The 66587-nt window shown below is 43.3% G+C and overlaps 4 protein-coding genes across 4 annotated transcripts; all 4 read left to right on the plus strand.

The window, feature by feature from the left end:
* Positions 1-4585: 4585 nt before the first annotated feature.
* On the plus strand, positions 4586-7490 carry LOC138214093 (tripartite motif-containing protein 16-like). The gene has a single exon (XM_069175462.1). The coding sequence runs from the start codon at positions 4896-4898 to the stop codon at positions 6558-6560; it is 1665 nt and encodes a 554-aa protein (XP_069031563.1). The 5' UTR covers positions 4586-4895; the 3' UTR covers positions 6561-7490.
* A 14151-nt stretch (positions 7491-21641) lies between these two features.
* LOC138214068 (tripartite motif-containing protein 16-like) lies at positions 21642-24231 on the plus strand. Its single transcript, XM_069175437.1, has one exon. The coding sequence runs from the start codon at positions 21642-21644 to the stop codon at positions 23307-23309; it is 1668 nt and encodes a 555-aa protein (XP_069031538.1). The 3' UTR covers positions 23310-24231.
* A 6189-nt stretch (positions 24232-30420) lies between these two features.
* On the plus strand, positions 30421-33024 carry LOC138214070 (tripartite motif-containing protein 16-like). The gene has a single exon (XM_069175439.1). The coding sequence runs from the start codon at positions 30421-30423 to the stop codon at positions 32095-32097; it is 1677 nt and encodes a 558-aa protein (XP_069031540.1). The 3' UTR covers positions 32098-33024.
* Positions 33025-40231: 7207 nt separating this feature from the next.
* Positions 40232-43073, plus strand: LOC138214101 (tripartite motif-containing protein 16-like). Its single transcript, XM_069175471.1, has one exon. The coding sequence runs from the start codon at positions 40462-40464 to the stop codon at positions 42160-42162; it is 1701 nt and encodes a 566-aa protein (XP_069031572.1). The 5' UTR covers positions 40232-40461; the 3' UTR covers positions 42163-43073.
* The last annotated feature ends 23514 nt before the right edge of the window (positions 43074-66587 follow it).

Below are 66587 nucleotides of genomic sequence, written 5' to 3' on the forward strand. Positions count from 1 at the left end.
GTGCTCACCACAAATCCATTTAAAAATCCCTTCTGCTGGTACTTTTAATCCTTTGATCCAGATTGAATTTGTATGGTACGTACTGCTTCCAAGAAACAGCTGTAAGCACAGACTCTAAATTCAGACTCTGAAAATGTCTCCTGACTTCTCCCTCCTCCTTGATTTGATGTTTTACCAAACCATCCATATAAATGGAAACAGTCGGACCTCAAATCACGTTGAAAACGAGCTTTTTCATCCCGACCGTCTTTTGAGCTCGATCACGTTACATTTGAATCACGACACAATCAGACTTCTTTTGTCGTCTCTCCTCAAACATTGAAGCGCTGAGGTTTAGATGATGAGGAGAGAGAAAGTTCTTCAGGACATGAGAATCCAGAGTTGTGCTGCCGGTACAGACCTGTACTGAGCCGGCTAAAGCAGAGGAAACAAGCACGGGACAATTCTTTTACTTTTGATATCAGTGTTACTCACCTTCGACCACCGACATGAAACGGGAGGTCCAATTCATATTCTATCTTCAGGATCCCTCTGCAGGTCACTCACATGGTTGAAGAGAATCTCTTTTCAATAAGTGACCTTTTCAAACGACAAAACCAAACACAGACCTCGTCCATCTTTATGGAATCAGATCAAATGTAGTAACGGCTGAAAAAGGCTGCTTAAATCTGAAATGAAGATGTTTCCAGTGAGCACAGAAACAGAAGTGAACCTTCAACCTGCTTCTCGTCTCGCTCGTCACGTCTCCGCTTCTCAACAACGTTGGACTTTGTTCTTCTTTCAACCTGAACGTCTCCTCGTCGGCTCGTTGCAGGTCTCCGCGTTCTGTTTCCGGTTTCCTGTCTCAGCTCGCTTTGGGACAGACGGGCTAAAAAGACGTAGCGGACGGTGAGGACGTCCTGTTCAATGTTTCCTTTAGTCACTAGATTTCTAATCCAAATGAAGAAGCAGCAGCAGCCGGCCAGGCAGCATGTGTTTCCTTCATGTTAGCGGTGACAGAGTGCTGCACCTGTTACCTGTTCTTCTGATCTTTTAGCTTTCTGCTGAAGAGGTTTCATCTTTGTGACCGTTGTCCATCGTGGAAGATGAACAGCTGAGCAACAGCAATATTTAAAGAGACTCTGATACTAAACATAGTGTTCTTCTTCTGGAGTGACAACAAAGTGATGAAAGAAGACTTGTTTAAAAAACAAAAGGGATATTTTTCTTCGTGACATATAGAGATTGCTGGATTTGATCCTATTTGCTCCGAGCTAATCAACAAGGTCATATGTTATCGTGACGTTGTGAATTGTATAGATTGTCACTAAATGTTCACGTGTACGATGATTTAAGCCTTTGTAATGTTTTACAGGAGTTATTTGAACTATTTTAGCGCCTCCATCTGAGGCAGCGTTCTCCGTATCCAAGTGAAATTAGAACAAATAACTGGCCTTTATTGTGTGAATGCTGATTCAGCATTTACACTGTTGACATCCTGTTTCTGACTTCTTCCACGCGCTTTGTTTTGGTCGCTCACTACTTCTGCATACTCACCGAGTTCAACCATTCACATTTGAAATTGTTCAACTCTTTCAGGACATTTACGCCGACATTCAACTTTTTTCAAACATTTATCATTTTTTTGAACATATTTGTAACATTTGAGTGAATGAGGAGATTCTTCAACTCCTCTCAAACTTTCTGTCGTTGTCACAACAGCAGTCAGACATCATCTGTTAGAAAAATGACTCCGAGGCTGAATTCAAAATCAAACACATCGGACATTTATTCTTGCAAGAAGGAGCAAATACATGTTCACTCAAAGAAAGGTGTCCAGCATTGCTCGAAGTCTCTCCTCCGTAGTTCAGCTTTTATACAGCGTGACAAACAGTTGACAGTCATCCCCACTTCCTCTGTAGATCTGATTTTGTAGATAGTACTGAGTGAGGTCGTAGGTCACCAGATAAAGGTACAGAGACGTTGTAACTGAGACTAGAGAACCATGTTGTGCAGATAAATGGGTTCATCTTTCCTGAGACAACAGGAACATGTTATGCAACAGATAGACAAACATTTGACAAGTATGATGAGCTCATTATTTCCCATCATCATCTCTCTCAGATTCCTCACGTTTCCCGTGTTTCTTTGTCTGACTGATTATTTGTGGAACGTGTCCGAGCCGTCCTCTCCTGAGTCGCAGCTCCGCCTCACCTGCTCCTGATCACAAGTGACAAAACTGCACTCAGTGAACTCATCAGCTTCTCCTGCTGAAATTATCTGGTCCTTCAACTACTCTGTGCCAAATGAAGTCACGCCAGGTGGTAGTTTCAGTCTCTGTGTAACTTGTTTAACTTGTTTTTGTGTTGTTGCTTCCTGGATTGCAGCCTGTTCAGTCATCAGCTCCTGTCTGCCTCGCCCCGTATGCGTCTTTTGGTTAAGTTTGATTATAAAATGCGTTTCTTTTTGTTAAATCCCTGATGTGCTCCGTCTTTGCTGCGGCCAAGAACACAAAATATACAAAAATAATATAAAATGCTGGTTTATTAAGGACTTTGACTTCTAATGGAGTATCTTTGTTTTCTTTGCTGTATTTGTACTTTTACTTCAATAAATGTTCTGAATACTTCATCCACCACTTGTCTGAGTTGAATTTGAAACTAGATTAGATGTTCACACGGGGAACACGTCTGCACTACATTTAACTATAGTATGGAGGAATCTAGCAGGGATGTGTGAGTGGGATGTAGAAGATGAAACATCGGTGGGTGGTGGCCATTTTCCAATATGTTGGAAAGTATCTTTACAAAGGAGGAAGCAGGAGATATAGTGGGTAAGTGGGTCTTTAAAATATATATATGTGAGAGAGAAATGGATCAAATAGATTTAAATTAAGATATTGAAGAGATTGATAGCAAATTAATATTTACAGTGCTGGAAGCTGCAAATCCAACAAGTGTTAAAGGTGAAGGAAGGATGAAGAGAAAGGCTGCCCCCTGGTGGACAGATGAGTGTTGGAGAACAGCGACAGAAAGAAACAAAGCTCTCTTAGGTTATGAAGAAAAATCACATCACTTCGAGAATTTAATACAATACGAACAAGCAGAAATGAGGGTTCATAAAAAAAAATCATTGGTAAACAGCAGTGTCGGATGGGGAGAGGGCAGAGATGACGGCAGAAGCACCAACAGAAATCCACAACTCTGCCAAGCTGACAGTAGAAGGTGAGAGAGGAAGAGAAAGGACACGATCAGCTCATCCTGCTGTTCTTGAACGAAGAGACGATACTAACAGTCCAACTGATTCCCCCGTTTTACTTTAGAGGAGCTGAGAAGAGAAAGAGGAGGACTTACATCTCCAGGGAAGGATGGACATTTGTTACACAACGTGAAAGCGTTTCGGTAGTTCAGCAACGATGAAATTGTTTTTATAATCAGGTTTGGGAAGTGGGGAGACGACCTCGTTGTTTGGAAGGAAGCTGTGATCATCCCGATCGGGAAACCGGGCAAAGACTCATCAAATCCAACCAATTACAGACCGACTAACATCTCACGTAGGTATGAGGTTACGGAAATAATGATTCCACACAGATTCAGATTTTCTCCGTCGGGATCTGCGCCTGTCTCTGTTTGTCGTTCCCTCCGTTTCCCCCGATCTCCCTTTTCCTGGTGTTTCCTGTCTCCCCTGTTTGTTTCTGTCCTCCAGGTGTTTCTATGTTCTGGTCTGCGTCTGGAGGGTTTGGATTCATTGGTCAGCGCCTCCAGTCACCTCCCACTACCACACCGCTTTCAGCCGGCACAGCTGCTTCTCATCCCGGTAATCACCACCTGGCATCACGTGAACCCCGGACCTGGACTCCGCCTGCGTCCGTCCGTCCGTCCGATCGTCTCACCTGGTACCACGTTGCAAGTTCTGTAAGTCCGGTTCTGACCCCCCTTGTCTGTCTCCCGCCTGCCGCGGTCCTGCCTGTCTGTCTGCTACCAGGTGGTACGTACCCGCCGTCCTCCGTCGGTTCCTCGGAGACCACCGGGTGTCCGGCCCCCTGCTCGGCGTCGGTTCCTCGGAGACCACCTTGCTGCCCGGTGTGGAGCGCGGGGACCGGTGTCCATTGTCTGAGGCTATTAGAAGACGGTTTGTAACTTTCACCAGTCCTGTTTCTGTGCTGTGATGAACTCTAAAGCCCGACTGAACATCTTCAAACAGACCGTTCCTCTGGAAATGATCACAAAGTTGATTTGCAACAACTTTTTCAAGGATTTTAGAAACAAACGGCAGGTTGGTAACTGGTCTGTAAGTTTTCCTGAAACAGCTGATCAAGAGTCGGCTTTTTAAGTACAGTTTTGATTACAGACACTTTAAAAGCTTGTGGTACATAAACGGTTCCAAGAGAAAGGGTTGATCTGATCTAATATAGAAGTACTAATTAAAGGGAAGACTTCCTCGAGGAGTTTAGTTGGGATGAGATCCAAGAGACCGGTAGATGATCCAGATGAGAAAATAATTGAAGTTAGCTTGGAGATCTCAACAGGAGAGAAATGTTCAATTTGGGTGTAACAGACTAAAAGTCTGACATTTTAAAGGAGTTACCACAAAGTTTAGGTCTGGGGTTAATTGATAAGCTCGAGTGGAAGATTACTGCCAGAATCTGGAGGAATATGATAATATGGGAGGAGTTGTTTCATATCTTTGTCCACTTTTATATAAAGTCTGAGGGCACAACACAGGACAACCTTTTGGAGAACAGAAAACTGGAGCGCAAACTGTGAACACAGAATCAAAGAAGAATCTAGAATTTAAAAACTTGAGGTGACGAGTGTTTTAAACAGGAAATGATTGAAAAGGAGGCTTGAATACAAAGTGCTTCTCTCCTCTTCCTGGAAGTGAAACTCACACAGTCACTGCTGCTGAGAGGTGAAATGGAGCAGAAAGGAGTTCAGTTGGACCGAGAAACCTTCTCTTGTTCCATCTGTCTGGATCGACTGAAGGATCCGGTGACTCTTCCATGTGGACACAACTACTGCATGGAGTGTATTAAAGTCCACTGGGATGGACAGGACGGGACGGGAGTCTACAGCTGTCCTCAGTGCAGGCAGGACTTCATACCGAGGCCTGTCCTGGACATAAACACCATGTTGGCAGCTTTAGTGGAGGAGCTGAAGAAGACTGGACTCGAAGCTGCTCCTGCTGATCACTGCTATGCTGGACCTGAAGATGTGGCCTGTGATGTCTGCACTGGGAGAAAACTGAAAGCTGTCAAGTCCTGTTTAGTCTGTCTGGCTTCTTATTGTGAGAAACACCTTCAGCGTCATTATGATGTCGCTCCATTCAAGAAACACAAGCTGGTGAACCCCTCCAAGAAGCTCCAGGAGAACATCTGCTCTCTTCACGACGAGGTGATGAAGATGTTCTGCCGCACCGATCGTCAGATTATCTGTTATCTCTGCTCTGTGGAGGAACATAAAGACCACGACACCGTCTCAGCTGCAGCAGAAAGGACCGAGAGGCAGAGAGAGCTCGAGGGGAGTCGAGGAAACGTCCAGCAGAAAATCCAGGACAGACAGAAAGATGTGAAGCTGCTTCAGCAGGAGGTAGAGGACATCAATCAGTCTGCTGAGAAAACACTGGAGGGCAGCGAGAAGCTCTTCATCCAGCTGATGAGTCTCCTCCAGGAAAGAAGCCGCGATGTGAAGCAGGAGGTCAGATCCCAGCAGGAAACCCAAGTGAGTCGAGTCAAAGAGCTTCAGGAGAAGCTGGAGCAGGAGATCGCTGAGCTGAAGAGGAAAGACGCCGAGCTGGAGCAGCTCTCACACACAGAGGATCACAACGAGTTCCTGCACAACTACCCCTCAGTGTCAGCACTCAGTGAGCCTACAGACTCATCCAGCATCCATATCCGTCCTCTCACCTACTTTCAGGATGTGACAGCAGCTGTGTCAGAGGCCAGAGATAAACTACAGCAAGTTCTGGATGAAGAATGGAAGAAGATCTCAGTGTCAGTGAATGAAGTGGACGTTTTACTGTCACAACCAGAACCAAAGACCAGAGCTGGATTCTTAAGATATTCACAAGAAATCACACTGGATCCAAACACAGCATACAGACAGATGTTATTATCTGATGGGAACAGAAAAGTAACACGAATGAATCAGAATCAGTCTTATTCTGATCATCCAGACAGATTCAGTAGATGTTGTCAGGTCCTGAGTAGAGAGAGTCTGACTGGACGTTGTTACTTTGAGGTGGAGATGAGAGGAAGAGTTCTTGTAGCAGTCGCATACAAGAATATCAATAGAACAGGGTGCTGGATGGAAAGTGTGTTTGGACGTAATAACAAATCTTGGTCATTAGATTGTTCCAATAACAGTTTTCGGTACAACAACATTGAAACTCCCGTCTCAGGTCCTCCACCCTCCAGAGTGGGGGTGTACCTGGATCACAGTGCAGGTACTCTGTCCTTCTACAGCGTCTCTGAGACCATGACTCTCCTCCACAGAGTCCAGACCACGTTCACTCAGCCGCTCCACGTTGGGTTTTGGTCTGCCTTCGTTGGAAACTCTGCTGAGTTTTGTAAACTGAAATAAACTGAAGTCTTTCAGGTTTCAGTGGGTTTAAACCTGCATTTTCATTTTCCATTTCATTTTCTCTCCATCATTGAGGCGTTTCTGCTCTGAACAAAGATCTGCTGTCAATCAAGCATTATGGGCGTCACCTGGACGTCTTCTTGATAGTTGTTATCTTCATGTTAATATGTTTTATTATTGTTTTTAAGCTCTTTTCACACCGTTCCTGTAGTGAAAACCACGTATCTCTAAATTTGGTGAAGTTGAATTAGATTATTTTCTGATAATTTAAAGTGATTTAAATGTTCTTTTATAGACTGAGATGATTCTCCTGCTAAATTAACTATTTTAAAAAAGCTGACAAAGCTGAAAAGGTGTTTATTTCTTAGATACGTGGTTCTCACAGGACAGCAACGCTCCAAATATGTGATGATCTGGTTCAATATGACGCTTTACAAATCAACAATATATAAAGTAGTTGAAATGAGCAAAACCTTCAGTGACTATGACGGTAAAATTCACTTTAATCCAGCAGCAATATGAATCTAAAAACATCATATATATATAATAGGAAAACACTAACAGGGAACATTTTCTGCTTCGTGTGTACTTTTACTTTTTGTGTTTTCAGTGTATTTTTGCTGACGATACTTTTACTTCAACAAGGTTTTGAATGCAGGACTTCTAGTATTTTCAGTCTGGTATCAGAACTTTTTCTGAAATAAAGGAGCTGAATTCTTTCACTGCTTCATATATAGTAATATAGATTATTCAGAGGGAACAAAGCAGCACTTTTACTTTAATACTTTCACTAAATGTTGCTGCTAACGCTTCTGTACTTTTACCTGAGTAAGCTGTTTAATTAAGGACTTTGACTTGTAATGGAGTATCTTTGTTTTCTTTGCTGTATTTGTACTTTTACTTCAATAAATGTTCTGAATACTTCATCCACCATTTGTCTGAGTTGAATTAGAAACTAGATTAGATGTTCACACGGGGAACACGTCTGCACTACATTTAACTATAGTATGGAGGAATCTAGCAGGGATGTGTGAGTGGGATGTAGAAGATGAAACATCGGTGTGTGGTGGCCATTTTCCAATATGCTGTAAAGTATCATTACAAAGGAGGAAGCAGGAGATATAGTGGGTAAGTGGGTCTTTAAAACATATATATATGAGAGTGAAATGGATCAAATAGATTTAAATGAAGATATTGAAGAGATTAATAGAAAATTAATATTTACAGTGCTGGAAGCTGCAAATCCAACAAGTGTTAAAGGTGAAGGAAGGATGAAGAGAAAGGCTGCCCCCTGGTGGACAGATGAGTGTTGGAGAGCAGCGACAGAAAGAAACAAAGCTCTCTTAGGTTATGAAGAAAAATCACATCACTTCCAGAATTTAATACAATACGAACAAGCAGAAACGAGGGTTCATAAAAAATCATTCTGAAAGCAAAGAGGGAAATCTGGAAGAGTTATTGGATCAGATTTGGGGGATGATTAGAAGCAGGAGAGGAATTAGAAGAGTACGGCAGGTTAGTTAAGATTATAAGATTATGGAAATAATGATTACAGACAGATTCAGATTTTCTCCGTCGGGATCTGCGCCTGTCTCTGTTTGTCGTTCCCTCCGTTTCCCCCGATCTCCCTTTTCCTGGTGTTTCCTGTCTCCCCTGTTTGTTTCTGTCCTCCAGGTGTTTCTATGTTCTGGTCTGCGTCTGGAGGGTTTGGATTCATTGGTCAGCGCCTCCAGTCACCTCCCACTACCACACCTCTTTCAGCTGGCACAGCTGCTTCTCATCCCGGTAATCACCACCTGGCATCACGTGAACCCCGGACCTGGACTCCACCTACGTCCGTCCGTCCGTCCGATCGTCTCACCTGGTACCACGTTGCAAGTTCTGTAAGTCCGGTTCTGACCCCCCTTGTCTGTCTCCCGCCTGCCGCGGTCCTGCCTGTCTGTCTGCTACCAGGTGGTACGTACCCGCCGTCCTCCGTCGGTTCCTCGGAGACCACCGGGTGTCCGGCCCCCTGCTCGGCGTCGGTTCCTCGGAGACCACCTTGCTGCCCGGTGTGGAGCGCGGGGACCGGTGTCCATTGTCTGAGGCTATTAGAAGACGGTTTGTAACTTTCACCAGTCCTGTTTCTGTGCTGTGATGAACTCTAAAGCCCGACTGAACATCTTCAAACAGACCGTTCCTCTGGAAATGATCACAAAGTTGATTTGCAACAACTTTTTCAAGGATTTTAGAAACAAACGGCAGGTTGGTAACTGGTCTGTAAGTTTTCCTGAAACAGCTGATCAAGAGTCGGCTTTTTAAGTACAGTTTTGATTACAGACACTTTAAAAGCTTGTGGTACATAAACGGTTCCAAGAGAAAGGTTTGATCTGATCTAATATAGAAGTACTAATTAAAGGGAAGACTTCCTCGAGGAGTTTAGTTGGGATGAGATCCAAGAGACCGGTAGATGATCCAGATGAGAAAATAATTGAAGTTAGCTTGGAGATCTCAACAGGAGAGAAATGTTCAATTTGGGTGTAACAGACTAAAGGTCTGACTTTTTAAAGGAGTTACCACAAAGTTTAGGTCTGGGGTTAATTGATAAGCTCGAGTGGAAGATTACTGCCAGAATCTGGAGGAATATGATAATATGGGAGGAGTTGTTTCATATCTTTGTCCACTTTTATATAAAGTCTGAGGGCACAACACAGGACAACATTTTGGAGAATAAAAAACTGGGGTGCAAATTGTGAACACAGAATCAAAGAAGAATCTAGAATTTAAAAACTTGAGGTGACGAGTGTTTTAAACAGGAAATGATTGAAAAGGAGGCTTGAATACAAAGTGCTTCTCTCCTCTTCCTGGAAGTGAAACTCACACAGTCACTGCTGCTGAGAGGTGAAATGGAGCAGAAAGGAGTTCAGCTGGACCGAGAAACCTTCTCTTGTTCCATCTGTCTGGATCTACTGAAGGATCCGGTGACTCTTCCATGTGGACACAACTACTGCATGGAGTGTATTAAAGTCCACTGGGACGGACAGGACGGGACAGGAGTCTACAGCTGTCCTCGGTGCAGGCAGGACTTCATACCGAGGCCTGTCCTGGACATAAACACCATGTTGGCAGCTTTAGTGGAGGAGCTGAAGAAGACTGGACTCCAAGCTGCTCCTGCTGATCACTGCTATGCTGGACCTGAAGATGTGGCCTGTGATTTCTGCACTGGGAAAAAACTGAAAGCTGTCAAGTCCTGTTTATTCTGTCTCGCTTCTTATTGTGAGAAACACCTTCAGCCTCATTATGATGTCGCTCCATTAAAGAAACACAAGCTGGTGAACCCCTCCAAGAAGCTCCAGGAGAACATCTGCTCTCTTCACGACGAGGTGATGAAGATGTTCTGCCTCACCGATCGTCAGATTATCTGTTATCTCTGCTCTGTGGAGGAACATAAAGACCACGACACCGTCTCAGCTGCAGCAGAAAGGACCGAGAGGCAGAGAGAGCTCGAGGGGAGTCGAGGAAACGTCCAGCAGAAAATCCAGGACAGACAGAAAGATGTGAAGCTGCTTCAGCAGGAGGTGGAGGACATCAATCAGTCTGCTGAGAAAACACTGGAGGGCAACGAGAAGCTCTTCATCCAGCTGATGAGTCTCCTCCAGGAAAGAAGCCGCGATGTGAAGCAGGAGGTCAGATCCCAGCAGGAAACCCAAGTGAGTTGAGTCAAAGAGCTTCAGGAGAAGCTGGAGCAGGAGATCGCTGAGCTGAAGAGGAAAGACGCCGAGCTGGAGCAGCTCTCACACACAGAGGATCACAACGAGTTCCTGCACAACTACCCCTCAGTGTCAGCACTCAGTGAGCCTACAGACTCATCCAGCATCCATATCCGTCCTCTCACCTACTTTCAGGATGTGACAGCAGCTGTGTCAGAGGTCAGAGATAAACTACAGCAAGTTCTGGATGAAGAATGGAAGAAGATCTCAGTGTCAGTGAAGGAAGTGGACGTTTTACTGTCACAACCAGGACCAAAGACCAGAGCTGGATTCTTAAGATATTCACAAGAAATCACACTGGATCCAAACACAGCATACAGACAGATGTTATTATCTGATGGGAACAGAAAAGTAACACGAATGGATCAGAATCAGTCTTATTCTGATCATCCAGACAGATTCATTGGATGTTGTCAGGTCCTGAGTAGAGAGAGTCTGACTGGACTTTGTTACTTTGAGGTGGAGATGAGAGGAAGAGGAGGAGTTGATGTAGCAGTCGCATACAAGAATATCAACAGAACAGGGAGCGTGATGGAAAGTGTGTTTGGACGTAATAACAAATCTTGGTCATTAGATTGTTCCAATAACAGTCTTTGGTTCAACAACATTCAAACTCCCGTCTCAGGTCCTCCATCCTCCAGAGTGGGGGTGTACCTGGATCACAGTGCAGGTACTCTGTCCTTCTACAGCGTCTCTGAGACCATGACTCTCCTCCACAGAGTCCAGACCACGTTCACTCAGCCGCTCCACGCTGGGTTTTGGTCTGCTTTCGTTGGAGACTCTGCTGAGTTTTGTAAACTGAAATAAACTGAAGTCTTTCAGGTTTCAGTGGGTTTAAACCTGCATTTTCATTTTCCATTTCATTTTCTCTCCATCATTGAGGCGTTTCTGCTCTGAACAAAGATCTGCTGTCAATCAAGCATTATGGGCGGCCCCCGGACGTCTTCTTGATAGTTGTTATCTTCATGTTAATATGTTTTATTATTGTTTTTAAGCTCTTTTCACACCGTTCCTGTAGTGAAAACCACGTATCTCTAAATGTGGTGAAGTTGAATTAGATTATTTTCTGATAATTTAAAGTGATTTAAATGTTCTTTTATGGACTGAGATGATTCTCCTGCTAAATTAACTATTTTAAAAAACGTGACAAAGCTGAAAAGGTGTTTATTTCTTAGATACGTGGTTCTCACAGGACAGCAACGCTCCAAATATGTGATGATCTGGTTCAATATGACGCTTTACAAATCAACAATATATAAAGTAGTTGAAATGAGCAAAACCTTCAGTGACTATGATGGTAAAATTCACTTTAATCCAGCAGCAATATGAATCTAAAAACATCACATATATAATAGGAAAACACTAACAGGGAACGTTTTCTGCTTCGTGTGTACTTTTACTTTTTGTGTTTTCAGTGTATTTTTGCTGACGATACTTTTACTCCAACAAGGTTTTGAATGCAGGACTTCTAGTATTTTCAGTCTGGTATCAGAACTTTTTCTGAAATAAAGGAGCTGAATTCTTTCACTGCTTCATATATAGTAATATAGATTATTCAGAGGGAACAAAGCAGCACTTTTACTTTAATACTTTCACTAAATGTTGCTGCTAACGCTTCTGTACTTTTACCTGATTAAGCTGTTTAATTAAGGACTTTGACTTGTAATGGAGTATCTTTGTTTTCTTTGCTGTATTTGTACTTTTACTTCAATAAATGTTCTGAATACTTCATCCACCATTTGTCTGAGTTGAATTTGAAACTAGATTAGATGTTCACACGGGGAACACGTCTGCACTACATTTAACTATAGTATGGAGGAATCTAGCAGGGATGTGTGAGTGGGATGTAGAAGATGAAATATCGGTGGGTGGTGGCCATTTTCCAATATGCTGTAAAGTATCATTACAAAGGAGGAAGCAGGAGATATAGTGGGTAAGTGGGTCTTTAATATATATATATATATATATATATATATATATGAGAGAGAAATGGATCAAATAGATTGAAATGAAGATATTGAACAGATTAATAGAAAATTAATATTTACAGTGCTGGAAGCTGCAAATCCAACAAGTGTTAAAGGTGAAGGAAGGATGAAGAGAAAGGCTGCCCCCTGGTGGACAGATGAGTGTTGGAGAGCAGCGACAGAAAGAAACAAAGCTCTCTTAGGTTATGAAGAAAAATCACATCACTTCCAGAATTTAATACAATACGAACAAGCAGAAACGAGGGTTCATAAAAAATCATTCTGAAAGCAAAGAGGGAAATCTGGAAGAGTTATTGGATCAGATTTGGGGGATGATTAGAAGCAGGAGAGGAATTAGAAGAGTACGGCAGGTTAGTTAAGATTATAAGATTATGGAAATAATGATTCCACACAGATTCAGATTTTCTCCGTCGGGATCTGCGCCTGTCTCTGTTTGTCGTTCCCTCCGTTTCCCCCGATCTCCCTTTTCCTGGTGTTTCCTGTCTCCCCTGTTTGTTTCTGTCCTCCAGGTGTTTCTATGTTCTGGTCTGCGTCTGGAGGGTTTGGATTCATTGGTCAGCGCCTCCAGTCACCTCCCACTACCACACCTCTTTCAGCTGGCACAGCTGCTTCTCATCCCGGTAATCACCACCTGGCATCACGTGAACCCCGGACCTGGACTCCACCTGCGTCCGTCCGTCCGTCCGATCGTCTCACCTGGTGCCACGTTGCAAGTTCGGTAAGTCCGGTTCTGACCCCCCTTGTCTGTCTCCCGCCTGCCGCGGTCCTGCCTGTCTGTCTGCTACCAGGTGGTACGTACCCGCCGTCCTCCGTCGGTTCCTCGGAGACCACCGGGTGTCCGGCCCCCTGCTCGGCGTCGGTTCCTCGGAGACCACCTTGCTGCCCGGTGTGGAGCGCGGGGACCGGTGTCCATTGTCTGAGGCTATTAGAAGACGGTTTGTAACTTTCACCAGTCCTGTTTCTGTGCTGTGATGAACTCTAAAGCCCGACTGAACATCTTCAAACAGACCGTTCCTCTGGAAATGATCACAAAGTTGATTTGCAACAACTTTTTCAAGGATTTTAGAAACAAACGGCAGGTTGGTAACTGGTCTGTAAGTTTTCCTGAAACAGCTGATCAAGAGTCGGCTTTCTAAGTACAGTTTTGATTACAGACACTTTAAAAGCTTGTGGTACATAAACGGTTCCATGAGAAAGGTTTGATCTGATCTAATATAGAAGTACTAATTAAAGGGAAGACTTCCTCGAGGAGTTTAGTTGGGATGAGATCCAAGAGACCGGTAGATGATCCAGATGAGAAAATAATTGAAGTTAGCTTGGAGATCTCAACAGGAGAGAAATGTTCAATTTGGGTGTAACAGACTAAAAGTCTGACTTTTTAAAGGAGTTACCACAAAGTTTAGGTCTGGGGTTAATTGATAAGCTCGAGTGGAAGATTACTGCCAGAATCTGGAGGAATATGATAATATGTGAGGAGTTGTTTCATATCTTTGTCCACTTTTATATAAAGTCTGAGGGCACAACACAGGACAACATTTTGGAGAATAAAAAACTGGGGTGCAAATTGTGAACACAGAATCAAAGAAGAATCTAGAATTTAAAAACTTGAGGTGACGAGTGTTTTAAACAGGAAATGATTGAAAAGGAGGCTTGAATACAAAGTGCTTCTCTCCTCTTCCTGGAAGTGAAACTCACACAGTCACTGCTGCTGAGAGGTGAAATGGAGCAGAAAGGAGTTCAGCTGGACCGAGAAACCTTCTCTTGTTCCATCTGTCTGGATCCACTGAAGGATCCGGTGGCTCTTCCATGTGGACACAACTACTGCATGGAGTGTATTAAAGTCCACTGGGATGGACAGGACCGGACAGGAGTCTACAGCTGTCCTCTGTGCATGAAGAGGTTCATACCGAGGCCTGTCCTGGACAAAAACACCATGTTGGCAGCTTTAGTGGAGGAGCTGAAGAAGACTGGACTCCAAGCTGCTCCTGCTGATCACTGCTATGCTGGACCTGAAGAAGTGGCCTGTGATTTCTGCACTGGGAGAAAACTGAAAGCTGTCAAGTCCTGTTTATTCTGTCTGGTTTCTTATTGTGAGAAACACCTTCAGCCTCATTATGATGTCGCTCCATTAAAGAAACACAAGCTGGTGAACTCCTCCAAGAAGCTCCAGGAGAACATCTGCTCTCTTCACGACGAGGTGATGAAGATGTTCTGCCGCACCGATCATCAGATCATCTGTTATCTCTGCTCTGTGGAAGAACATAAAGACCACGACACCGTCTCAGCTGCAGCAGAAAGGACCGAGAGGCAGAGAGAGCTCGAGGGGAGTCGAGGAAACGTCCAGCAGAAAATCCAGGACAGACAGAAAGATGTGAAGCTGCTTCAGCAGGAGGTGGAGGACATCAATCAGTCTGCTGAGAAAACACTGGAGGGCAGCGAGAAGCTCTTCACCCAGCTGATGAGTCTCCTCCAGGAAAGAAGCCGCGATGTGAAGCAGGAGGTCAGATCCCAGCAGGAAACCCAAGTGAGTCGAGTCAAAGAGCTTCAGGAGAAGCTGGAGCAGGAGATCGCTGAGCTGACGAGGAAAGACGCCAAACTGGAGCAGCTCTCACACACAGAGGATCACAACGAGTTCCTGCACAACTACCCCTCAGTGTCAGCACTCAGTGAGCCTACAGACTCATCCAGCATCCATATCCGTCCTCTCACCTACTTTGAGGATGTGACAGCAGCTGTGTCAGAGGTCAGAGATAAACTACAGCAAGTTCTGGATGAAGAATGGAAGAAGATCTCAGTGTCAGTGAATGAAGTGAACGTTTTACTGTCACAACCAGAACCAAAGACCAGAGCTGGATTCTTAAGATATTCACAAGAAATCACACTGGATCCAAACACAGCACACAGACAGATGTTATTATCTGATGGGAACAGAAAAGTAACAGTAATGGATCAGAATCAGTCTTATTCTGATCATCCAGACAGATTCAGTAGATGTTGTCAGGTCCTGAGTAGAGAGAGTCTGACTGGACGTTGTTACTTTGAGGTGGAGAGGAGAGGAAGAGGAAGAGTTGAAGTAGCAGTCGCATACAAGAATATCAACAGAAAGAGCGGGAAGGAAAGTGGATTTGGAGGTAATAACAAATCTTGGTCATTAGATTGTTCCAATAACAGTCTTTGGTACAACAACATCAAAACTCCCGTCTCAGGTCCTCCATCCTCCAGAGTGGGGGTGTACCTGGATCACAGTGCAGGTACTCTGTCCTTCTACAGCGTCTCTGAGACCATGACTCTCCTCCACAGAGTCCAGACCACGTTCACTCAGCCGCTCCACGTTGGGTTAGGGTTATTCATCGTTGGAAGCACTGCTGAATTTTGTAAACTAAAATAAACTGAAGTCTTTCAGGTTTCAGTGGGTTTAAACCTGCATTTTCATTTTCCATTTCATTTTCTCTCCATCATTGAGGCGTTTCTGCTCTGAACAAAGATCTGCTGTCAATCAACCATTATGGGCGTCACCTGGATGTCTTCTTGATAGTTGTTATCTTCATGTTATTATGTTTTATTCTTGTTTTTAAGCTCTTTTCACACCGTTCCTGTAGTGAAAACCACGTATCTCTAAATTTGGTGAAGTTGAATTAGATTATTTTCTGATAATTTAAAGAGATTTAAATGTTCTTTTATGGACTGAGATGATTCTCCTGCTAAATTAACTATTTTAAAAACCTAACAAAGCTGAAAAGGTGTTTATTTCTTAGATACGTGGTTCTCACAGGACAGCAACGATCCAAATATGTGATGATCTGGTTCAACATGACGCTTTACAAATCAACAATATATAAAGTAGTTGAAATGAGCAAAACCTTCAGTGACTATGACGGTAAAATTCACATTAATCCAGCAGCAATATGAATCTACAAACATCACATATATAATAGTAAAACACCAACAGGGAACATTTTCTGCTTCGTGTGTACTTTTACTTTTTGTGTTTTCAGTGTATTTTTGCTGACGATACTTTTACTTCAACAAGGTTTTGAATGCAGGACTTCTAGTATTTTCAGTCTGGTATCAGAACTTTTTCTGAAATAAAGGAGCTGAATTCTTTCACTGCTTCATATATAGTAATATAGATTATTCAGAAGGAACAAAGCAGCACTTTTACTTGAATACTTTCACTAAATGTTGCTGCTAACGCTTCTGTACTTTTCCCTGAGTAAGCTGTTTAATTAAGGACTTTGACTTGTAATGGAGTATCTTTGTTTTCTTTGCTGTATTTGTACTTTTACTTCAATAAATGTTCTGAATACTTCATCCACCACTTGTCTGAGTTGAATTTGAAACTAGATTAGATGTTCACACGGGGAACACGTCTGCACTACATTTAACTATAGTATGGAGGAATCTAGCAGGGATGTGTGAGTGGGATGTAGAAAATGAAACATCGGTGGGTGGTGGCCATTTTCCAATATGTTGGAAAGTATCTTTACAAAGGAGGAAGCAGGAGATATAGTGGGTAAGTGGGTCTTTCATATATATATATATATATGAGCGAGAAATGGATCAAATAGATTGAAATGAAGATATTGAACAGATTAATAGAAAATTAATATTTACAGTGCTGGAAGCTGCAAATCCAACAAGTGTTAAAGGTGAAGGAAGGATGAAGAGAAAGGCTGCCCCCTGGTGGACAGATGAGTGTTGGAGAGCAGCGACAGAAAGAAACAAAGCTATCTTAGGTTATGAAGAAAAATCACATCACTTCCAGAATTTAATACAATACGAACAAGCAGAAACGAGGGTTCATAAAAAAATCATTCTGAAAGCAAAGAGGGAAATCTGGAAGAGTTATTGGATCAGATTTGGGGGATGATTAGAAGCAGGAGAGGAATTAGTAGAGGACGGCAGGTTAGTTAAGATTATAAGATTATGGAAATAATGATTACAGACAGATTCACATTTTATTTTGAAACCAGGGAGAATGATACCAACTCATCAAATTGATTTCAGAAAGGTAGAGGAACTATGGACCAAGTTATTTATTTGGAAACAGAAATTTAATTAAAACTGCAAACAGTGATGTACGGGCCCTCACACTCCTGCGCGCCATCCCCCCGATGACAGCGCGCGAGAGACCTGTATACCCGCTAAAAGTTGCTATTTTTGTCTCGTTTCCTGTCTCCATCAGGGGGCGCTGGCGAACCGTTTGGCCACGCCCGCTCGCGAAACACATATCACGTGTATCGTCTCACCACGCTGGATGTTTGCTCCACGTTTCGTGAGGTTTCAAACATCCTTTGACCTTAAAATTAACTTCTTTTGTCACGGCGAAGGAGCCAGTGTGCCATGTCCATCAAAATGGCCGCCTCTCACGGGCTCACACATCGACGAAAACGAATTATTTTGATAACTTTTAATCCCAAACATGTTTTCTATTCAGTGAACCTAAATTCAAGTCGGGGCGACAAAATCCCTCGGAGGAGTTGGACAAAGTACAACACCTCAGAATTGCCCAAAATGGCGACTAAATTCAAAATGGTGGACTTCCTGTCGAGTTAACGTAACGGTGCAATTTAACTTTTTTGTGTGTCTGGGTGTGATACACTTGTCCACTGGATTTGGTGAATTTAGGTAGATGTGGCCGCCGGGGCATCTCTTTAGGGGGCGCTCTCGAGCCATTTGGCCACGCCCACTCGCGACTCCACTGGAATAAGACATTTTTCACCGGGAGACAAATGTTTATCCACTTTCATGAGTTTTTGAATATGATAAAGCTTCCAAAAAGGAAAATCACTTTACAGAAGAATAATAAGGAAAGAGAAAAATAATTCCTTGAAAAACAACAGGGCTTCACACCCTGAAAACCAGACTGGCCTGTCAGACCACGTTCCTTCACGACAGGCCCGCCTCCTGTTTTACCTCATGAACGTGAACGCATCACAGAGATGAAGTTCAGGTGGTGTCTTTGAGGGAAGCTGAGAGAAGGAGGTGAAAGAGGAGGTGAAAGAGGAAGGCTCGTTTCACACACACACATTTCCCTTTTAACAGCATTGTGTCAGTGTGTGATCAGTGTGTGTCGCAGCAGCACCTCCTCCTCCTCCTCATCATCATCATCATCATCATCACCACCAGCTGCAGCATCTCCAGCCGCCCGGCAACACCGTGAGTTTTATTTTAAATATTCTGACTGACACTTCTGATGTTTTTACTTTCATCTCCAAGTATTTGTTTCTCTCTGTGACTGTTTTTTTTTATTTTTGTTTTTATAAATGTTTGGATACTCCGGTTTTCAGCAGTAGTTTGTGTTTTTCAGTCGTAGACGGAGTCTGTGGTAAGTCGTCCGATTCATCAGATAAGATGAGATAAGATGAGGCGCATTCCTTTAAACACGTTCCATTCGATCTATTTTTAAATCACAAAATGTTTTATTCATTACTTAAACATCAACTTCCTGTGTCACGGTGAGCGAGCCGTTTGGCCACGCCCACTTGCAAAACACATCACATGTATCATCTCACCATGCCGGATGTATGTCACACGTTTCATGAGGTTTCAAGCATCCCTTGACCTTAAACATCAACTTCCTGTGTCACGGCGAGACATCCAACTTTGCCGCATCGTCACGGCGACGCCCATTGACAAAGTCGAACGAATGTCTCAATATATCATCAACGACATGTTTAGGTTATTGTGACCTGAGTTTAGGTTATTGTGACCTGACTTTCGGTTCATGTGATCAACCAGCTGGACGTGGAATGTGAAAGTATGAAAAGTGTTATTTCCAGTGGCCAACAGGGGGCGCTATGACTATGAGCGAATATTACCCCACTGGGGTCTTCAGGGCGGGGCTGTTATCATACCTGTGATGTTTGGAGAAGGTCGGTCCATGTACATATGATTTAAAGCAACTCCAAGTTTCATGGCGAGACGCTCAAAATGGCCGCCACGCTACGGGCACACACATCGATGAAAACGAATTATTTTGATAACTTTTAATCCCAAACATGTTTTCTATCCAGAGAACCTAAATTCAAGTCGGGGCGACAAAATCCCTCGGAGGAGTTCAACAAAGTACAACGTGTTAGAATCACCCAAAATGGCGACTAAATTCAAAATGGTGGACTTCCTGTCGAGTTGACATAAAGTTGCAATGTAACTTTTTTCTGCTTCTCCCTGTGACACACATGTCCACCGGATTTGGTGAATTTAGGTAAATGTGGCCGCCGGGGCATCTCTGTAGGGGGAGCTCTCGAGCCGTTTGGCCACGCCCACTTGCGACTCCACTGGAATACGACATTTTTCGCTGGGAGACAAATGTTTATCCACTTTCATGAGTTTTTGAAGATGATAAAGCCTCCAAAAAGGAAAATCACTTTACGTAAGAACGACTAACGACCAACATCTTTCCTAAATACAGTCGGGCTTCAGCAGCGATTCTCGGTTTCTTTGTCTGACTGATTATTTGTGGAACGTGTCCGAGCCGTCCTCTCCTGAGTCGCAGCTCCGCCTCACCTGCTCCTGATCACAAGTGACAAAACTGCACTCAGTGAACTCATCAGCTTCTCCTGCTGAAATTATCTGGTCCTTCAACTACTCTGTGCCAAATGAAGTCACGCCAGGTGGTAGTTTCAGTCTCTGTGTAACTTGTTTAACTTGTTTTTTTGTTGTTGCTTCCTGGATTGCAGCCTGTTCAGTCATCAGCTCCTGTCTGCCTCGCCCCGTATGCGTCTTTTGGTTAAGTTTGATTATGAAATGCGTTTCTTTTTGTTAAATCCCTGGTGTGCTCCGTCTTTCCTGCGGCCAAGAACCGGGCCGGAACACAAAATATACAAAAATAATATAAAATGCTGGTCAAAACATTTCAGCATTTTAGTTTTTATCATAAAGAGCAACATAATTCTTCATAATGCTTGTAGGTAAGATTGGAGGGATATAATTTAGAGGAAGGGATTTCATTTCCAAAACTTCTTTATCATTTGGACTATCAGTAGTTGTAAAGCTAATCCTTTCCTTCCAGTGTCCTTTTTACCGTTAGTCACAGGTTGGTGTTGAAGTGACTTTACATCACACTTTGCAGAACGCTTCCCCAAACCAGCGTCTGTGGACACGATCTAAACTCTCCTGTTTCCCAGCGAGTGATTTATCTTCCCTCTATCTCACAAGGCCTTGAGTGAAGGGCTGGACCTCAATCTTTGATTAGATTGTTTGGCGGTCTTGCTGTCGTTTTATTGGAGTAAAACAACAAAGTGTAAAAATGTATTAGAAAATGTAAAAAAAAATGTTCCTTCTCATCTCATGAAATACAAAAGAGAGAAAAACAAATCTTTGATTCGATGTTTTGCGATCTTATTTTTTGGAGACCTGGTAGCAGTAATTGGAAGCACATGGGTGTGTGGGTTATTGTATATGTGACCAGGTGAGAAAACACAGGAGACAGAATAAACTGGAACTTGAGACCGACGGAGACAAAAATGTGAACTTTATTACATTATAGAAAATAAAACGTATCTCCAGTCGACTGGATAATCCAACTAAACACAGGGAATAATGAAGGGGTTGAAATAACTATGTTTAATACAAAAATCAAATCAACCATAAATTAACAGCCAAAGAAATAAAGAACGTGGGTCCAAACTGCTCTGTCAGGGAATTATCAAAACAAGCTCTGGAGTGTCAGCACAGTACAGAGATTTTATTCAGTGAAGCAGAAGCTAAATTAATAGAGAAGAAACATCGTGAAGGAGCGGCAGCACAGTTTGGAGACACGGGAAGACGCCTTCATGCTATTCAGAGAGAAGTTGGCAAAGGGAGGACGTCCGGAGGAAAACACATGAACCAGACTGAGGGTCGGACACACAAGGATGAACAAAACAATGCAGTTAATGAAAAAAACACCCGACGGGATTATGTGAGTGCTGCAAAATACCAGAATCTGTAGATCATATCATTTGTTATTGACAGAAATTCACACGAGAGCGAGACGAGTTTAAAGAAGAAGCTGGAAGTTGAGGAGCTAAAGAGATGAAATAAACCTGAAGGGGAAGGAAGTGTTATTACAATACTTGAAAGAAACAGGATTGAGGAAAAGAATTTAGTTCACTGAATTGGTAAAACCTATATTTTATATTTTAGGTTGATTTATATTTTCATTTATTTATTTATCTGTCACGTTTCCTTGTTCCCTCCTTCAGATCTGCAGCTGGAAGATGGGCGGAGCCAACATGGGTGGAGTCTAACAGCTGAAGTCCTCATTGCCTGCAGAGTCACATGATATTTAAATCAGAGCTGAAACTATTTTTATCTTTGAGGAAGTGAAACTCACACAGTCACTGCTGCTGAGAGGTGAAATGGAGCAGAAAGGAGTTCAACTGGACCGAGAAACCTTCTCTTGTTCCATCTGTCTGGATCTACTGAAGGATCCGGTGACTCTTCCATGTGGACACAACTACTGCATGGAGTGTATTAAAGTCCACTGGGACGGACAGGACCGGACTGGAGTCTACAGCTGTCCTCAGTGCAGGAAGACGTTCACACCGAGGCCTGTCCTGGACAAAAACACCATGTTGGCAGCTTTAGTGGAGGAGCTGAAGAAGACTGGACTCCAAGCTGCTCCTGCTGATCACTGCTATGCTGGACCTGAAGATGTGGCCTGTGATGTCTGCACTGGGAGAAAACTGAAAGCTGTCAAGTCCTGTTTATTCTGTCTGGCTTCTTATTGTGAGAAACACCTTCAGCCTCATTATGATGTCGCTCCATTCAAGAAACACAAGCTGGTGAACCCCTCCAAGAAGCTCCAGGAGAACATCTGCTCTCTTCACGACGAGGTGATGAAGATGTTCTGCCGCACCGATCGTCAGATTATCTGTTATCTCTGCTCTGTGGAGGAACATAAAGACCACGACACCGTCTCAGCTGCAGCAGAAAGGACCGAGAGGCAGAGAGAGCTCCAGGGGAGTCGAGGAAACGTCCAGCAGAAAATCCAGGACAGACAGAAAGATGTGAAGCTGCTTCAGCAGGAGGTGGAGGACATCAATCAGTCTGCTGAGAAAACACTGGAGGGCAGTGAGAAGCTCTTCACCCAGCTGATGAGTCTCCTCCAGGAAAGAAGCCGCGATGTGAAGCAGGAGGTCAGATCCCAGCAGGAAACCCAAGTGAGTCGAGTCAAAGAGCTTCAGGAGAAGCTGGAGCAGGAGATCGCTGAGCTGAAGAGGAAAGACGTCGAGCTGGAGCAGCTCTCACACACAGAGGATCACAACGAGTTCCTGCACAACTACCCCTCAGTGTCAGCACTCAGTGAGCCTACAGACTCATCCAGCATCCATATCCGTCCTCTCACCTACTTTCAGGATGTGACAGCAGCTGTGTCAGAGGTCAGAGATAAACTACAGCAAGTTCTGGATGAAGAATGGAAGAAGATCTCAGTGTCAGTGAATGAAGTGGACGTTTTACTGTCACAACCAGAACCAAAGACCAGAGCTGGATTCTTAAGATATTCACAAGAAATCACACTGGATCCAAACACAGCACACAGACGGATGTTATTATCTGATGGGAACAGAAAAGCAACAGTAATGGATCAGAATCAGTCTTATTCTGATCATCCAGACAGATTCAGTGGATGGTGTCAGGTCCTGAGTAGAGAGAGTCTGACTCGACGTTGTTACTTTGAGGTGGAGATGAGAGGAAGAGGAGGAGTTGAAGTAGCAGTCGCATACAAGAATATCAACAGAAAGAGCTGGAAGGAAAGTGGATTTGGACGTAATGACAATTCTTGGTCATTAGATTGTTCCAATAACAGTTTTCGGGACAACAACATTGAAACTCCCGTCTCAGGTCCTCCATCCTCCAGAGTGGGGGTGTACCTGGATCACAGTGCAGGTACTCTGTCCTTCTACAGCGTCTCTGAGACCATGACTCTCCTCCACAGAGTCCAGACCACGTTCACTCAGCCGCTCCACGTTGGGTTTTTGTTTGGCTTAGTTGGAGACTCTGCTGAGTTTTGTAAACTGAAATAAACTGAAGTCTTTCAGGTTTCAGTGGGTTTAAACCTGCATTTTCATTTTCCATTTCATTTTCTCTCCATCATTGAGGCGTTTCTGCTCTGAACAAAGATCTGCTTTCAATCAAGCATTATGGGCGTCACCTGGACGTCTTCTTGATAGTTGTTATCTTCATGTTAATATGTTTTATTATTGTTTTTAAGCTCTTTTCACACTGTTCCTGTAGTGAAAACCACGTATCTCTAAATTTGGTGAAGTTGAATTTTGAATCATTTTCTGATAAACTAAAGAGATTTAAATGTTCTTTTATGGACTGAGATGATTCTCCTGCTAAATTAACTATTTTAAAAACCTGACAAAGCTGAAAAGGTGTTTATTTCTTAGATACGTGGTTCTCACAGGACAGCAACGCTCCAAATATGTGATGATCTGGTTCAACATGACGCTTTACAAATCAACAATATATAAAGTAGTTGAAATGAGCAAAACCTTCAGTGACTATGACGGTAAAATTCACTTTAATCCAGCAGCAATATGAATCTACAAACATCACATATATAATAGTAAAACACCAACAGGGAACATTTTCTGCTTCGTGTGTACTTTTACTTTTTGTGTTTTCAGTGTATTTTTGCTGACAATACTTTTACTTCAACAAGGTTTTGAATGCAGGACTTCTAGTATTTTCAGTCTGGTATCAGAACTTTTTCTGAAATAAAGGAGCTGAATTCTTTCACTGCTTCATATATAGTAATATAGATTATTCAGAGGGAACAAAGCAGCACTTTTACTTTAATACTTTCAATAATGTTGCTGCTAACGCTTCTGTACTTTTACCTGAGTAAGCTGTTTAATTAAGGACTTTGACTTGTAATGGAGTATCTTTGTTTTCTTTGCTGTATTTGTACTTTTACTTCAATAAATGTTCTGAATACTTCACCCACCATTTGTCTGAGTTGAATTTGAAACTAGATTAGATGTTTACACGGGGAACACGTCTGCACTACATTTGACTATTGTGTGGAGGAATCTAGCATGGATGTGTGAGTGGGATGTAGAAGATGAAATATCGGTGGGTGGTGGCCATTTTCCAATATGGTGTAAAGTATCATTACAAAGGAGGAAGCAGGAGATATAGTGGGTAAGTGGGTTTTTAATATATATATATGAGAGAGAGAAACTGATCAAATAGATTGAAATGAAGATATTGAACAGATTAACAGAAAATTAATATTTACAGTGCTGGAAGCTGCAAATCCAACTAGTGCTAAAGGTGAAGGAAGGATGAAGAGAAAGGCTGCCCCCTGGTGGACAGATGAGTGTTGGAGAGCAGCGACAGAAAGAAACAAAGCTCTCTTAGGTTATGAAGAAAAATCACATCACTTCCAGAATTTAATACAATACGAACAAGCAGAAACGAGGGTTCATAAAAAAATCATTCTGAAAGCAAAGAGGGAAATCTGGAAGAGTTATTGGATCAGATTTGGGGGATGATTAGAAGCAGGAGAGGAATTAGTAGAGGACGGTAAGTTAGTTAAGATTATAAGATTATGGAAATAATGATTACAGACAGATTCACATTTTATTTTGAAACCAGGGAGAATGATACCAACTCATCAAAGTGGATTTCAGAAAGGTAGAGGAACTATGGACCCAGTTATTTGTTTAGAAACAGAAATTTAATTAAAACTGCAAACAGTGATGTACAGGCCCTCACAGTCCGGTGTGCAAGAGACCTGTATACCCGCTAAAAGTTGCTATTTTTGTCTCGTTTCCTGTCTCCAGCAGGGGGCGCTGGCGAACCGTTTGGCCACGCCCGCTCGCGAAACACATATCACGTGTATTGTCTCACCACGCTGGATGTTTGCTCCACGTTTCGTGAGGTTTCAAACATCCTTTGACCTTAAACATTAACTTCTTTTGTCACTGCGAAGGAGCCAGTGTGCCAGGTCCATCAAAATGGCCGCCTCTCACGGGCTCACACATTGACGAAAACGAATTATTTTGATAACTTTTAATCCCAAACATATTTTCTATCCTGAGAACCTAAATTCAAGTCGGGGCGACAAAATCCCTCAGAGGAGTTGGACAAAGTACAACGTGTTAGAATCGCCCAAAATGGCGACTTTATTCAAAATGGTGGACTTCCTGTCTCGTTGACATAAAGATGCAATGTAACTTTTTTGTGCGTCTCGGTGTGATACACGTGTCCACCGGATTTGGTGAATTTAGGTAAATGTGGCCGCCGGGGCATCTCTTTAGGGGGCGCTCTCGAGCCGTTTGGCCACGCCCACTCGCGACTCCAGGAGAATACGACATTTTTCGCCGGGAGACAAATGTTTATCCACTTTCATGAGTTTTTGAATATGATAAAGCCTCCAAAAAGGAAAATCACTTTACGTAAGAATAATAAGGAAAGAGAAAAATAATTCCTTGAAAAACAACAGGGCTTCACACCCTGAAAACCAGACTGGCCTGTCAGACCACGTTCCTTCCCGACAGGCCCGCCTCCTGTTTTACCTCATGAACGTGAACGCATCACAGAGATGAAGTTCAGGTGGTGTCTTTGAGGGAAGCTGAGAGAAGGAGGAGGTGAAAGAGGAGGTGAAAGAGGAAGGCTCGTTTCACACACACACATTTCCCTTTTAACAGCATTGTGTCAGTGTGTGATCAGTGTGTGTCGCAGCAGCACCTCCTCCTCCTCCTCCTCCTCATCATCATCATCATCATCATCACCACCAGCTGCAGCATCTCCAGCCGCCCGGCAACACCGTGAGTTTTATTTTAAATATTCTGACTAACACTTCTGATGTTTTTACTTTCATCTCCAAGTATTTGTTTCTCTCTGTGACTGTTTTTTTTATTTTTGTTTTTATAAATGTTTGGATACTCCGGTTTTCAGCAGTAGTTTGTGTTTTTCAGTCGTAGTCGGAGTCTGTGGTAACTCGTCCGATTCATCAGATAAGATAAGGCGCATTCCTTTAAACACGTTCCATTCGATCTATTTTTAAATCACAAAATGTTTTATTCATTACTTAAACATCAACTTCCTGTGTCACGGTGAGCGAGCCGTTTGGCCACGCCCACTCGCAAAACCCATATCAGATGTATCGTCTCACTAAGGTGGATGTATGTCACACGTTTCATGAGGTTTCAAACATCCTTTGACCTTAAACATCAACTTCCTGTGTCACGGCGAGACATCAAACTTTGCCGCATCGTCACGGCGCCCATTGACAAAGTCGAACGAATGCCTCGATATATCATCAACTACATGTTTAGGTTATTGTGACCTGAGTTTATGTTCATGGGATCAACAAGCTCGATGTAGAATGTGAAAGTATGAAAAGTGTCATTTCCAGTGACCAACAGGGGGCGCTATGACTATGAGTGAATATTACCACACAGGGGTCTCCAGGGCGGGGCTGTTATCATACCTGTGATGTTTGGAGAAGGTCGGTCCATGTACATAAGATTTAAAGCAACTCGTAGTTTCATGGCGAGACGCTCAAAATGGCCGCCTCTTCTGGGCACACGTATCGATGAAAACGAATTATTTTGATAACTTTTAATCCCAAACATGTTTTCTATCCAGAGAACCTAAATTCAAGTCGGGGCGACAAAATCCCTCGGAGGAGTTCGACAAAGTACAACGTGTCAGAATTGCCCAAAATGGCGACTACATTCAAAATGGTGGACTTCCTGTCTCATTGACATAATGGTGCAATGTAACTTTTTTGTGCGTCCAGGTGTGATACACCTGTCCACCGGATTTGGTGAATTTAGGTAAATGTGGCCGCCGGGGCATCTCTTTAGGGGGCGCTCTCGAGCAATTTGGCCACGCCCACTCGCGACTCCACTGGAATACGACATTTTTCACTGGGAGACAAATGTTTATCCACTTTCATGAGTTTTTGAATATGATAAAGCCTCCAAAAAGGAAAATAACTTTACATAAGAATAATAAGGAAAGAGAAAAATAATTCCTTGAAAAACAACAGGGCTTCACACCCTGAAAACCAGACTGGCCTGTCAGACCACGTTCCTTCGCGACAGGCCCGCCTCCTGTTTTACCTCATGAACGTGAACGCATCACAGAGATGAAGTTCAGGTGGTGTCTTTGAGGGAAGCTGAGAGAAGGAGGTGAAAGAGGAGGTGAAAGAGGAAGGCTCGTTTCACACACACACATTTACCTTTTAACAGCATTGTGTCAGTGTGTGATCAGTGTGTGTCGCAGCAGCACCTCCTCCTCATCATCATCATCATCATCATCACCACCACCAGCTGCAGCATCTCCGGCCGCCCGGCAACACCGTGAGTTTTATTTTAAATATTCTGACTAACACTTCTGATGTTTTTACTTTCATCTCCAAGTATTTGTTTCTCTCTGTGACTGTTTTTAAAAAAATAAGTATTTATAAATGTTTGGATACTCCGGTTTTCAGCAGTAGTTTGTGTTTTTCAGTCGTAGACGGAGTCTGTGGAAACTCGTCCGATTCATCAGATAAGATAAGGCGCATTCCTTTAAACACGTTCCCTTCGATCTATTTTTAAATCACAAAATGTTTTATTCATTACTTGCAAAACCCATATCAGATGTATCGTCTCACTACGGCGGATGTTTGCTCCACGTTTCATGAGGTTTCAAACATCCTTTGACCTTAAACATCAACTTCCTGTGTCACGGCGAACGAGCTGGTGTGCCACGTCCATCAAAATGGCCGCCCCTCACGGGCACATACATCGGCGAAAACGAATTATTTTGATAACTTTTAATCCCAAACATGTTTTCTATCCAGAGAACCTAAATTCAAGTCGGGGCGACAAAATCCCTCAGAGGAGTTGGACAAAGTACAACGTGTTAGAATCACCCAAAATGGCGACTACATTCAAAATGGTGGACTTCCTGTCTCGTTGACATAAAGGTGCAATGTAACTTTTTTGTGTGTCTGGGTGTGATACACGTGTCCACCGGATTTGGTGAATTTAGGTAAATGTGGCCGCCGGGGCATCTCTTTAGGGGGCGCTCTCGAGCCATTTGGCCACACCCACTTGCGACTCCACGGGAATATGACATTTTTCGCTGGGAGACAAATGTTTATCCACTTTCATGAGTTTTTGAAGATGATAAAGCCTCCAAAAAGGAAAATCACTTTACGTAAGAACGACTAACGACCAACATCTTTCCTAAATACAGTCGGGCTTCAGCAGCGATTCTCGGTTTCTTTGTCTGACTGATTATTTGTGGAACGTGTCCGAGCCGTCCTCTCCTGAGTCGCAGCTCCGCCTCACCTGCTCCTGATCACAAGTGACAAAACTGCACTCAGTGAACTCATCAGCTTCTCCTGCTGAAATTATCTGGTCCTTCAACTACTCTGTGCCAAATGAAGTCACGTCAGGTGGTAGTTTCAGTCTCTGTGTAACTTGTTTAACTTGTTTTTTTGTTGTTGCTTCCTGGATTGCAGCCTGTTCAGTCATCAGCTCCTGTCTGCCTCGCCCCGTATGCGTCTTTTGGTTAAGTTTGATTATGAAATGCGTTTCTTTTTGTTAAATCCCTGGTGTGCTCCGTCTTTGCTGCGGCCAAGAACACAAAATATACAAAAATAATATAAAATGCTGGTCAAAACATTTCAGCATTTTAGTTTTTGTCATAAAGAGCAACATAATTCTTCATAATGCTTGTAGGTAAGATTGGAGGGATATAATTTAGAGGAAGGGATTTCATTTCCAAAACTTCTTTATCATTTGGACTATCAGTAGTTGTAAAGCTAATCCTTTCCTTCCAGTGTCCTTTTTACCGTTAGTCACAGGTTGGTGTTGAAGTGACTTTACATCACACTTTGCAGAACGCTTCCCCAAACCAGCGTCTGTGGACACGATCTAAACTCTCCTGTTTCCCAGAGAGTGATTTATCTTCCCTCTATCTCACAAGGCCTTGAGTGAAGGGATGGACCACAATCTTTGATCAGGTTGTTTGGCGGTCTTGCTGTCGTTTTATTGGAGTAAAATCAACAAAGTGTAAAAATGTATTAGAAAATGTAAAAATTACACGAAAAAACGTTCCTTCTAATCTCATGAAATACAAAAGAGAGAAAAACAAATATTAGATTCGATGTTTTGCGATCTTATTTTTTGGAGACCTGGTAGCAGTAATTGGAAGCACATGGGTGTGTGGGTTATTGTATATGTGACCAGGTGAGAAAACACAGGAGACAGAATAAACTGGAACTTGAGACCGACGGAGACAAAGATGTGAACTTTATTACATCATAGAAAATAAAACGTATCTCCAGTCAACTGGATAATCCAACTAAACACAGGGAATAATGAAGGGGTTGAAATAACTATGTTTAATACAAAAATCAAATCAACCATGAATTAACAGCCAAAGAAATAAGGAACGTGGGTCCAAACTGCTCTGTCAGGGAATTATCAAAACAAGCTCTGGAGTGTCAGCACAGTACAGAGATTTTATTCAGTGAAGCAGAAGCTAAATTAATAGAGAAGAAACATGGTGAAGGAGCGGCAGCACAGTTTGGAGACACGGGAAGACGCCTTCATGCTATTCAGAGAGAAGTTGGCAAAGGGAGGACGTCCGGAGGAAAACACATGAACCAGACTGAGGGTCGGACACACAAGGCTGAACAAAACAATGCAGTTAATGAATAAAACACCCGACGGGATTATGTGAGTGCTGCAAAATACCAGAATCTGTAGATCATATCATTTGTTATTGACAGAAATTCACACGAGAGCGAGACGAGTTTAAAGAGGAAGCTGGAAGTTGAGGAGCTCAAGAGATGAAATAAACCTGAAGTGGAAGGAAGTGTTATTACAATACTTGAAAGAAACAGGATTGAGGAAAAGAATTTAGTTCACTGAATTGGTAAAACCTATATTTTATATTTTAGGTTGATTTTTATTTTCATTTATTTATTTATCTGTCACGTTTCCTTGTTCCCTCCTTCAGATCTACATCTGGAAGATGGGCGGAGCCAACATGGGTGGAGTCTAAGAGCTGATGTCCTCATTTGCTGCAGAGTCACATGATATTTAAATCAGAGCTGAAACCAGTTTTATCTTTGAGGAGGTGAAACTCACACAGTCACTGCTGCTGAGAGGTGAAATGGAGCAGAAAGGAGTTCAGTTGGACCGAGAAACCTTCTCTTGTTGCATCTGTCTGGATCTACTGAAGGATCCGGTGACTCTTCCATGTGGACACAACTACTGCATGGAGTGTATCAAAGTCCACTGGGACGGACAGGACGGGACTGGAGTCTACAGCTGTCCTCAATGCAGGCAGGACTTCATACCGAGGCCTGTCCTGGTGAAAAACACCATGTTGGCAGCTTTAGTGGAGGAGCTGAAGAAGACTGGACTCCAAGCTGCTCCTGCTGATCACTGCTATGCTGGACCTGAAGATGTGGCCTGTGATGTCTGCACTGGGAGAAAACTGAAAGCTGTCAAGTCCTGTTTATTCTGTCTGGCTTCTTATTGTGAGAAACACCTTCAGCCTCATTATGATGCCGCAACATTCAAGAAACACAAGCTGGTGAACCCCTCCAAGAAGCTCCAGGAGAACATCTGCTCTCTTCACGACGAGGTGATGAAGATCTTCTGCCGCACCGATCGTCAGATTATCTGTTCTCTCTGCTTAATGGATGAACATAAAGACCACGACACCGTCTCAGCTGCAGCAGAAAGGACCGAGAGGCAGAGAGAGCTCGAGGGGAGTCGAGGAAACGTCCAGCAGAAAATCCAGGACAGACAGAAAGATGTGAAGCTGCTTCAGCAGGAGGTGGAGGACATCAATCAGTCTGCTGAGAAAACACTGGAGGGCAATGAGAAGCTCTTCACCCAGCTGATGAGTCTCCTCCAGGAAAGAAGCCGCGATGTGAAGCAGGAGGTCAGATCCCAGCAGGAAACCCAAGTGAGTCGAGTCAAAGAGCTTCAGGAGAAGCTGGAGCAGGAGATCGCTGAGCTGACGAGGAAAGACGCCGAGCTGGAGCAGCTCTCACACACAGAGGATCACAACGAGTTCCTGCACAACTACCCCTCAGTGTCAGCACTCAGTGAGCCTACAGACTCATCCAGCATCCATATCCGTCCTCTCACCTACTTTCAGGATGTGACAGCAGCTGTGTCAGAGGTCAGAGATAAACTACAGCAAGTTCTGGATGAAGAATGGAAGAAGATCTCAGTGTCAGTGAATGAAGTGGACGTTTTACTGTCACAACCAGGACCAAAGACCAGAGCTGGATTCTTAAGATATTCACAAGAAATCACACTGGATCCAAACACAGCATTCAGTTACCTGTTATTATCTGATGGGAACAGAAAAGTAACACGAATGAATAAGAATCAGTCTTATTCTGATCATCCAGACAGATTCATTGGATGTTGGCAGGTCCTGAGTAGAGAGAGTCTGACTGGACGTTGTTACTTTGAGGTGGAGATGAGAGGAAGAGGAAGAGTTGAAGTAGCAGTCGCATACAAGAACATCAACAGAACAGGGAGCTGGGAGGAATGTGGATTTGGACGTAATAACAAATCTTGGTCATTAAATTGTTCCAATAACAGTTTTTGTTTCAACAACATCAAAACTCCCGTCTCAGGTCCTCCACCCTCCAGAGTGGGGGTGTACCTGGATCACAGTGCAGGTACTCTGTCCTTCTACAGCGTCTCTGAGACCATGACTCTCCTCCACAGAGTCCAGACCACGTTCACTCAGCCGCTCCACGTTGGGTTTTGGTTTTCGTTTGCCTTCCTTGGAGACTCTGCTGAGTTTTGTAAACTGAAATAAACTGAAGTCTTTCAGGTTTCAGTGGGTTTAAACCTGCATTTTCATTTTCCATTTCATTTTCTCTCCATCATTGAGGCGTTTCTGCTCTGAACAAAGATCTGCTGTCAATCAAGCATTATGGGCGTCACCTGGACGTCTTCTTGATAGTTGTTATCTTCATGTTAATATGTTTTATTATTGTTTTTAAGCTCTTTTCACACCGTTCCTGTAGTGAAAACCACGTATCTCTAAATTTGGTGAAGTTGAATTAGATTATTTTCTGATAATTTAAAGAGATTTAAATGTTCTTTTATAGACTGAGATGATTCTCCTGCTAAATTAACTATTTTAAAAACCTAACAAAGCTGAAAAGGTGTTTATTTCTTAGATACGTGGTTCTCACAGGACAGCAACGCTCCAAATATGTGATGATCTGGTTCAATATGACGCTTTACAAATCAACAATATATAAAGTAGTTGAAATGAGCAAAACCTTCAGTGACTATGACGGTAAAATTCACATTAATCCAGCAGCAATATGAATCTACAAACATCATGTATATAATAGTAAAACACCAGCAGGGAACATTTTCTGCTTCGTGTGTACTTTTACTTTTTGTGTTTTCAGTGTATTTTTGCTGACGATACTTTTACTTCAACAAGGTTTTGAATGCAGGACTTCTAGTATTTTCAGTCTGGTATCAGAACTTTTTCTGAAATAAAGGAGCTGAATTCTTTCACTGCTTCATATATAGTAATATAGATTATTCAGAGGGAACAAAGCAGCACTTTTACTTTAATACTTTCACTAAATGTTGCTGCTAACGCTTCTGTACTTTTACCTGAGTAAGCTGTTTAATTAAGGACTTTGACTTGTAATGGAGTATCTTTGTTTTCTTTGCTGTATTTGTACTTTTACTTCAATAAATGTTCTGAATACTTCATCCACCATTTGTCTGAGTTGAATTAGACAACATGATGCTGCTGTTTCACAAACTGACCACCAGAGGGAGCACTCTGCCCACTGACAGCGCTGGTTGCCGCTGAAGACTCTCAAAGGTCATGAAATGTAATCTTCCAGCCTTTGGTGCAGATCCCTGTGAGAGAGGAACGCCCCTCAGCTTCATCAATATGTTCAGGCTGAGAAAGTTTCTTCCTGAAATGACTTCCATGATAAATCAAATCCCGGCTCTGTGCTGAGCACGGTCACCTCAGAGCAGAAAGCTTCTCCGTGTGGACGTTGGACGGTCTCACGTTGTCTGCTTGGTTTTCTCCAGTGTGCTATCCTATGCTAGTCTTTGCTTACAATAATACTATATATGTATGCCATATTATATTCCTTATATACAATCTCGTATTAATCAACTATTAATCCTCAGGCGTATGCAACAGGCTGTTTCTGCTGAGGTCAGCGATACTGCTGAGGTCAGCGATCCTGTTGGGGTCAGCATGCTGCTGTCCATAATAACAAGGCTGTAACGGTTGATGGCACGACCACTAGTTTCACCTCCTGTCTTTCTTATTTCTTCCAAGTCATAAAACAGGAATAAGTTACTGACCTGAGCAACACGTCCCCACAAGGCAAGACCCCCACCTCGACCAATCAACAAAGGACACATCACCATACATGACTTTTTGGTTCCTGTACTATAAGAAGACTGGGTCAGGGAGAGTCAGGAGTCAGACTTCGTGAACGGACACATACTCTGTTGCGGTCAGGGAAACATAGTCTGGACCCAGAGCTCTGTAAACTGATTATTCTGCTGCTGTTAAATAAATATCTTGAAGCCTGACATCTTCTCCTATTGCCTCATTAAGGCTGACACATATTGGCTTTGTACTAGCAGGAGCCCAAGTCCAACAATTTGGTGACCCCGACGTGATGAGGACGGAGAAGGGAAGGCGGTAAAGAGACAGAACCAACAGCGGACATCTGGTCAACGGTGACAACAGTGGGCCCACATCTAAGAAGGTAAGCAGACACCTGTTTGAACGAAGTTCTGCAATTGGATATTGTCAAATTATATTGTTGTCATGGTGAGGACCTCGATGTCCTAGTAAGCGGCAGAATAATAAGCGTCAGACGGGGGTTACAGGCCCACCGTCGGAAAAAAAAGAGTGGGGGTTAGAGGCCCAAGATGAAGTCTGAACCACAAAAAGGTTTGGAAACCAGAGAGGTTAGAGTCCTCCAAAAATCCCAAGGGTTACATACCTGGATCCGTTAGAGGCGGAACAAAAGATCGTTGTATAAGGCGTAAACTTAAAGAGGGCCGGCGATACAACGTGTGTGAGGTCATTAATTTTTCTTATGGAGAACTGACCACTGCAGTCCGATGTTGAAGTGAAATTGAAGATTGTTGAAAGCATTTAAATACGGGGAAATGTGGGTGGCTTCCAAGAACTAAGCAAGTTTTATAGAGACAGCCAGTCTCGGCAAGTTCTTGTTCTGTGGGGACAAAGGGTGGTGTTGGTGGAGAAGTGAGCGTGAATTAAAAGATTTGTGGTATCTGGGGCGACCCCTAGAGTGAGACCGGACTGAAGTTATTCAGCCTAGAAGCTTGTCTCACTGGATCCACAAATTGACCTAAAGGAGTCATTCACACTCAATCTCCACGTGTGTGTTGAATTATCACTGTGGGATAGTATTGAATAAACAGGAAAAAATAAAAAATAAAATAAAAAAGGAGTTGGAAGGTGAATTTGATTGAGAGTGTGTGGAGTATGGGGGCTGTGGCCCAGAAGTGAATGTAGGAGAACAGTGAGGTCTCATTAGGATGCAGTTGAGTAGTGGATGTGACAAGGGAGTCAGAAAGAGAGAAATGAGAGAATATGATAAGTTATGGGACGAACTGAAGGAAACAGAAGGATTCCCCGCGGACCAGGACACGACGGTAATATGGCCATGGCTGAGTAGAGCAGAAAATAAGACCAGACAAGACATAAAGAAACGTGAAGGAGAAGGTCCTAAGGGGTGGACAGAAAAAAGGAAGTGGAAAAAGGAAATGGAAGAGATGCAGGATAGGAGAAGAAGATTGCATAATATGACATTAGCAGGCGGAGCCACACAGCAAGTGTGGGAGAGTAAACGGAAAGAGCAGGTGAAGAAAAGACCAGATGAACAAAATTACTGAGAGAGGAGGATAACATAAACAGAGGCAGGATCTCAGTCAGAAATAAAAAATTGAAGTAAGCGAAAAATAAAATCAGAACAGAGTAAAACTAACGCTGAAAGATCGCGCTACAACAAACAAAAACTTAGAACAACGGAGACAGACAAATGACTAGAATAATTCAGAACGTAATGACATATAAATAAAAGAACGGGAACAATTAATAATAGTGACAGTTAAAAATAAAATAATAAAACAAGATAGAGAGAAGCAATATGGTTCAGGAAGCCAATTAATAATAATAAAAAGAGAAACAGACAAATATGGCTTAAAGATTGAAGAAAATACATGAATAAACAAGAATAACTTAAGATAAGTGATAGCATAGAGATAAAAGAGGAAAAAGGAACAGGAGGAGGAGCTGTTAAAGGCTCAGCTTTTAAAACTCCAATAAGATGACGCCAGACGCAAAGCTACTGATAAGTAAAAAGGACACAAACAATGGAGAGATTAAGGGAGAAAATTAGGTAAGAGACATCAAAATCTGCATCACAGCCCCGTGAGAGCCCGAAGGTGGGAAAATCAAACAAACCCACAGTAAAAACGAAAGATACTATAAGATGCAAAGATCACGGACAGATTGAGAGGGTTTGGGTGGTAGCCAGAGAGGGAAGCAGGAGGACTCTACCAGTGCAGAGGAAGATGAAACTCTGCAACAACACAGTCAAGACACCCTGAGAGCAAAGGAGGCAATACAGCAGACCAGCACCATGTCTGCACCGCAAGAAGTGGACAGAGAGAGTGAGGACAGAGACAAACAGTCCTCCTCGGAGCAACCACCAGCAACAGGCATCAAAATAAAAACTAAAAAAGAAAAGACACTGAAATCATGACAAGAGGCCGTAAAACACCGAGACGGATCCGGTGGGGAAACGTCCTCCCACAAGTACGGGAGGCACGGACAATCTGGGTGTCAGAAACAGTTGGCTGACCTCGACAGACTCCACCGACTCCAACTCCTTTCATACCTGTCAGGTGATCACTGATAGGAGACGCTAACAACAGAATACTACAGAGGATCAAAGGGGGCGGTGATGTGGAAACATGAGTTAAACAATCAAATAGGAAGTCTGATGAACCAGCAATTCAACTTCTGAAACAGAACCTGTCTCAGAAGAATAGTTGATTGATTCGATAAGATAAAGTAAAATAAATCAACTTAAAATAATATGAGATTAGTTAGAGATGAGTTAATAGAAAAGATAGATCGAAGTTAATAGATCAAAGTTAAGGATAAGATAGATCAAAGAAAATAAGAGAATACTAAGATTTAAGACGTGAAAGTTCAAGTTTAAAGGGGCCCGAAGACAGTGTAGTATAGGAGAGCAGTAGTCACACCAGAAGTAGAAGAACAGATTAGAATAAGTAGATAAATAATAATAGAACATTAGGACCACAACACAAAATAAATAAAAGAAAAGGTAATGAGCAAAAGACGAGGAGGAACCTTACTGCCGCCTTATTCTGGACCACACAGGCTGAAATGGCGTTTATATCACTCAAAAATGCCCTGAGCAATGCCACTGACCTGTCGGTACCAGATTACACGGATCCATTCTATCTGGATGTTTCTGAAACAGCCCAGACAGCAAATGATGTGCTGTTTCAGAAAAAGGGGGGTGACAGGAAGGTGTTGATGTACGTAAGTGTGACACTAGATGCTACAGAGAACAGACACCCACCATGCACAAGACATGCAGCAGGAGTAGTGAACATTTTGCAGAAAACGGCACACATAGTCATGCAACATCAACTGATAGTACTCACCACACACACAGTCGTGGCATATGTGAACTCCACACCATGTCATCACTAAGACAGACCAGGCTGGACAAAACACTGACATCACCACACATCACATACACACATGAAGGCATAAACATGGCAGACAACATGGGAGAAGGGGAGCCGCATGTATGTGAGGAAAGAGTGCAGAAAGATGTCAGGGTGAGAGAGAGCTTGCAGAACATCCCTTTCCCTGATGTTGATGAAACCCTGTTCACAGATGAGTGTTGTTACAGACACCCAACGGACGGACTGAAAGCAGCCCTAGCGGTGGTCAGGAGAACACAGGAAGGATTTCAGGAAGTGGTAGCAGAACCAGTAGTTGGAAAAGAGTCAGCTCAGATAGCAGAACTACAGGCCATGATTAGAGCACCAGAATGGGCAGAAGGGAAAGTTGTAAACATCTACACAGACTCAGCATATGTAGTGGGTGCTGTTCATATAGAGCTGAGACAATGGATCAGAGCAGGATTCCTGACTGCAGACAAGACACCCATCAGACATGAAGCAGACATGAAGAGACTGGTGGAGGCACTAATGAAGCCAAAAGCTGTGGCTATCATGAAGTGTAAAGGACACGACAAAACAGACACCTGGATTGCAATGGGCAATGATCAAGCTGACCAGGCTGCCAAGAGAACGGCAGGATATGGAGCTGAGTACGTTATGTTGCAAACTGACAGGACAATACAGGACATGCTGCCACAGTGTGATGTAGACATGATAAGAAAGGAGCAGACAAAGGCCTCTCCATGGGACACCAGTGTATGGCAGGACAGAGGAGCCACAGAACAGGATGGATTGTGGAGAGCCCCGGATGGTAGACTAGTTCTGCCACCAGGCCTGGTACAGAGGACATTACAGGAAGCACATGGTCTCACTCACTGTGGACTGAAACAGATGCAGAGACATCAGACCCATTGGTGGCATCTATTTCTACCAGCTATGATAGAAAACCACGTGAGAGAGTGTAGTGTGTGTATGGTATACAATGTAAAGGCGACCATTAAGCCTCACCAAGGACAGTTTCCCCTGCCACAGCTCCCGGGGCTGGACATTATCATTGATTACACCGACATGATTGACAGAGTGGGAGGACACAGGTACCTCCTGGTAGCCGTGGATGCATACACTGGCTGGCCAGAGGCAATACCTGCTAAAAAAGAGGATGCAAAAACAGTGATCCAATTCTTGATAAATCACTACATACCCGTGCATGGGTTTCCTCATCGCATCCGTTCAGATAACGGCTCCCATTTCAAAAATAAAGACTTACAAGAAGGAGAAAAACATTTGGGCCTAAAACACGCATTTGGCCCGGTCTACCACCCTCAGTCACAGGGGAGGGTAGAAAGAATGAATCAGACACCGAAAAGTAAAATCAGTAAAGGATGTGCTCAAACCAAGCTGTCCTGGGTGGAGGCTCTGCCAGTAGCATTGATGGCAGTGCACAGCTCTGTGAATTCTACCACAGGGTTCACTCCTTTTGAGCTGTGGACTGGACAGCAGTTTCCGGGTCCAGGCGCAGGAAACCCGGTGACGATCGAAACAAGTTCCTGGATGAAATATAAGCCATACTATGATCAACTAACAGCTTTGGTGTCAGGTTTCTCTACACAGGTGACGGAGACCAAAGGGGGCAGTGAACCAGGAACACCACATACAGCGGAGCGGGTCCTCCTAAAGGTGATCAAGAGGAAGTGGTCGGAACCGAGGTGGACCGGACCGTACAGAGTTAAGGAGAGGACAACGCACGCGGTCCGGCTGGACGGCAAAGGAGAGAACTGGTACCACTGGTCACAGTGCACGGCAGCAGAACCTCCCCAGTGGACGCTGGGTCAGGTAACAGTTGATCTGAAACATCAGGATCAACAGTAAGTGAAAAAAAAAATAATCACCTGTGAGAAAGAACTGTGATTGTGTGTTTTGATATATATGCAATGTGTGAAGTGCTGTAGCGGTAATGAGCTGTAATAAGAAGGTTACAAGGGCTTGTGAGAAACATTTTTACGAACAATACAGAGAAGATATTGAACAGCAACATCTGGAACGTTTTAGTTATAATGGAGCCACGCCGGCAGCAGGTATGTGCATGTTCTTTCTTTCTTACGGTTGTTGGTCTCCTGTGAGAGACCAAAAGGGGGAATTGTGCGATTCACTGCGAGGTTATGTTTACAATAATACAACATATATGTATGCCATATCATATAACTTATATATAAAGTCGTTTTATCAACTATTAATCCTAAGGTGGAGACAAAAGGCTGTGTTTGTGAATGAGAGTGATACTGCTGGGCCAAACCAAAAGGTCACAGGAGGAGGTCTGTGACCTTTGGGGTCACATACTGTTGTTCTTTGAGTCATAAACAGGAACAAACTGCTATCGCGAGAACTCCAGGGTGTGAAGGAAGACAACCACCACCTCGACCAACCAACAAAGGACATATCAACACACATGACTTTTTGGTTCCTGTACTATAAGAAGACTGGGTCAGGGAGAGTCAGGAGTCAGACTTCGTGAACTGACACATACTCTGTTGCGGTCAGGGAAACATAGTCTGGACCCAGAGCTCTGTAAACTGATTATTCTGCTGCTGTTAAATAAATATCTTGAAACCTGACATCTTCTCCTGTTGACTCATTAAAAGAACACGAAGAACTGGAGGCTGACACATATTGGCTTTGTACTAGCAGGAGCCCAAGTCCAACAGGTATCAGAACTTTTTCTGAAATAAAGGAGCTGAATTCTTTCACTGCTTCATATATAGTAATATAGATTATTCAGAGGGAACAAAGCAGCACTTTTACTTTAATACTTTCACTAAATGTTGCTGCTAACGCTTCTGTACTTTTACCTGAGTAAGCTGTTTAATTAAGGACTTTGACTTGTAATGGAGTATCTTTGTTTTCTTTGCTGTATTTGTACTTTTACTTCAATAAATGTTCTGAATACTTCATCCACCATTTGTCTGAGTTGAATTAGACTAAATGGTGCTGCTTGTTTCCAGAATGGCCACCAGAGGGAGCACTCTGCCCACTGACAGCGCTCGTTGCCCCTGGAGACTAATAAGTGAACTTATCAGAGGTAAAACAAAGATCCTCAAATCTTTGTTTCATGTTACAGCAGCAGAAACAGAGGGCGTCTCAGTTTGTGGGGGAAACTTCAACTTAGTCATGAATCACAGCCAAGACGACGAGTTTGAGGAGGAATAAAAAAAACTGCTCTCAAACTCAGCAGCTGCAGTCTGTCACGTTTCCTTGTTCCCTCCATCAGATCTGCAGCTGGGAGATGGGCGGAGCCAACATGGGTGGAGTCTAAGAGCTGATGTCCTCATTGGCTGCAGAGTCACATGATATTTAAATCAGAGCTGAAACCAGTTTTATCTTTGAGGAAGTGAAACTCACACAGTCACTGCTGCTGAGAGGTGAAATGGAGCAGAAAGGAGTTCAGTTGGACCGAGAAACCTTCTCTTGTTCCATCTGTCTGGATCTACTGAAGGATCCGGTGACTCTTCCATGTGGACACAGCTACTGCATGGAGTGTATTAAAGTCCACTGGGACGGACAGGACGGGACTGGAGTCTACAGCTGTCCTCAGTGCATGAAGGCGTTCACACCTAGGCCTGTCCTGGACAAAAACACCATGTTGGCAGCTTTAGTGGAGGAGCTGAAGAAGACTGGACTCCAAGCTGCTCCTGCTGATCACTGCTATGCTGGACCTGAAGATGTGGCCTGTGATGTCTGCACTGGGAGAAAACTGAAAGCTGTCAAGTCCTGTTTAGTCTGTCTGGCTTCTTATTGTGAGAAACACCTTCAGCCTCATTATGATGTCGCTCCATTAAAGAAACACAAGCTGGTGAACCCCTCCAAGAAGCTCCAGGAGAACATCTGCTCTCTTCACGACGAGGTGATGAAGATGTTCTGCCGCACCGATCGTCAGATTATCTGTTATCTCTGCTCTGTGGATGAACATAAAGACCACGACACCGTCTCAGCTGCAGCAGAAAGGACCGAGAGGCAGAGAGAGCTCGAGGGGAGTCGAGGAAACGTCCAGCAGAAAATCCAGGACAGACAGAAAGATGTGAAGCTGCTTCAGCAGGAGGTGGAGGACATCAATCAGTCTGCTGAGAAAACACTGGAGGGCAGCGAGAAGCTCTTCACCCAGCTGATGAGTCTCCTCCAGGAAAGAAGCCGCGATGTGAAGCAGGAGGTCAGATCCCAGCAGGAAACCCAAGTGAGTCGAGTCAAAGAGCTTCAGGAGAAGCTGGAGCAGGAGATCGCTGAGCTGAAGAGGAAAGACACCGAGCTGGAGCAGCTCTCACACACAGAGGATCACAACGAGTTCCTGCACAACTACCCCTCAGTGTCAGCACTCAGTGAGCCTACAGACTCATCCAGCATCCATATCCGTCCTCTCACCTACTTTCAGGATGTGACAGCAGCTGTGTCAGAGGTCAGAGATAAACTACAGCAAGTTCTGGATGAAGAATGGAAGAAGATCTCAGTGTCAGTGAATGAAGTGGACGTTTTACTGTCACAACCAGGACCAAAGACCAGAGCTGGATTCTTAAGATATTCACAAGAAATCACACTGGATCCAAACACAGCAAACAGACAGATGTTATTATCTGATGGGAACAGAAAAGTAACACGAATGGATCAGAATCAGTCTTATTCTGATCATCCAGACAGATTCAGTAGATATTGTCAGGTCCTGAGTAGAGAGAGTCTGACTGGACGTTGTTACTTTGAGGTGGAGATGAGAGGAAGAGTTCTTGTAGCAGTCGCATACAAGAATATCAACAGAACAGGGAGCTGGATGGAAAGTGTGTTTGGATATAATAACAAATCTTGGTCATTAAATTGTTCCAAGAACAGGTTTTGTTACAACAACATCAAAACTCCCGTCTCAGGTCCTCCATCCTCCAGAGTGGGGGTGTACCTGGATCACAGTGCAGGTACTCTGTCCTTCTACAGCGTCTCTGAGACCATGACTCTCCTCCACAGAGTCCAGACCACGTTCACTCAGCCGCTCCACGTTGGGTTAGGGTTAGAGTTCGGGTTCAGGTTAGGGTTCGGGTTAGGGATTGTCTCCGTTGGAAGCACTGCTGAGTTTTGTAAACTGAAATAAACTGAAGTCTTTCAGGTTTCAGTGGGTTTAAACCTGCATTTTCATTTTCCATTTCATTTTCTCTCCATCATTGAGGCGTTTCTGCTCTGAACAAAGATCTGCTGTCAATCAAGCATTATGGGCGTCACCTGGACGTCTTCTTGATAGTTGTTATCTTCATGTTAATATGTTTTATTATTGTTTTTAAGCTCTTTTCACACCGTTCCTGTAGTGAAAACCACGTATCTCTAAATTTGGTGAAGTTGAATTAGATTATTTTCTGATAATTTAAAGTGATTTAAATGTTCTTTTATGGACTGAGATGATTCTCCTGCTAAATTAACTATTTTAAAAACCTGACAAAGCTGAAAAGGTGTTTATTTCTTAGATACGTGGATCTCACAGGACAGCAACGCTCCAAATATGTGATGATCTGGTTCAATATGACGCTTTACAAATCAACAATATATAAAGTCGTTGAAATGAGCAAAACCTTCAGTGACTATGACGGTAAAATTCACTTTAATCCAGCAGCAATATGAATCTACAAACATCACATGTATAATAGTAAAACACTAACAGGGAACATTTTCTGCTTCGTGTGTACTTTTACTTTTTGTGTTTTCAGTGTATTTTTGCTGACGATACTTTTACTTCAACAAGGTTTTGAATGCAGGACTTCTAGTATTTTCAGTCTGGTATCAGAACTTTTTCTGAAATAAAGGAGCTGAATTCTTTCACTGCTTCATATATAGTAATATAGATTATTCAGAGGGAACAAAGCAGCACTTTTACTTTAATACTTTCACTAAATGTTGCTGCTAACGCTTCTGTACTTTTACCTGAGGAAGCTGTTTAATTAAGGACTTTGACTTGTAATGGAGTATCTTTGTTTTCTTTGCTGTATTTGTACTTTTACTTCAATAAATGTTCTGAATATTTCATCCACCACTTGTCTGAGTTGAATTAGACAACATGGTGCTGCTTGTTTCCAGAATGGCCACCAGAGGGAGCACTCTGCCCAATGACAGCGCTGGTTGCAGCTGAAGACTACATATCCCAGAATGCCTCGCGTTCAGTCTTCGTTCCCAGGAAGTGAGGAGCGGGGTGAATTTTCTATAGTTGGATGGTGAAAACTTCCCAGATTGAGGATATTCTCGAGGCTAAAGTTTGGAAAGATGGAAACCTGTTGATTGTGTGTAGAAATGCAGAACAAAGAGAGCGAGCGGACGGGATTAAAGAAACATGTCGTTTTAAAGTAGTGAATAGTAGTGACGTCACGAGGTGTGCCGACGCTTCGAAGCGCGTGTCGAGGCTTGCTTCATTTAGGGGAGGAGCCACAAATGATGACGTCTGAAGCCTGGCTGCCAGGCTGTACCACGTGACTGTTTCAGGAAGTGGTTCAGATTTTGCCTGGAGGTTTGACAGCAATATAAACTCTTCAGGCTCCATTCAAAATGTGGGTTGTTGGTGGAGAGTTGAGGTCAGTTGAGAGTTTGGATAGTTTGGAGAAGTTAGAGAGAGAGAGATAGTTTGGAGATTTAGGAGAGTGAGGAGAGAAGGAGGTGATAAGATGGAGCCAGCTAGGAAGAGGAGGATTTCCCCTGTGGGAACACTTTGATTTGATAACTCCTAATAAGCTAAATCTAACTCTATTTCAGACACATTAGGTTTGCTTATCAAGAACTGTATTTTTCACAGTTTCTTATTTTATTCAAAGGTGAGGTGTTTATTGTGCTCCAAGGAGTTGGGGTACAATAACAACACCTCATCCATGCTGAGGCGTTACCGTGCCTTGCATGAGAATAAGGAGGAAACTGGAGCTTCACCCAGCCAAGGTAAGTCATTACAATATTACAAATGCACCATCACAATTTTTCCCTGTTCACTTTTGTTTATTGTGCAAATAAAGACAGGTAACAGACACTGTATTTATTCTCTTTTAACCAGCCACCAGAAAACAAGAGCTGGATGAAGCCCTCGTCTCCATGATAGTGAAGGACACACAGCCCTTCAGTATTGTGGATGATGTTGGATTCAGGGCATTTGTGTCCAAACTGGATCCTAATTATGTTCTCCCTACAAGGCAGGTATGTATGGCTGCATGCATGAAACAAATGAGTACTTTATTGTGTCTCACAGTTCAGCACTATATATTTTTTCCTTTAGGCTCTGAAGGCCATGGTGGAGGCCAAGTATGAGTCAGCTAAGGAGAAGGAGAAGGCTAAAGTGGAAAAGGTGGCTGCTGTTAGCCTTACTTCTGACATGTGGACATCCACAAAACCAAAAACTGTTGAGAAACTGTTATTTCTGAATAAAAATGAATAAAATGTCCCCTGTCCTGTACATCATTGTCCAAGTTACACAAGCATATTCAGTCCCCTCTTCCTAGTTCCACAAACACTTCCACTGTCCTCTGCCTGCTTAAGCCCATGACATTTTCCTAAAGTGACAGAAAAACATGATTACACAACCTGCCATATCATATGATACGACCATTTTGGGAAAATTTACACACACAGAATACATTCAAAAAATATTTTATTATGCACATATGTGATAATTTATGTACAGAAATGATTTGGTCATACATTTTTGTAATTCATAGTCATTCCCAACAGCCATAACAGACACAAAAATTCAATGCATCACATGATGTGGTTCAGATACAGCTGCCTGTGATTATACACTTGGCCAGCAGGTGGTTTCGTGTTCACGTGAAGCTTCGAGAAATGAACCCTTTCTGGAACCAATTGGCTGAAGTGGTTCGATGCCTCATGAGGCTTCATGTCACCATCACTAGTGGATAGAAACCGTATCCAAAAAGAAAGTAAGTGGAGTAATGATTGAGAAAGGGGAGAGGGAAATACAGCAGGTGAAGGTGCAGAATAAAACCACCTCTGCAGAGGCAGTGAAGAGGTTCAGCCAGAGTGGAGGAGCCGATGGAAGAAGTAAAGCCGGCAAAACGAGCCACAGCAGTCCTCCATCAGACAAAACGAGGGGGAAACAACGGTCGACTTACAAAACACAAACAAAGCCGGTCACTTTCACAGCAGGGGGTAGTAAATGCTACGATGGAGGTCGAATCCAAACCAGAGAGGATTCAGATCATTGTTAAAGCAGCAGTCCACCACTTAGATATCAGCGGACTAACACGGGAGGACGTCAGAAATGATCTCAGTATTCAGGCAAGTCCGGAGCAAATATGATCTGAGAGTTTTTAAATACACATCGCACTGGAGCGAGTCCCAAAACATCACCTCCATCCAGGGCTCAGTTTGATGTTATCCACCACAGAAACAAACACATGAGGAACACAGCTCCAACGCTCACTCCACCGCTGGAACTCTCCCTGCACAACAGGTATGAGCTGCTGACTCATGAAGTGTGTGATGACACTAAGTCTGTGGAAACTGGTCATTACATCACCAGAAACCAGGCTGATGGAAGCACGAGAAACAGCCTCAAAACCACTGCTAGATCAAGAGCCAGAAGAGACACAGTTCAGGTCCCTCAGACACCAGGCGGTATTTTGATGGAGGACGCCATCACCAAGCACGTTAAAATGGCTGAAAATCTGTGTTTGGATACCACCAGTGTGAAGGAGTTAACGGAGCTCCTCCCAGTTATCCTCTGGACTCGTCCAAGAAGTCTGAGGGTTCTGATCCACACGGGTTCTTCTGACATCCTGCAAAAGAGAACGGGCTCTGAGACTCTGGAAAAAGATTTCACACTGCTGCTGAAAACCCTGAGTGACCATCGATCACAAGACGCGTTTATTTCCGGACCGATTCCGACGCGCAAGAAAGGAAGTGAATCGTTCAGTGGACTCCTGATCCTGAAAACATGGCTGACGTCAACACGCCTCAAACATGGGATACGTTTGATTGACAGTTTTAACCCTTTGTGGAACCGTGAGGAGCGTTTCAACCTGATGGAGTTCATCTGAACTTCACTGGATCCAGACTTCTCGGCGCCGACCTACAACCTAAATTACTATCTTACTAGACGGCGATCTCAAAATTGTCAAAGTTCATCCACAACCAGCCTCCTCTCCAGTCTGAGAGTCCCTGCAGATGAAATTGCCTTTTTTTTATCGTCGGATCTTTGACCGATAAATCTTTTCTGGTTAATGATCTCATCATCGATAAGACTTTGTACTTTCTGCTCCTGGTTGAAACGTGGCTTAACAACACGACTGGTGAAGCAACTCTGATAGAGGCTTGTCCTCCTCACTATAAATGTTATCAGTCAGTTACACAGAACAAGAGAGGAGGAGGGATCGCAGTGATCTTCACCACAGTTTGGGTGTAATGACATCGACCTCGCTGATTTGACATCATTTGAATATGTTGCTCTGCAGCTGAAAGGTAAATCAACAGTACTGATCATCACAGTTTACCGGCCACCGACGTACTCGGCACTATTTCTGCAGGAACTCTCAGAGTCGATCTCACCAGGTATCACCAGATATGACAGGTTCATTCTGAACGGAGACTTTAATATTCATGTAAATAACAAGAACGACCTCAAAGCTCCAGAGCTGATGGATTTCCTGGACAGCTTTGAAGTGACCCAACATGTAAAGGAAGCCGCCCACCAGCAGGGTAACACCCTGGACTTGGTGATAACAAGAGGGTTACACGTGGATCAGGTTTCAGGACGTGAATTATCTTTCTCTGACCATCGCTGTATACTTTATGATGTGATTGTAACCATGGCAACAACTAAAGGGCAAATTCTGGTTCAAAAGACACTCCTTGAACCATATAATCATGAGTGCTCTTTAAATGAGGTGGTTGAACACTTCAACAACTCTGTCGTCTGTTCTAAATACTGTTGTAATGTTTCTGAATACTTCATCCACCATTTGTCTGAGTTGAATTAGACTAAATGGTGCTGCTTGTTTCCAGAATGGCCACCAGAGGGAGCACTCTGCCCACTGACAGCGCTCGTTGCCCCTGGAGACTAATAAGTGAACTTATCAGAGGTAAAACAAAGATCCTCAAATCTTTGTTTCATGTTACAGCAGCAGAAACAGAGGGCGTCTCAGTTTGTGGGGGAAACTTCAACTTAGTCATGAATCACAGCCGAGACGACGAGTTTGAGGAGGAATAAAAAAAACTGCTCTCAAACTCAGCAGCTGCAGTCTGTCACGTTTCCTTGTTCCCTCCATCAGATCTGCAGCTGGAAGATGGGCGGAGCCAACATGGGTGGAGTCTAAGAGCTGATGTCCTCATTGGCTGCAGAGTCACATGATATTTAAATTAGAGCTGAAACTATTTTGATCTTTGAGGAAGTGAAACTCACACAGTCACTGCTGCTGAGAGGTGAAATGGAGCAGAAAGGAGTTCAGTTGGACCGAGAAACCTTCTCTTGTTCCATCTGTCTGGATCTACTGAAGGATCCGGTGACTCTTCCATGTGGACACAACTACTGCATGGAGTGTATTAAAGTCCACTGGGACGGACAGGACGGGACTGGAGTCTACAGCTGTCCTCTGTGCAGGAAGAGGTTCATACCGAGGCCTGTCCTGGTGAAAAACACCATGTTGGCAGCTTTAGTGGAGGAGCTGAAGAAGACTGGACTCCAAGCTGCTCCTGCTGATCACTGCTATGCTGGACCTGAAGATGTGGCCTGTGATGTCTGCACTGGGAGAAAACTGAAAGCTGTCAAGTCCTGTTTAGTCTGTCTGGCTTCTTATTGTGAGAAACACCTTCAGCCTCATTATGATGCCGCTCCATTAAAGAAACACAAGCTGGTGAACCCCTCCAAGAAGCTCCAGGAGAACATCTGCTCTCTTCACGACGAGGTGATGAAGATGTTCTGCCGCACCGATCGTCAGATTATCTGTTATCTCTGCTCTGTGGAGGAACATAAAGACCACGACACCGTCTCAGCTGCAGCAGAAAGGACCGAGAGGCAGAGAGAGCTCGAGGGGAGTCGAGGAAACGTCCAGCAGAAAATCCAGGACAGACAGAAAGATGTGAAGCTGCTTCAGCAGGAGGTGGAGGACATCAATCAGTCTGCTGAGAAAACACTGGAGGGCAACGAGAAGCTCTTCACCCAGCTGATGCGTCTCCTCCAGGAAAGAAGCCGCGATGTGAAGCAGGAGGTCAGATCCCAGCAGGAAACCCAAGTGAGTCGAGTCAAAGAGTTTCAGGAGAAGCTGGAGCAGGAGATCGCTGAGCTGAAGAGGAAAGACGCCGAGCTGGAGCAGCTCTCACACACAGAGGATCACAACGAGTTCCTGCACAACTACCCCTCAGTGTCAGCACTCAGTGAGCCTACAGACTCATCCAGCATCCATATCCGTCCTCTCACCTACTTTCAGGATGTGACAGCAGCTGTGTCAGAGGTCAGAGATAAACTACAGCAAGTTCTGGATGAAGAATGGAAGAAGATCTCAGTGTCAGTGAAGGAAGTGGACGTTTTACTGTCACAACCAGAACCAAAGACCAGAGCTGGATTCTTAAGATATTCACAAGAAATCACACTGGATCCAAACACAGCATACAGACAGATGTTATTATCTGATGGGAACAGAAAAGTAACAGTAATGGATCAGAATCAGTCTTATTCTGATCATCCAGACAGATTCAGTAGATGTTGGCAGGTCCTGAGTAGAGAGAGTCTGACTGGACGTTGTTACTTTGAGGTGAAGAGGAGAGGAAGAGGAGGAGTTGATGTAGCAGTCGCATACAAGAATATCAACAGAACAGGGAGCGTGATGGAAAGTAGATTTGGATTTAATAACAAATCTTGGTCATTAGATTGTTTCAATAACAGTCTTTGGTACAACAACATCAAAACTCCCGTCTCAGGTCCTCCACCCTCCAGAGTGGGGGTGTACCTGGATCACAGTGCAGGTACTCTGTCCTTCTACAGAGTCTCTGAGACCATGACTCTCCTCCACAGAGTCCAGACCACGTTCACTCAGCCGCTCCACGTTGGGTTAGGGTTAGAGTTCGGGTTCAGGTTAGGGTTCGGGTTAGGGATTGTCTCCGTTGGAAACTCTGCTGAGTTTTGTAAACTGAAATAAACTGAAGTCTTTCAGGTTTCAGTGGGTTTAAACCTGCATTTTCATTTTCCATTTCATTTTCTCTCCATCATTGAGGCGTTTCTGCTCTGAACAAAGATCTGCTGTCAATCAAGCATTATGGGCGTCACCTGGACGTCTTCTTGATAGTTGTTATCTTCATGTTAATATGTTTTATTATTGTTTTTAAGCTCTTTTCACACCGTTCCTGTAGTGAAAACCACGTATCTCTAAATTTGGTGAAGTTGAATTAGATTATTTTCTGATAAACTAAAGAGATTTAAATGTTATTTTATGGACTGAGATATTTCTCCTGCTAAATTAACTATTTTAAAAAACCTGACAAAGCTGAAAAGGTGTTTATTTCTTAGATACGTGGTTCTCACAGGACAGCAACGCTCCAAATATGTGATGATCTGGTTCAATATGACGCTTTACAAATCAACAATATATAAAGTAGTTGAAATGAGCAAAACCTTCAGTGACTATGACGGTAAAATTCACTTTAATCCAGCAGCAATATGAATCTAAAAACATCAGATATATAATAGTAAAACACTAACAGGGAACATTTTCTGCTTCGTGTGTACTTTTACTTTTTGTGTTTTCAGTGTATTTTTGCTGACGATACTTTTACTTCAACAAGGTTTTGAATGCAGGACTTCTAGTATTTTCAGTCTGGTATCAGAACTTTTTCTGAAATAAAGGAGCTGAATTCTTTCACTGCTTCATATATAGTAATATAGATTATTCAGAGGGAACAAAGCAGCACTTTTACTTTAATACTTTCACTAAATGTTGCTGCTAACGCTTCTGTACTTTTACCTGAGTAAGCTGTTTAATTAAGGCCTTTGACTTGTAATGGAGTATCTTTGTTTTCTTTGCTGTATTTGTACTTTTACTTCAATAAATGTTCTGAATACTTCATCCACCATTTGTCTGAGTTGAATTAGACAACATGATGCTGCTGTTTCACAAACTGACCACCAGAGGGAGCACTCTGCCCACTGACAGCGCTGGTTGCAGCTGAAGACTCTCAAAGGTCATGAAATGTCATCTTCCAGCCTTTGGTGCAGATCCCTGTGAGAGAGGAACGCCCCTCAGCTTCATCAATATGTTCAGGCTGAGAAAGTTTCTTCCTGAAATGACTTCCATGATAAATCAAATCCCGGCTCTGTGCTGAGCACGGTCACCTCAGAGCAGAAAGCTTCTCCGTGTGGACGTTGGACGGTTTCACGTTGTCTGCTTGGTTTTCTCCAGCTGCTCTGTTTTCCTGCCAGTTTAGATACTTGCAGGTCGGTTAACTGGTAAATCTGCTAGCTGTGAATGTGTCGGTCAGTTAACAGCTTGTCCCGGCTGTATTCTGCATCTCTGCAAAGTTTAGAAATGAATGCTGGTAATTGTAAAAGTCAGATAAAGTACATTGTGGTGTCGTCACATGCTGCATATGCTGACATTTATGAACACGTCCAAAGGTTTTCTTGAATGAGAATTAACGGTTTGTTTCACTCAAATTCTCCCCAAAATCAAACAAACAGATGTTTTGCATTTCGATCTGGAGGTGTGCAGATATAGTTTGTATTCTCGACCTCAGAAAGAGGTTGTTTACCCCCAAAAGAAAAACCCAAGTTCGCTAAAGATTCTCTTCCTTGTTTTTCCAGAAGCTTCTAAATGCATGTCGTGGTCTTTGTCAGTAAACTGTAATGTAGAAACAAACCAAGTCATTCAAGGGTTCCTGAACTTTTGCCTTTTTTTCTACCCTGTAGAACAACACTGAAGACATTTAAAACTCATATCTATTTCCTTTGAAATGTATTTTTCAGCTGTATGGCTCTCAACTTCTAGAAATAAGTAGTGCTCACCACAAATCCATTTAAAAATCCCTTCTGCTGGTACTTTTAATCCTTTGATCCAGATTGAATTTGTATGGTACGTACTGCTTCCAAGAAACAGCTGTAAGCACAGACTCTAAATTCAGACTCTGAAAATGTCTCCTGACTTCTCCCTCCTCCTTGATTTGATGTTTTACCAAACCATCCATATAAATGGAAACAGTCGGACCTCAAATCACGTTGAAAACGAGCTTTTTCATCCCGACCGTCTTTTGAGCTCGATCACGTTACATTTGAATCACGACACAATCAGACTTCTTTTGTCGTCTCTCCTCAAACATTGAAGCGCTGAGGTTTAGATGATGAGGAGAGAGAAAGTTCTTCAGGACATGAGAATCCAGAGTTGTGCTGCCGGTACAGACCTGTACTGAGCCGGCTAAAGCAGAGGAAACAAGCACGGGACAATTCTTTTACTTTTGATATCAGTGTTACTCACCTTCGACCACCGACATGAAACGGGAGGTCCAATTCATATTCTATCTTCAGGATCCCTCTGCAGGTCACTCACATGGTTGAAGAGAATCTCTTTTCAATAAGTGACCTTTTCAAACGACAAAACCAAACACAGACCTCGTCCATCTTTATGGAATCAGATCAAATGTAGTAACGGCTGAAAAAGGCTGCTTAAATCTGAAATGAAGATGTTTCCAGTGAGCACAGAAACAGAAGTGAACCTTCAACCTGCTTCTCGTCTCGCTCGTCACGTCTCCGCTTCTCAACAACGTTGGACTTTGTTCTTCTTTCAACCTGAACGTCTCCTCGTCGGCTCGTTGCAGGTCTCCGCGTTCTGTTTCCGGTTTCCTGTCTCAGCTCGCTTTGGGACAGACGGGCTAAAAAGACGTAGCGGACGGTGAGGACGTCCTGTTCAATGTTTCCTTTAGTCACTAGATTTCTAATCCAAATGAAGAAGCAGCAGCAGCCGGCCAGGCAGCATGTGTTTCCTTCATGTTAGCGGTGACAGAGTGCTGCACCTGTTACCTGTTCTTCTGATCTTTTAGCTTTCTGCTGAAGAGGTTTCATCTTTGTGACCGTTGTCCATCGTGGAAGATGAACAGCTGAGCAACAGCAATATTTAAAGAGACTCTGATACTAAACATAGTGTTCTTCTTCTGGAGTGACAACAAAGTGATGAAAGAAGACTTGTTTAAAAAACAAAAGGGATATTTTTCTTCGTGACATATAGAGATTGCTGGATTTGATCCTATTTGCTCCGAGCTAATCAACAAGGTCATATGTTATCGTGACGTTGTGAATTGTATAGATTGTCACTAAATGTTCACGTGTACGATGATTTAAGCCTTCGTAATGTTTTACAGGAGTTATTTGAACTATTTTAGCGCCTCCATCTGAGGCAGCGTTCTCCGTATCCAAGTGAAATTAGAACAAATAACTGGCCTTTATTGTGTGAATGCTGATTCAGCATTTACACTGTTGACATCCTGTTTCTGACTTCTTCCACGCGCTTTGTTTTGGTCGCTCACTACTTCTGCATACTCACCGAGTTCAACCATTCACATTTGAAATTGTTCAACTCTTTCAGGACATTTACGCCGACATTCAACTTTTTTCAAACATTTATCATTTTTTTGAACATATTTGTAACATTTGAGTGAATGAGGAGATTCTTCAACTCCTCTCAAACTTTCTGTCGTTGTCACAACAGCAGTCAGACATCATCTGTTAGAAAAATGACTCCGAGGCTGAATTCAAAATCAAACACATCGGACATTTATTCTTGCAAGAAGGAGCAAATACATGTTCACTCAATGAAAGGTGTCCGGCATTGCTCGAAGTCTCTCCTCCGTAGTTCAGCTTTTATACAGCGTGACAAACAGTTGACAGTCATCCCCACTTCCTCTGTAGATCTGATTTTGTAGATAGTACTGAGTGAGGTCGTAGGTCACCAGATAAAGGTACAGAGACGTTGTAACTGAGACTAGAGAACCATGTTGTGCAGATAAATGGGTTCATCTTTCCTGAGACAACAGGAACATGTTATGCAACAGATAGACAAACATTTGACAAGTATGATGAGCTCATTATTTTACCATCATATCCCTCCTGTTTATACAAGGTATAACATGTACTGAAAAGTCGGTGTCGTATTCGTGGTCTCGTACGTTTGGTCAGTTGTAGAAATTCGCATATAAAGTGTGTCCTGTTTAGTCAATGTAACATTGATTAGTCTTTGGATCAATCCTCGGATACAGGGAATACAACAACAACCACAAATAATAAGTACGGCTGCTATCATTGAAACACTAGTGAAACAGGTGAGGAACAGGTCTGTCCATTTACCAAACCAAGATTCCATCATCCTGGAAAAAGGATCATCAATCGCAGCATTTACAGGAAGTTCCTCACTCAGGGCGGTAAGACCCCGTAGAGCCTTGGTGGCAGATCCATCTGATGCTGTGTTGTTAGGAATAAACGTACAACATACGGAGCCAAACATTTTGCATATACCCCCCTTTGTCAGCCAGCAGCGTGTCCAGTGTCATGCGGTTCTGCCACGCCATAAGACTAGTGGCATCAAACTATTCTCTGAGGCCCTGAACAGCGTCTCATGTATAGGACCTCAGTGTGGGCGTCCCTCGGAGCATCCGATGCAGTCGGCTTTGCCCGTCATCTGATCTGAGTACTGCATCCGCTGTAGTCACATATCGGTATCACCATATCCCGTCTCTAGTGACACCACATCTGTAAATTTACTTATTTTCAATCGTCGGCCTACAGGATCTACGTGTGAGCTCGTATTTGAAACGCTTTGGCGGGATACCGTGGTGTTTGGTTGTACTATATTTATCCAGATGAAGCCCTTTGGATCTGCCCCAGATATATCTGCCCCTCGTACTAACAGTCTGGAGACGCATTGTTTTGGATCCTTCAGTGTCAGTATTAAGGTGTTGCAGTTTCGTATGTGACAACCTGGTGCGGTAGATCCCTAAATCAGAGACAGTCGTTGTTTCAGGTCGGTACAGATGCTACCATGTACTGGATACCCATAGCCCTTTGAGCTGGTGGTCCACACGACCTGTTTCCAGCTCATGCACATGTCCCTTATGTCAGTCTTTTGGGACGCCATGCAGATATTTATCTGTCCAAACTAAGCTACGGTCTTTCTCTTTGCAGGGAAGAACTGCACATGCGTCAAATGTTAGACTGGCCTGTTGCCCTTCCGTGAATGTGAGAATTAATGCTCCCTGTACCCGGTACTGATTTTTTGTTCCTTGCAAATTGTCCATCAGCCCTTACAAATGCTCTTGTAGTGCGGCGAACTTTGTCAGTAGCCTGAGGTCCTGTTGTGGTCTTGTCGTCTGATGTCTGATTGTCAGGTATGTTATGTTGGGCTTCCTACCAAAATATGGGGAGTACTATGAGCAGAGCTGTGACTATCAGAAAACAAAGGGTCCCACTGAGGCCACAGAGTCCTATCCTCCTGAATGGATGCCATGTTATGCTGCCTTGAGCCATTTTAGCTGTACTGTCCGTCCACAGATATACCAAAATAAGCTCACCAGAACCTACTCACCAGGGTGTTGTTGGTTTCTTCACTGGTTTGAGACAAGTACCCCTATTGGTATCACCTCCCTTTGTAGCCAGACTTCACCAACAGGGGAAATGCCGGCTTATCTGGTATGTCTGTGTTATGTGGTTCAGGCAAAGGTCTCATCCTTCTGCAATGGCTGAGGTGTATTCAGGAGGTCCGTTCAGCAATCTGAACTGCTGTTGGGGTCGTCAGGAGAATCTCGAAAGCTCCTTCCCATCCGGCGGAGCTCCAGTATTTATTTTTTTATCACCTTTATGAAAACCCAGTCCTCTGGTTTTAGGTCTGTTGACTGGTTTTCCACCACCTGTGTAGGAGGGACAACAGAAGACATGATATCTTTTCTTTTTAACATTTTGGCCATGTAGTCTGCAGTCGTCTGGTCAGTTGTCTCCTTCTTGTCCACAATAGGTCCAAGTTGTGGCATGAGATAGGGATGTCCGTGTATCATTTCAAACGGTGAGATGCCTCTTACACTGGGTAGAATATGCATATTTAATGTTATCAGTGGAATGCATCTCATCCAATTCAACCCTGTTTCTGCCATCATCTTTCTCAATTTGAATTTGATCGTCCCATTAGTTCTTTCCACTCGGCCTGCTGACTGTGGATGGTATGAGCAGTGATGTCTTAACTGTGTCCTGAAAGCTGTGGCTCGGTGTTTTATAATGTTGTTCACGAAATGTGTTCCGTTGTCGCAAAATATCCTTTCTGTTACTCCAAATCGTGGTACAATGTCCCTTGTAAGCGCTTTTGCTACGGTCGATGCATCCGGTGATTTAGTCGGGAATATTTCTACCCACTTTGAAAAGGTGTCGATGATAACTAGGCAATATTTCCTTCGTTCGCGTGGTGTTAATTCAATAAAATCCATGCAGAGATGCTGGACTGGATGCTCTGGTGAAGGGAACCGGCCCCTTGTGGGTCTCGTGTTTCCTTGGGGGTTGTGTTTTGCACATGTAATACATGCCAAACAACATTTTTTAGTAGTTTGTAAAGCCATATGTTGTAAATACTTAGTTTATTATAGATACCATCCCCCCTGTTGCGACATGGTTCATCCCATGGCTCAAAAGGTCGCATATCTATCTAAACTTTTTTGGAGTACCAGCTTGCCTTCTTGTCATCTCAATAAATCATCGTCTTTTTGTTGTGCTTTGTTTGTCTTCCACTGTTGTTTTTCTTGTTCTGGAGCATTGTTCTGCATGTTGTTGTTTTTTCTATAGTATCTCGTTGTCTAGGGCAGGCATGTCCAAAGTCCGGCCCGCGGGCCAATCACGGCCCGGTCAGATTTCATACGGCCCGCAGCTTCGGTCTTATAATGTATTAGTTATGGCTCGCTGGCTCTGTCAGAATAAATAAATCATACAAATGTAAAGATGTAATTCCTCCTTTCACCACACGGTGGCAGCACCGTTCTAATGCTATCTGGCTCTGCATCCCTGCTGTGAACCCTTCTCAAATCATTTCTGCCATGGCGACCGCAAAAAAAAAAGAGAAAAGTTGACAGTGAGGGCCGCCGCTTTCAGGAGCGGTGGGAATTACAATACTTCTTCACTGAAAATCGAGGCAATTGTGTTTGTCTAATTTGTAAAGAGGCGGTTGCCTTGTTTAAGGATTTCAACGTAAAGAGACACTACGAGACTAAACATGCTCCAACGTACGGCAACCTAACAGGGAGAGGCCGCGCTGAAAAAGTGAAGCAACTCCAAGCTGCTCCGGCATCACAACAGAGAGTCTTCACGGGCCTCTGAGTCAAAGGAAAACACAACAAAAGCCAGCTATGTTAACAGCTAAACATGGCAAACCTTTTACTGAAGGTGCGTTCATCAAAGACTGTGTCATAAAAATCGTGGAGAACATTTGCCCCGAGAAGAAGCAAGAATTTATGAATGTGTGACATTAGTGTCAGCAAGTTATCTGTTCCTTGATCAATCTGAAATTGAGTGTTTTGAACGGTAACATCTGTCACTATTAACAGTGAAAAGCCTAAAGCACACTAATGCACTTGGACTTATGGCACTTCTGTTATTAAACTCTTGAATAAGATGTGTGTTATAACTGTTGATGTTATGTACCTGTAGATGTGACACAAACTATTGCTTTCTGAAAGATCTTGTAAAAGACAAAGGCAAAATTCACTTGTTTTAAAGTTTAATGGTAACAGACCACTTCGCATTACTTATAACTCCTGTTTAAAATGTTCATGAGGCAAAGATATTTAACTCGTGGAAATTGAAGGTATTCTATACAGTTTGTTCAAAGTTATCTGACTGAATGAAAGGCAGAATTGTGTTTTTAGAGTTGTTCACGTCTGCCTGAGTGGCTTATATTTGGTGACATTGTCATTTGAAAAATAAAGGTAATTGTGACAATGAAAATTGTTTTATAACAGTGTGTATTTTCATGTAACTTTTGTGGTTAAAAAAATGTCAGAAGGAACTATTGGCCCCCGGGCATCTTCACTTTATCAAATTTGGCACTCTTTGCAAAAAGTTTGGACACCCCTGGTCTAGGGCAAAGGTCCTCAACAGGGGGTCCGCGACCCCTAGGGGGTCTGTGGTGGTACTGCAGGGTGTAATTTTTCATATTTTTCCAAAATCGTTTTCTGTTTCTGGTGTCCATTGTATGTTATGGTGGGCAGCCACAGGGTCATCATAAATGAGTTTAGACAGTGGGGAAGTCATTTCTGCAAATACTTCTCCGTTTGCTGATCTTACTCAGATCTGTTCTTGTGCCAATTTCTGTAATTTTGGGTCCTCATCACTCCTAATAAGTGACCTACATGCTCCTGAATCGCACAATAAGGTTACTTCAATCTCTTCTATCAGTAGAGTCACAAAAGGTTGATCTTGTTCTGTGAGTAGTATTTCAACTGTACTTATCTCTAACACATCACTGGTCTCCTCCTCTTTAGTTTCTAGTTGGTCTGTGTCTGTGAATCATGTGAATGTGTGTGTTTCTGTATGACCTGATCCTGGAGTGGTTGTGGTTAGTCATGTTGAACCTGTCTGCCACCGCCAACCGTCTACTGCTCCTCCTCCTCCTCTTCCTCCTCCTCCTCCTCTTCCTCCGCTCCTCCCGTCTCTCCACCCCCTGCAGTCTCTTGCCCAGTGTCCATTCCTCTTGCAATTATAGCAGGTGTCCTTACCTGTCTCTGGTGGTCCTCCCCCACGGCCGCCAGCCCCTCTCCATCCACCTCGCTTCCTCCTTCTGGTTGGAGTAGAGGGGGTGGAGTTTGGTGACGGTGTCGTGGGTTCGGAGACGGAAGCTGGCTGAGCAGCCGGAGACGGAATAGACGGTAACGGGCGGATCAGCTGTTACCGGGACGTCTCCCATGTTAGGGTATGGAGGAGGATCGGGCCGCGGTCCCATGTTGGGTCGTTTTTGTACCACATAATCATCATCTTCATCATTTTTCCGGGAGAAATGTATTTCAATTATTAGATATAGTATTGGTGCATTAAGAGCTATACTACCTTCCCCCGCCTTTTTGTTTTTAATCTCTCCCAGATCAGTTCTCTTTCTCTTTTTTTTTGTACTTTTCCTCTCCTCTTTTCAACTTTTTTCTTTTATTTCCCTCACACTTGCTCTCTATCTTCTCTGTCAACTCTCTACATACTATCATTGTCAGTTTTCCCTTGAATCTGTGTTCCTTTTCCCATTTTTTTCAAATATTTTACGTTATCTGCACCTTTTGAGTGCATGTGTTTTACGTCTCCCTCCAGAGGTATCTCTTCGATCTTACTACAGCATAATCCCATTTTTTCTGTCTGTGAGTCAACCAGTTTGTATGGAGTTCACCCGAGCAACCGGACGCTCACAGTATCTAATTATTTGTATATTTTTATTTATTTCATCTTCCGGAAGTTTTTTTCTGTATTTATCTGGAGGTCCCTGACCTATTTTTGCGCGCGTGACTTTTAGTTTACCTAGTCTATTCAGACTCTTTAGTTTACCTAGTCTATTCAGACTCTTTAGTTTACCTAGTCTATTCAGACTCTTTAGTTTACCTTTTCTACTCAGACTCTTTAGTTTACCTAGTCTACTCATACTCTTTAGTTTACCTAGTCAATTCAGACTCTTTAGTTTACCTAGTCTATTCAGACTCTTTAGTTTACCTCGTCTACTCATACTCTTTAGTTTACCTAGTCTACTCAGACTCTTTAGTTTACCTAGTCTATTCAGACTCTTTAGTTTACCTAGTCTATTCAGACTCTTTAGTTTACCTTTTCTACTCAGACTCTTTAGTTTACCTAGTCTACTCATACTCTTTAGTTTACCTAGTCAATTCAGACTCTTTAGTTTACCTAGTCTACTCATACTCTTTAGTTTACCTAGTCAATTCAGACTCTTTAGTTTACCTCGTCTACTCAGACTCTTTAGTTTACCGAGTCTATTCAGACTCTTTAGTTTACCTAGTCTACTCATACTCTTTAGTTTACCTAGTCTACTCAGACTCTTTAGTTTACCTAGTCAATTCAGACTCTTTAGTTTACCTCGTCTACTCAGACTCTTTAGTTTACCGAGTCTATTCAGACTCTTTAGTTTACCTAGTCTACTTATACTCTTTAGTTTACCTAGTCTACTCAGACTCTTTAGTTTACCTAGTCAATTCAGACTCTTTAGTTTACCTCGTCTATTCAGACTCTTTAGTTTACCTAGTCTATTCAGACTTTTTAGTAGGTCCCTGACCTGACTCTTTAGTACAACAACAACAACAACAAAAAAATGTCTTACACGGGTGTCTGACGTTTGATGGTGAATCAGTCTTGTTCTAGGATCCCGTCATCCCTCCTCTCTCCAGTTCGTCCTGGCCTCACCAATGTCCAAACTGTTTCGATAAAGAAACAGGGCGGAGGTCTTTCCTCAGGAGTCCCAGACTCCCCCGTGCACGGTTTCAGGCTGTGTCCGGAGAGAGGAGGGGATGTTGAGATCCGGCTCGAAGGACCAATTATGTTAGAAAAATGACTCCGAGGCTGAATTCAAAATCAAACACATCGGACATTTATTCTTGCAAGAAGGAGCAAATACATGTTCACTCAAAGAAAGGTGTCCAGCATTGCTCGAAGTCTCTCCTCCGTAGTTCAGCTTTTATACAGCGTGACAAACAGTTGACAGTCATCCCCACTTCCTCTGTAGATCTGATTTTGTAGATAGTACTGAGTGAGGTCGTAGGTCACCAGATAAAGGTACAGAGACGTTGTAACTGAGACTAGAGAACCATGTTGTGCAGATAAATGGGTTCATCTTTCCTCAAATCTTTGTTTCATGTTACAGCAGCAGAAACAGAGGGCGTCTCAGTTTGTGGGGGAAACTTCAACTTAGTCATGAATCACAGCCGAGACGACGAGTTTGAGGAGGAATAAAAAAAACTGCTCTCAAACTCAGCAGCTGCAGTCTGTCACGTTTCCTTGTTCCCTCCATCAGATCTGCAGCTGGGAGATGGGCGGAGCCAACATGGGTGGAGTCTAGGAGCTGAAGTCCTCATTGGCTGCAGAGTCACATGATATTTAAATCAGCTGAAACCAGTTTTATCTTTGAGGAAGTGAAACTCACACAGTCACTGCTGCTGAGAGGTGAAATGGAGCAGAAAGGAGTTCAGTTGGACCGAGAAACCTTCTCTTGTTCCATCTGTCTGGATCTACTGAAGGATCCTGTGGCTCTTCCATGTGGACACAACTACTGCATGGAGTGTATTAAAGTCCACTGGGACGGACAGGACGGGACTGGAGTCTACAGCTGTCCTCTGTGCATGAAGAAGTTCATACCGAGGCCTGTCCTGGTGAAAAACACCATGTTGGCAGCTTTAGTGGAGCAGCTGAAGAAGACTGGACTCCAAGCTGCTCCTGCTGATCACTGCTATGCTGGACCTGAAGATGTGGCCTGTGATTTCTGCACTGGGAGAAAACTGAAAGCTGTCAAGTCCTGTTTAGTCTGTCTGGCTTCTTATTGTGAGAAACACCTTCAGCCTCATTATGATGCCGCAACATTCAAGAAACACAAGCTGGTGAACCCCTCCAAGAAGCTCCAGGAGAACATCTGCTCTCTTCACGACGAGGTGATGAAGATGTTCTGCCGCACCGATCTTCATATTATCTGTTATCTCTGCTCTGTGGAGGAACATAAAGACCACGACACCGTCTCAGCTGCAGCAGAAAGGACCGAGAGGCAGAGAGAGCTCGAGGGGAGTCGAGGAAACGTCCAGCAGAAAATCCAGGACAGACAGAAAGATGTGAAGCTGCTTCAGCAGGAGGTGGAGGACATCAATCAGTCTGCTGAGAAAACACTGGAGGGCAGCGAGAAGCTCTTCACCCAGCTGATGAGTCTCCTCCAGGAAAGAAGCCGCGATGTGAAGCAGGAGGTCAGATCCCAGCAGGAAACCCAAGTGAGTCGAGTCAAAGAGCTTCAGGAGAAGCTGGAGCAGGAGATCGCTGAGCTGAAGAGGAAAGACGCCGAGCTGGAGCAGCTCTCTCACACAGAGGATCACAACGAGTTCCTGCACAACTACCCCTCAGTGTCAGCACTCAGTGAGCCTACAGACTCATCCAGCATCCATATCCGTCCTCTCACCTACTTTCAGGATGTGACAGCAGCTGTGTCAGAGGTCAGAGATAAACTACAGCAAGTTCTGGATGAAGAATGGAAGAAGATCTCAGTGTCAGTGAAGGAAGTGGACGTTTTACTGTCACAACCAGGACCAAAGACCAGAGCTGGATTCTTAAGATATTCACAAGAAATCACACTGGATCCAAACACAGCAAACAGACGGATGTTATTATCTGATGGGAACAGAAAAGTAACAGGAATGAATCAGAATCAGTCTTATTCTGATCATCCAGACAGATTCAGTAGATATTGTCAGGTCCTGAGTAGAGAGAGTCTGACTGGACGTTGTTACTTTGAGGTGGAGATGAGAGGAAGAGGAAGAGTTGAAGTAGCAGTCGCATACAAGAATATCAACAGAACAGGGAGCTGGGAGGAAAGTGTGTTTGGACGTAATAACAAATCTTGGTCATTAGATTGTTACAATAACAGTTTTTGGTACAACAACATTGAAACTCCCGTCTCAGGTCCTCCACCCTCCAGAGTGGGGGTGTACCTGGATCACAGTGCAGGTACTCTGTCCTTCTACAGCGTCTCTGAGACCATGACTCTCCTCCACAGAGTCCAGACCACGTTCACTCAGCCGCTCCACGTTGGGTTCAGGTTAGGGTTCAGGTTAGGGATTGTCTTCGTTGGAAGCACTGCTGAGTTTTGTAAACTGAAATAAACTGAAGTCTTTCAGGTTTCAGTGGGTTTAAACCTGCATTTTCATTTTCCATTTCATTTTCTCTCCATCATTGAGGCGTTTCTGCTCTGAACAAAGATCTGCTGTCAATCAAGCATTATGGGCGTCACCTGGACGTCTTCTTGATAGTTGTTATCTTCATGTTAATATGTTTTATTCTTGTTTTTAAGCTCTTTTCACACCGTTCCTGTAGTGAAAACCACGTATCTCTAAATTTGGTGATGTTGAATTTTGAATCATTTTCTGATAAACTAAAGAGATTTAAATGTTCTTTTATGGACTGAGATGATTCTCCTGCTAAATTAACTATTTTAAAAAACCTGACAAAGCTGAAAAGGTGTTTATTTCTTAGATACGTGGTTCTCACAGGACAGCAACGCTCCAAATATGTGATGATCTGGTTCAATATGACGCTTTACAAATCAACAATATATAAAGTAGTTGAAATGAGCAAAACCTTCAGTGACTATGACGGTAAAATTCACTTTAATCCAGCAGCAATATGAATCTACAAACATCACATATATAATAGTAAAACACTAACAGGGAACATTTTCTGCTTCGTGTGTACTTTTACTTTTTGTTTTTTCAGTGTATTTTTGCTGACGATACTTTAACTTCAACAAGGTTTTGAATGCAGGACTTCTAGTATTTTCAGTCTGGTATCAGAACTTTTTCTGAAATAAAGGAGCTGAATTCTTTCACTGCTTCATATATAGTAATATAGATTATTCAGAGGGAACAAAGCAGCACTTTTACTTTAATACTTTCACTAAATGTTGCTGCTAACGCTTCTGTACTTTTACCTGAGTAAGCTGTTTAATTAAGGACTTTGACTTATAATGGAGTATCTTTGTTTTCTTTGCTGTATTTGTACTTTTACTTCAATAAATGTTCTGAATACTTCATCCACCATTTGTCTGAGTTGAATTAGACAACATGATGCTGCTTGTTTCCAGAATGGCCACCAGAGGGAGCACTCTGCCCACTGACAGCGCTGGTTGCAGCTGAAGACTACATATCCCAGAATGCCTCGCGTTCAGTCTTCGTTCCCAGGAAGTGAGGAGCGGGGTGAATTTTCTATAGTTGGATGGTGAAAACTTCCCAGATTGAGGATATTCTCGAGGCTAAAGTTTGGAAAGATGGAAACCTGTTGATTGTGTGTAGAAATGCAGAACAAAGAGAGCGAGCGGACGGGATTAAAGAAACATGTCGTTTTAAAGTAGTGAATAGTAGTGACGTCACGAGGTGTGCCGACGCTTCGAAGCGCGTGTCGAGGCTTGCTTCATTTAGGGGAGGAGCCACAAATGATGACGTCCGAAGCCTCGCTGCCCTGCTGTACCACGTGACTGTTTCAGGAAGTGGTTCAGATTTTGCCTGGAGGTTTGACAGCAATATAAACTCTTCAGGCTCCATTCAAAATGTGGGTTGTTGGTGGAGAGTTGAGGTCAGTTGAGAGTTTGGATAGTTTGGAGAAGTTAGAGAGAGAGAGATAGTTTGGAGATTTAGGAGAGTGAGGAGAGAAGGAGGTGATAAGATGGAGCCAGCTGGGAAGAGGAGGATTTCCCCTGTGGGAACACTTTGATTTGATAACTCCTAATAAGCTAAATCTAACTCTATTTCAGACACATTAGGTTTGCTTATCAAGAACTGTATTTTTCACAGTTTCTTATTTTATTCAAAGGTGAGGTGTTTATTGTGCTCCAAGGAGTTGGGGTACAATAACAACACCTCATCCATGCTGAGGCGTTACCGTGCCTTGCATGAGAATAAGGAGGAAACTGGAGCTTCACCCAGCCAAGGTAAGTCATTACAATATTACAAATGCACCATCACAATTTTTCCCTGTTCACTTTTGTTTATTGTGCAAATAAAGACAGGTAACAGACACTGTATTTATTCTCTTTTAACCAGCCACCAGAAAACAAGAGCTGGATGAAGCCCTCGTCTCCATGATAGTGAAGGACACACAGCCCTTCAGTATTGTGGATGATGTTGGATTCAGGGCATTTGTGTCCAAACTGGATCCTAATTATGTTCTCCCTACAAGGCAGGTATGTATGGCTGCATGCATGAAACAAATGAGTACTTTATTGTGTCTCACAGTTCAGCACTATGTATTTTTTCCTTTAGGCTCTGAAGGCCATGGTGGAGGCCAAGTATGAGTCAGCTAAGGAGAAGGAGAAGGCTAAAGTGGAAAAGGTGGCTGCTGTTAGCCTTACTTCTGACATGTGGACATCCACAAAACCAAAAACTGTTGAGAAACTGTTATTTCTGAATAAAAATGAATAAAATGTCCCCTGTCCTGTACATCATTGTCCAAGTTACACAAGCATATTCAGTCCCCTCTTCCTAGTTCCACAAACACTTCCACTGTCCTCTGCCTGCTGAAGCTCATGACATTTTCCTAAAGTGACAGAAAAACATGATTACACAACCTGCCATATCATATGATACGACCATTTTGGGAAAATTTACACACACAGAATACATTCAAAAAATATTTTATTATGCACATATGTGATAATTTATGTACAGAAATTATTTGGTCATACATTTTTGTAATTCATAGTCATTCCCAACAGCCGTAACAGACACAAAAATTCAATGCATCACATGATGTGGTTCAGATACAGCTGCCTGTGATTATACACTTGGCCAGCAGGTGGTTTCGTGTTCACGTGAAGCTTCGAGAAATGAACCCTTTCTGGAACCAATTGGCTGAAGTGGTTCGATGCCTCATGAGGCTTCATCTCACCATCACTAGTGAATAGAAACCGTATCCAAAAAGAAAGTAAGTGGAGTAATGATTGAGAAAGGGGAGAGGGAAATACAGCAGGTGAAGGTGCAGAATAAAACCACCTCTGCAGAGGCAGTGAAGAGGTTCAGCCAGAGTGGAGGAGCCGATGGAAGAAGTAAAGCCGGCAAAACGAGCCACAGCAGTCCTCCATCAGACAAAACGAGGGGGAAACAACGGTCGACTTACAAAACACAAACAAAGCCGGTCACTTTCACAGCAGGGGGTAGTAAATGCTACAATGGAGGTCGAATCCAAACCAGAGAGGATTCAGATCATTGTTAAAGCAGCAGTCCACCACTTAGATATCAGCGGACTAACACGGGAGGACGTCAGAAATGATCTCAGTATTCAGGCAAGTCCGGAGCAAATATGATCTGAGAGTTTTTAAATACACATCGCACTGGAGCGAGGCCCAAAACATCACCTCCATCCAGGGCTCAGTTTGATGTTATCCACCACAGAAACAAACACATGAGGAACACAGCTCCAACGCTCACTCCACCGCTGGAACTCTCCCTGCACAACAGGTATGAGCTGCTGACTCATGAAGTGTGTGATGACACTAAGTCTGTGGAAACTGGTCATTACATCACCAGAAACAAGGCTGATGGAAGCACGAGAAACAGCCTCAAAACCACTGCTAGATCAAGAGCCAGAAGAGACACAGTTCAGGTCCCTCAGACACCAGGCGGTATTTTGATGGAGGACGCCATCACCAAGCACGTTAAAATGGCTGAAAATCTGTGTTTGGATACCACCAGTGTGAAGGAGTTAACGGAGCTCCTCCCAGTTATCCTCTGGACTCGTCCAAGAAGTCTGAGGGTTCTGATCCACACGGGTTCTTCTGACATCCTGCAAAAGAGAACGGGCTCTGAGACTCTGGAAAAAGATTTCACACTGCTGCTGAAAACCCTGAGTGACCATCGATCACAAGACGCGTTTATTTCCGGACCGATTCCGACGCGCAAGAAAGGAAGTGAATCGTTCAGTGGACTCCTGATCCTGAAAACATGGCTGACGTCAACACGCCTCAAACATGGGATACGTTTGATTGACAGTTTTAACCCTTTGTGGAACCGTGAGGAGCGTTTCAACCTGATGGAGTTCATCTGAACTTCACTGGATCCAGACTTCTCGGCGCCGACCTACAACCTAAATTACTATCTTACTAGACGGCGATCTCAAAATTGTCAAAGTTCAGCCACAACCAGCCTCCTCTCCAGTCTGAGAGTCCCTGCAGATGAAATTGCCTTTTTTTTATCGTCGGATCTTTGACCGATAAATCTTTTCTGGTTAATGATCTCATCATCGATAAGACTTTGTACTTTCTGTTCCTGGTTGAAACGTGGCTTAACAACACGACTGGTGAAGCAACTCTGATAGAGGCTTGTCCTCCTCACTATAAATGTTATCAGTCAGTTACACAGAACAAGAGAGGAGGAGGGATCGCAGTGATCTTCACCACAGTTTGGGTGTAATGACATCGACCTCGCTGATTTTACATCATTTGAATATGTTGCTCTGCAGCTGAAAGGTAAATCAACAGTACTGATCATCACAGTTTACCGGCCACCGACGTACTCGGCACTATTTCTGCAGGAACTCTCAGAGTCGATCTCACCAGGTATCACCAGATATGACAGGTTCATTCTGAACGGAGACTTTAATATTCACGTAGATAACAAGAACGACCACAAAGCTCCAGAGCTGATGGATTTACTGGACAGCTTTGAAGTGACCCAACATGTAAAGGAAGCCGCCCACCAGCAGGGTAACACCCTGGACTTGGTGATAACAAGAGGGTTACACGTGGATCAGGTTTCAGGACGTGAATTATCTTTCTCTGACCATGGCTGTATACTTTATGATGTGATTGT

The sequence above is a fragment of the Embiotoca jacksoni genome, unplaced genomic scaffold, assembly GCF_022577435.1.
Source record: "Embiotoca jacksoni isolate LCO1_2020_lvr unplaced genomic scaffold, fEmbJac1.0.p SCAF_67, whole genome shotgun sequence".
Classification (NCBI taxonomy): Eukaryota; Metazoa; Chordata; class Actinopteri; family Embiotocidae; genus Embiotoca; species Embiotoca jacksoni.

Coding starts and splice junctions, on each gene's coding strand:
- LOC138214093 (XM_069175462.1), top strand. CDS start 4,896: ATGGAGCAGAAAGGAGTTCAGTTGGACCGAGAAACCTTCTCTTGTTCC.
- LOC138214068 (XM_069175437.1), top strand. CDS start 21,642: ATGGAGCAGAAAGGAGTTCAACTGGACCGAGAAACCTTCTCTTGTTCC.
- LOC138214070 (XM_069175439.1), top strand. CDS start 30,421: ATGGAGCAGAAAGGAGTTCAGTTGGACCGAGAAACCTTCTCTTGTTGC.
- LOC138214101 (XM_069175471.1), top strand. CDS start 40,462: ATGGAGCAGAAAGGAGTTCAGTTGGACCGAGAAACCTTCTCTTGTTCC.